Source organism: Sorex araneus, chromosome 3, assembly GCF_027595985.1.
Source record: "Sorex araneus isolate mSorAra2 chromosome 3, mSorAra2.pri, whole genome shotgun sequence".
Classification (NCBI taxonomy): domain Eukaryota; kingdom Metazoa; phylum Chordata; class Mammalia; order Eulipotyphla; family Soricidae; genus Sorex; species Sorex araneus.
The window spans coordinates 174,477,096-174,527,626 of record NC_073304.1 but is presented as its reverse complement, the minus strand read 5'-3'; the positions used below and the strand labels follow the sequence as shown (position 1 = coordinate 174,527,626).

The 50,531-nt window shown below is 40.7% G+C and overlaps 4 protein-coding genes and 1 pseudogene across 4 annotated transcripts; all 5 read left to right on the top strand.

Annotated features, from left to right (window-relative positions):
- Positions 1-5,558: 5,558 nt before the first annotated feature.
- Positions 5,559-6,500, top strand: LOC101557866 (olfactory receptor 8G1-like). The gene has a single exon (XM_004604769.3). It carries the CDS (start codon positions 5,565-5,567, stop codon positions 6,498-6,500), a length of 936 nt encoding a protein of 311 aa, XP_004604826.1. The 5' UTR covers positions 5,559-5,564.
- A 16,626-nt stretch (positions 6,501-23,126) lies between these two features.
- On the top strand, positions 23,127-24,061 carry LOC129403594 (putative olfactory receptor 8G2; annotated as a pseudogene).
- Positions 24,062-31,592: 7,531 nt separating this feature from the next.
- LOC129403449 (putative olfactory receptor 8G3) lies at positions 31,593-32,528 on the top strand. The gene has a single exon (XM_055132018.1). The coding sequence runs from the start codon at positions 31,593-31,595 to the stop codon at positions 32,526-32,528; it is 936 nt and encodes a 311-aa protein (XP_054987993.1).
- A 6,675-nt stretch (positions 32,529-39,203) lies between these two features.
- LOC101557599 (putative olfactory receptor 8G3) lies at positions 39,204-40,139 on the top strand. The gene has a single exon (XM_004604768.1). It carries the CDS (start codon positions 39,204-39,206, stop codon positions 40,137-40,139), a length of 936 nt encoding a protein of 311 aa, XP_004604825.1.
- Positions 40,140-48,613: 8,474 nt separating this feature from the next.
- LOC101537172 (olfactory receptor 8G1-like) lies at positions 48,614-49,549 on the top strand. The gene has a single exon (XM_004622372.3). It carries the CDS (start codon positions 48,614-48,616, stop codon positions 49,547-49,549), a length of 936 nt encoding a protein of 311 aa, XP_004622429.3.
- The last annotated feature ends 982 nt before the right edge of the window (positions 49,550-50,531 follow it).

The window sequence follows — 50,531 nt, the reverse complement described above, 5'->3', positions numbered from 1 at the left end:
AACAATTGATCACTTAAAGTAAATTTAAAACAATAAATACTTGCCAGTTAGCTTGTTTTATGAGTCTTCTGCATTTATGTTTACATTTCCAGCTTTGTCAACTCTTAGATATGGAACTCTTAGGATAGAAAAACTGGGGAGGCTTTGCTAACCAAAGAATACACATTATAGCATAGAAAAATAGTTAATCCTAAATCCAAGCAGAACAGAGAAAAGAAAACTTTCACAGAAAGAATTTTGAATTACAACTGTTCTTTTTTCATCTTGATTTACCTTCATCCTCCTTGCAAATGAGATATATTAAGGCTAGAAAGACATGCCTCTGATAATTTTGGTCCTCAGAGATCTTACTTGAAACTCTGAGGAATGAATTAGTGGCTCTGAATACTCAACTGCCATTACTCTAACAACCTAATCAGTTACTTACTTTCTATTTAAGGTAGGGGATCCTCTATTCACAATTAATCTTCATGCATATTGGGAACTTGCTTGACAAGTAAATATATTTAATATACAGAATTTCAGAAGTGGAGAGTATGAAGATTATGTTGAGCAACTAAATAATAAAGCAATTATTTTGAAATTCAAAAATTCTAAGACACCTATTCAGATCACCAGCTCTGAAACCATAGAGGATCTATTCATTTTTTATACATATTTCACTGCACTTACTCGAATTTTATTTTTATTTTCATTTTGTTTATTTGTTTTTCTTTTGGGGTCACACCTAGCTATGCACAGGGGTTATTCCTGACTCTGCACTCAGGAATTATTCCTGGTGGTGCTCAGGGCACCATATGGGATGCTGGGAATCGAACTCAGGTTGGCTGCATGCAAGGCAAACGCCCTACCCGCTGTGGTATTGCTTCAGTCACATCCAGTTTCAGTTTCATATTGTTTCATTAGAGTAAAATTAAGTATAATATGAAGGCAGTAACATGAGTTCATCTTGTGGTATGCTGCTATCTTTATTTCACAAAATGAAAAAAGAAGGAATGAGGAGTTAATTTTTTAGAAAGGTAATACAAGTGTTTGCTATAATGCTGTACAGAAGCTGATATACATGCTTTGTTTTGGCACTGGACAGGAAGTCGCTCTGCTGTAGTGAGAATCCCTCACCCCAGCTTTTACCTAGAAATAGCTCTTCCTTGCCATTCTGTGGCTTACACTCCAGCCACACAGACCTGTCGCAGCAGTCTAACCTGCAGTGTCCTAACCAAAGTCACTGGCAAGGGCAGGGTCGTTGCAACTGGTTGTGTCATATTTGCTTCTTTTTCAATCTGATTAAAGCTAGAACTTTTCTCTGATCCCCTTTCTACTATGTCACTTGACCTAAGCTTTGTGTAAAAGTACCACAATATTGGTTCCTAGTACCTCACACGTGAGATATATATTTGGGGCAGGAAGTTAATATCCTTCAGACTTTAATAACCTTCACGTGAAAGAAAAATGAGGAAAATTTTTATATATTGTATAAAAAGAAAAACAATTTTATATACTAAAAAATAATTTGTCGATATTATGAGGATTATAAGCAGGTATGAACTTGGTGGTGCGGGAAGGAGAAAAAAAAGAGAGAGCTTTGTACTTGGGATATCGGGACAGTTGGGCAGTCTCGGGCCGGGGCCGATACCAGTTCGTGCTCTGCCGAGACTCGACTCGGGCGGCCACACACTTTGGTGCGGCCACTTTGCTGCTGGTTGACCACAATCCAGAGGCCAGCTAGACTACTTTTGGTCCCAGAAACTGCTTGCAGCCATGTCCCTAGACTGTGAACTAAGCCATTGTCCCATATAATGAAGGGAAATTATGCAATTTCTAACATAAATCTCCCTGGACTTAATTACTAAAATATGAAATACAGAAATCCTAAGCCTTCATATCTCTTCATTCTCAGCAATGGAAAACTAATTATCAAAAGCTTCCTTGTCAGTAGGGCTTGTTTTTTGGGGGGGAAATCCAACAACAATACTGAGTTTTGTGTTGAAATATGGAATGTAATCAAGGTAAAGAGAAAATGAAGTGAAATTTATCAGTTAGGCAAGTGGGGGATTGAGTGTGGGAGGTATACTGGGTTTTTTGGTGGTGGAATATGGGCACTGGTGAAGGGTCGGGTGTCTGAGCATTGTATAAATGAGACAGAAGCCTGAGAACTCTGTAACTTTCCACATGGTGATTCAGTAAAATAAATTAAAAAAAATAAAAAAATTGTCTAAAAATTTAAGTTGTTTTCAAATAAAAATATTTTTGATATGTAAAAAAGATGTTTGCTACAGCAGTAGTTTCTCACAAAGAAGTAAGTGATGGACATTACAGCTGAAATATTTTCAATTAAATCATTAAATATATTTGATTGTAAATATAAAGTCCTTGAGATAAATATTACTTGTATCACTTCTCTTCCCGTTAATCTTTGATTTGCTCGAGTGGGCTCCAGTAACGTCTCCATTTGTCCCTGTCATGTGCTAGTATAGCCCAATGATATATGCTTGCTCCAGGAACAGGAAGAGCCTCAAACCATTCATCTAGGTTTTTAATGAAGAAGTCTGACCATCTCATTGGTGGGTGGCCATGCGGTCTTTTGACATCCCATGGAATCAAGTCGGTAACAGCTCCAGTCCAGTGGTCATCTCTGAATCACACTACATGTCCAGCCCATCTGATTTTTGATGTATTGGTAAATGAGACAGCCTCCCTGATTCCTGACCATCAAAGGAGGTCAGAACTCTGGATTCCTTCTCTAACTTGAGTGAGACGTGATAGTCCTAGCATAGCTCTTTTGATTCCTCTTTAGGATACCCGAATAGCGTTCTAATCATGTTTGTTTAGGACCCAGGTCTTTGAGGCATATGTTAGTGCAGGAAGAACCGTGGAATCGAAAAGATGTCCCCGGATTTGAAGGGCCTTCATCCTCTTAACCACTTCTTCGATGCTCTCGAAGACATTTCATGCTGCTCTCTTCCTCCTGCGCAGTTCTGGCACCAGTCATTCCTAATGTGGAGTTCTCTATCCAGGTACTTATAGCTGCTGCATTCAGAGATGTTCGTTCCATTGAGAGCAAATGGAGCATCAGGGACTAGATCGTTTTTCATGAGCATCATCTTGTTGAGGTTCAGCTGCAGTCCGAATTTTCCACACCCGAGGTTGAAGAGATAAATATGAATTAGTCAAACTTATCTAGAGATAAAGTATACAGAAACCAAGGCAATATTATATATTTTTATTTTTTATTGAATCACCATGTGGAAAGTAACAAAGCTTTCAGGGTTAAGTCTCAGTTACACAGTGCTCAAACACCCATCCCTTCACCAGTGCACATATTCCACCACCAAGAACCACAGTAAACCTCCCCCCACCCCACCCACAACTCCCCAGCCCCCCACCCCGCCTGTGTAGCTGATAAATTTCACTTAACTTTCTCTTTACTTTGATTGCATTCAATACTTCAACAAAAAACTCACTATTGTTGTTTGGAGTCCCCACCCCGAAGTCAGACCTTCTGGAAAGGAAGCATTTGATAATTTGTTTTCCATTGCTGAGAATGAAGAGGTATGAGGTCGTGTGGCTACAATATTGGCCGCGATGTTTGGATTTCTGTATTTTATTATTTTAGTAACTAAGTCCAGAAAAATTTCTGCCAGAAGTTGCATCATTGCTAGCTCATACCTCTCTGCTAAATTATATTCCACATATCAGTGCAATATTTCTATGTCTGTCTCTTTCTTTCTGACTCATTTTATTAAACATGACACTTTCCATTTAATCCACTTATATGTAAATTTCACGACTTCATCTTTTCTAACAGCTGCATAGTTGTCCATTATGTAGATGTACCAGTTTCTTTAGCCAGTCATCTGGTTTTGGGCACTCCGGTTTTTTCCAGGTTGTGACTATTGTAAACAGTGCTGCAATGAACATGGGAATGCAGATGTCATCTCTACTATACCTTTTTGCCTCTCCGGGAAATATTCCCAGGAGTGGTATTGCTGGGTCAAATGGGAGCTCAATTTCTAATTTTTTGAGAATGATCCATATTGTTTTCCAAAAGGGCTGAACAAGTCGGCATTCCCACCAGCAGTGAAGTAGAGTCCCTTTCTCCCCACAACCACAACAATACTGATTGCTTTTATTATTCTGGATGTGGGCCACTCTGTGGTGTGAGATGGTATCTCATTGTTGTTTTATTCTGCCTCTCCCTGATGATTAGTGATGTCCTGCATTTTCTCATGTGCCTCTCAGCCGTTCAAATTTCTTCTGGGGAAGTTTCTGTTCATTTTCTCATCCCATTTTTTGATTGGGTCGGCAGTTTTCTTCTTGTGGAGTTCAACCAGTGCCTTGTATATCCTTGATATCAACCCCTTATCGGAAGGGTATTGGGTAAATATCCTTTCCCATTCTATAGGATGTCGTTGTACATTGGTCACTGTATCTTTTGAGGTGCAGAAGCTTCTTAGTTTAAGGTACTCCCATTTATTTATCTCTGTTTTCACTTGCTTGGCCAGTGGTTTGTCATCTTTGAAGATACCGTTGGCTACAATCTCCTGGAGAGTTTTGCCAACCTTGTCTTCAATGTACCTTAGGGATTCTGGTCTGATGTTGAGGTCTTTAATCCATTTTGATCTGACATTTGTACATGGTGATAGGTGGAGATCTGAGTCCATTTTTTTTTTGCATATAGCTGTCCAGTTTTGCCAGCACAATTTGTTAAACATGCTTTCCTGCTCCATTTCACATTTCTTGCTTCCTTATCAAAGATTAGATCATCATATATTTGGGGGGGGTATGACATAGTATTAAACCCTGTTCCATTGGTCAGCAGGTCTGCCTTTGTTCCAGTACCATGCTGTTTTAATGACTACCACTTTGTAGTAGAGTAGGAAGTTGGAGAGATTGATTTCTCCCATTTTCTTTTTCCAAGAATTGATTTAGCTATTCGTGGGTGCCTATTGTTCCATATGAATTTCAGGAGTGCTTGCTCCATTTCTTTGAAGAATGTCAAGGGTATCTTTATAGGGATCGCATTGAATTTGTACAATGCTTTGGGAAGTATTGCCATTTTGATAATATTAATTTTTCTAATCCATGAGCAGGGGATATCTTTCCATTTTCTCCTGTCCTCTTTTATTTCCTTAAGTAGCATTTTGTAGTTTTCATTATACAAGTCCTTTACCTCCTTAGTTAAGTTGATTCCGAGGTATTGATTGTTTGAGGTACATTTGTGAACGGGATTACTTTTATCATGTTGCTTTCTTCTCCCTCATTATTTGCGTATAGGAAAGCCGTGGATTTTTGGGTGTTGATTTTATAGCCTGCAACTTTACTATACAAGTCTATTGTTTCTAGGAGTTTCTTGGTAGAGGTTTTAGGGTTCTCTAAGTATAGTATCATATCATCTGCAAATAGTGAGAGTTTGATTTCTTTCTTTCCTACCTGAATTCCCTTAATGCCTTTTTCTTGCCTAACCACTATAAGGAAATATTATTTTACCAATGGAATTGGTTCTATAAGTTAATGTCCCCCAAATGTTGATTTTTATCTTTCATTGTAGAGATACCCAGAAGAAAATGTCAACAGGAAATCATTCCACAGAAACTGAGTTCATCCTCGCAGGGCTGACAGCTCGTCCAGAACTCCAACTACCGCTCCTCCTCCTCTTCCTCGGAATCTATGGGGTCACCGTGGTGGGGAACCTGGGCATGATCATACTCATAGGCCTTAGTTCCCACCTCCAAACACCCATGTACTACTTCCTTGGTTGCCTGTCCCTCATTGATCTCTGCCATTCCACAGTAATCACCCCCAAAATGCTGGTGAATTTTGTGACTGAGAAAAACATCATTTCCTACCCAGAATGCATGACTCAGCTCTTCTGCTTCCTTGTTTTTGGTATTGCAGAGTGCCACATGTTAGCTGCCATGGCATATGACCGCTATGTTGCCATTTGTAGCCCCTTACTCTATAATGTCATCATGTCCCCTCACATCTGCTTCCTGCTCACCATGGTAGTTTATACTTTGGGCATTATTTGCTCTTCAATCCATACAGGCTTGATGTTAAGACTGTCTTTCTGTAAGGCCAATGTGATCAACCATTATTTCTGTGATCTCTTACCACTCTTAGAGCTATCCTGTTCCAGCATCCAAATCAATGAAATATTTGTTCTCTTACTGAGTACATTTAACATCACGATACCTGTATTAACAATCCTTGCTTCCTATGTCTTCATCATTGCCAGCATCCTCCGCATTCGCTCTGCAGAGGGCAGGTCCAAAGCCTTCAGCACCTGCAGCTCCCACGTGATGGTGGTCCTGATCTTCTATGGCTCTGTGGCCTTCATGTACCTGCAGCCACCATCCGTGAGCTCCATGGACCAAGGCAAAGTGTCTTCTGTATTTTACACCATTGTCGTTCCCATGTTGAACCCCCTGATCTATAGTCTTCGGAATAAGGATGTCAAGTTAGCTCTGTGGAAAATTCTGGACTATAGAAAACAATTATGAAAAGAATCGTTATCATGTTGTCACCACAGACAGTCCTTGGTTTTGCAAAATTGGATTTAACAGAATTTTGCTTGACAAATATTGAAATTGAATGTTGCTTCCCTTATGAAACTTCTTCCATATTGCCTGAAAGCCACTTACTAAAACTATGTTAAAGTTATTATGTTAAAGTTTATAGAAAAATACTTATTAAAAAAAGATAATTGAGGATAAAATATTCCTCAATATTTTTCTCCCATTATCTATCCTTTATCTTATTTAGCAAAAATTACTTATACAGCAATACACCACACAATTAAGTTCAAAGTCACAAAACATAGTTACTGTCTTCAAGTAGAACTTGATACTAAGGATATTTAGTAATCATTTTAGTGGTGTCTAATAAGAAAGTAAATATGGATTGAATGGAGTGAGATATGAAAAACTGAGTATGTATATTATAGATTCAGAGCTGGTGAGCTGAATTTGTGCCCGAGGATATTTCTTTCATGATGGCTTCTCTGTTATTTAATTGTCCAATATAATCTTCACAGTCTCCACATCTGAGGCTCTAAACAGTAAACACATTTATGTTATTCCCAATTTGCATGGAGATTAATTAGGAACAGACAATCCCTTCACCTTAATAGAATACATTTCATTATGAATTGGGTGTCAGAGAAATAAATTAAACAAATAAAACCACTTCAGGTGAATTGGGATTGAAAATACATTCCTCAGAGTATGAGGTCTGATCACCTATCTAAGCATGAGATTATCAAATTTTTCTACTGAAGTCATCAAATTTCGGACAACAGTCAGTATGCCTTGCAGAGAGCCATGTTTGTTTTTCAAGTGGGTGAGAACCACTGGTGTGTAACTTTCCCTGGGGATTTTATCTCCAGTCCTGGCCTTTTCATAGAAATTTGAAAAGAATATCTTTTTGTTATTGTTGATTTTTAAAGGGTCAAGCCTCACATCTAGCAACAATCCAAAGAATTTCAAAGAATTTTAAAGTACAGTCATTGAACCAAGATGCTGAAGAAGCCTGCCATTTGCCATATATACCCACGGCATGGTATTTGTCACTGAAAGAAGAAACTCCTGGCATTTCTAGTCACACAATGGATTGGAGTTCATGAGACTAAGTGCATAAGGCCAGAGGAAAACACGTGTAAAATAATAACTTTTATATATGAAATCTTAAGGGATCTGAAGGAACCAAAACTCATGAAACAGAGTGGTGTTTATCGTGGGCACCAGGGAAATACTTTTTTGAGCACGAGTTTCCAGTAGTCAGATGATTTCATTCTAATAAACTAAGGTGTGACTGTAGTTCATTATGGCTGTAGTTCATCATTATACATTATACAGTATAATGTAGTTCATTATACATTACTCTATGCGCTTCTCAAATAGTCATTTTAAATGGCCTCACCACAAAAATTGGAATATGGGACAAGACAGAGACCTAATGTTGGCAGTGGTTATCCAATGGCAAATTGGTGAGGTAATCAGTTTGTGATATTTAAGTAAACCAAATTAACCCCACACATCTTTAGCATAAGCAATGTTTTACTTCATTATTTCAATTACGTCTAAAAGTTAGGAAAAAGGTCATCTTAATGACAAAGTGTACTACAATTTTCATCTCAAATGTTACACCACTTAGTACTTTGGATCAAATTATATATCTTGTTCCAAATTCTACAAAAAATTGATCATTTACATAGTATCTATAACATGTAGTTCTATAGCATTCCTCAGACATATATTTCTTAATTTTAGAGAGATTGTTTTTCTTTAGAAGACCTGCTAAGAACTTATCATGTAGTTAGGACAGTATCTAGCAGAGGGTTTCATGCAGCCCCAAGTTAAAATATCCCAATGAGTACTTCATGATAAGTAGTAGTAAAAGATGTCAAAACTAATAGAAAGATTTGCATATTTCATATGGAAAATTCCTTTAGAACAGTCCGATAGAATAGAGTTAAGATTCCTGAAAATTTAAAAACCATGGTGTCATCTGCACTGGATGATATATCATATCATATTAATCATATCATATATCATATCCTTGTCTCCAATTAGTACTCAGCAGTAACAATGAATCGCTCTTATATGACACCAATGAACCCTGGAGAATCAATGAGGGAAAGGGAAATTCTAATTGTTTCTTTCCCCAAGAGTGGGCACTTGTGGGATGAGATTCCAGAGGGAGGCCATTATCATTGTTCGCTCCTTCTCAGGCTCTTAACATCAGCACCCAGAGTATGAAACCATCATATAGTCTAAACTGCCCCGTGCAGAGGTCCACCCACTTCAGAGATCAGCACCAGTGACTCTCAGCTCTTCCCATAAAGACCGTTAGGCTATGAGCCCTGTGCACCAAGGAATTCTGAAGGTTAGTACTTGAAACTACCATTGCATCAACAAAGGGACGTTTCCTTTAGAGAAACAGATGACAAGTGCACAGAACTGAGAGTCTGGGGACCACGAGAGATCTACCTGAATCTGGCCCAGGATTTTCCAGTTGATTCCTCGCCCCCAGCTCCCTCTAGGCACCAGGATGCACATGGGCACTGACTGGTCTCCACTGTCCTCATTCTCACAGTCACTCTCTTGCTGAGCAAGGGCTCCCATCCTCTCCCTGTCCCAGCTAAATAACATGACAACAAAAACTATTTTATTCAGACATTTAAACTTACATGTGTGACGGCGTTATTTGCTTGTGTTGAGCCTACCGTAGCGTACGACTGACTGAAAATGAAAATTAAGTGCTTGCTGTATTATTTAATGTAGACTTGCCAAGAGTAAATATGAGAATAATATGGCCTCTGGATGGGTCAGGGAGGGAGGGCATGCAGAAGCTGTAGCTTTAATTGACATGACCACATTTCCATCTCTGCCAGCATTTTGATCATGGAGTAACCCACTATCCTTTCAAAAGAGAATTGTTTCAAAAGACAAAAAAAAATTGTCTTATGAACTTGGGGTTTCATTATTTAAGCTACTGAAGAACCTAATTAAGTTGATTTCATAGTACAGAAGAGATAGAGTGAAAGAATCTTGCTTAAGAGATTCAGTGTTGTTTACAATAGCCAGAATCTGGAAAAAACCCGAATGCTCTAGAACGGATGACTGGTTGAGGAAACTTTGGTACATCTATACAATGGAATACTATGCAGCTGTTAGAAAAAAGGAGGTCATGAATGTTGTATTTAAGTGGAGCGGCATGAAAAGTTTCATGCTGAGTGAAATGAGTCAGAAAGAGAGAGACAGACATAGAAAGATTGCACACATCTATGGTATATAGAATAACAGAGTGGGAGACTAACACCCAAGAATTGTAGAAATAAGTACCAGGAGGTTGTCTCCATGGCTTGGAGGCTGGCCTCACATTCTGGGGAAAGGGCAACTCAGAGAAGGATCACCAACTATAATGCAGTTGAAGGCCATGTGGGGGAAGGGAGTTGCGGGCTGAATGAGGGTTAGAGACTGAGCACAGTGGCCACTCAACACCTTTATTGCAAAACACAACAGCTAATTAGAGAGAGAGAACAGAAGGGAATGCCCTGCCACAGTGGCAGGGTGGGGGGGGGGAGATGGGATTGGGGAGGGTGGGAGGGATGCTGGGTTTACTGGTGGTGGAGAAAGGGCACTGGTGAAGGGATAGGTTCCCGAACTTTGTATGAGGGAAGCATAAGCACAAAAGTGTATACATCTATAACTGTACCCTCACAGTGATTCACTAATTAAAAATAAATTTAAAAAAATTAAATTAAATTAAAAAAAACCAAAATACCATTACTAGATCCAAAGATTATTTCTGTTGATGGACACCCATTTCTAAGTAAAATTGCAATGATTCAAAAAAAAAAAAAAGAGATTCAGTGTTTTGAATGTCCAAAAGTAGACAGAGAATATAGGGGAAATTTCCTGTCCTGGATGCAGGGTGAGGAAGGATGGGGGATGGGGATATAATGGGGGCATTGGTGGTGGAGGGTGTGCACTGGTCGAGGGATGGGTGTTCAATCTTTGTACGGCTGAATTTCAAACATAAAATTTTTGTAACCATCTCACAGTGATTCAATATAAAAAAAGTAATATGGGGTTCATGTCCAATTAATTCAGCTTAGTTAATGGCTGAATAAAAAGCAGTACTACATTTGAAATAAAGAAATTCATTATACAAGTTTTTTTACCTCCTTTGTTAAGCTGATTCCGAGGTACTTGATTTTTTGAGGCCCAATTGTGAACGGGATTACTTTTCTCATGTCACTTTCTTCTCTCTCATTATTTGCATATAGGAAATCCATGGACTTTGGGGTATTGATTCTATAGCCTACAACTTTACTATATGAGTCTATTGTTTCTAGGAGTTTCTTGGTAGAGGTTTTAGGGTTCTCTAGGTATAGTATCGTATCATCTGCGAATAGTGAGAGCTTGATTTCTTGCCTTCCTACCGGAATGCCCTTAATATCTTTTTCTTGCCTAATCATTATTGCAAGCATTTTCAGTACTATATTGAACAGAAGTGGAAAGAGTGGGCATCCTTGTCTCGTCCCTGTTCTCAGAGGGAAGGCTCTTAGTTTTTCCCCATTGAGGACAATGCTTGCCATAGGCTTGTGATACACGGCTTTAACTATATTGAGGAAGATCCCTTCTATACCCATTTTGGAGAGCGTTTTCATCATAAACGGGTGCTGGATCTTGTCAAATGCTTTCTCTGCATCTATTGATATGATTATATGATTTTTATCTTTTCTTTTGTTGATATCATAGATTATGTTGATAGATTTCCGGATGTTAAACCATCCTTGCATCCCCAGGATGAATCTCACTTGGTCGTGGTGTATGATCTTTTTGATGAGTTGTTGAATTCTATTTGCAAATATTTTGTTGAGAATCTTCGCATCTGTGTTCATCAAGGATATTGGCCTGTAGTTTTCTTTTTGTGTGGTGTCTTTGTTTGCTTTTAGTATTAGGGAGATATGAGCCTCATAGAAACTGTTTGGGAGGGTTTCTGTTTCTTCAATTTCCTGGAAGCTTGAGAAGGACTGGCAATAGGTCTTCTTTAAATGTTTGGAAGAACTCCCTAGTGAATCCATCTAGACCTGGGCTTTTGTTTTTGGGAAGACTTTTGATTACCATTTCAATTTCCTTGATGTTAATTGGACTGTTCAGGTACTCCAGGTCTTCTTGGTTCAGCCTTGGGAGATTATAGGAATCGAGGAATTTATCCATTTCTTCTAGGTTCTCTTGTTTCCTGGCATACAGATTTTCAAAGTAGTCTCTGATGATCTTTTGAATTTCTTTGGTTTCTGTTGTGATGTCCCTCTTTTCATTCCTGATTCGGCATATAAGGGTTCTCTCTCTCTTTCTTTGTGAGTCTTGCTAGTGGTTTATCAATCTTATTTATTTTCTCAAAGAACCAGCTCTTGGTTTCATTGATCTTTCGGATTGTCTTTTGGGTTTCCATGTCGTTAATTTCTGCTCTAAGTTTTATTATCTCTTTCCTTCTGCCTGGTTTGGGATCCTTTTGTTGGTCTTTTTCTAAGGTCTTGAGCTGTGAAGTCAAGTTATTTATGTGGGCCCTTTCTTCCTTCCTGAGATATGCTTGCAGAGCTATGAATTTTCCCATTAATACAGTTTTAGCTGCATCCCACAGGTTTTGGTAGCTCGTGTCTTGATTCTCATTTGTTTCCAGGTACCTTTTGATTTCTTCCTTGATTTCCTTCCTGACCCACTCATTGTTCAATATCGAGCTATTTAATTTCCAGGTGTTTGATTTGGTTTTCTGCATCTGTCCATGATTAAGTTTTATCTTCAGTGCATCATGGTCTGAAAAGATAGCTGATACAATGTCTATCTTCCTGATTCTGTTGAGGTGTGTTGTGTGGCCTAGCACATGGTCTATTTTGGAAAATGTTCCATGTGCACTGGAAAAGAATGTGTATTCCTTTTGGGGAGGACATAAATCCCTGTATAGGTCTATTAGCCCTCTCTCTTCTATTTCTTACTTCAAAGCCAGTATTTCCTTGGTGAGTTTTAAACTTCTTGATATGTCCAGAGGTGATAGGGTGGTGTTGAAATCTCCAACTACTACTGTGTTGCTCACAATGTCCTTCTTAAGTTCTTTTAGCAGCTGTTGGAGGTATTTAGCTGGTCCCTCATTGGGCGTGTAGATGTTTAGGAGAGTGATTTCTTCCTTTTTTTTTTTTTAATTTTTTATTGTGGAAAGTTACAAAGTTACAAAGTTTTCAGGTTTAAATCTCAGTTATACAATGCTCGAATACCCATCCCTTCACCAGTGCTCATATTCCACCACCAAGAATCCCAGTATAGCTCCACCCCGCCCCCTCACACCCCAAACACCCCCACGCCCCTAGCCCCCCCACCCTAAGCCCCCCCCCGCCTGTGTAACTAATAAATTTCACTTTACTTTCACTTTGATTGCATACGATATTTCAACAAAACTCACTATTATTGTTTGGAGAGTCTCTCCCCTAAAGTCAGACCTGCTGAAAAGGAAGCATTAGGTAATTTGTTTTCCATTGCTGAGGATGAAGAAGTGTGAGGTCGAGTGACCACACTTAGCGGCCTCTCAGTTTTGGGTTTCTGTAATTTAGTATTTTAGTAACTAAGTCCAGAGAGATATCTGCCAGAAGTTGCATCGTTGCCAACTTGTACTTCTCAGTTACATTATATTCCACATATGAGTGCAATCTTTTTATGTCTGTCTCTTTCTTTCTGACTCATTTCACTCAACATGATACTTTCCATGTTGATCCACTTGTATGCAAATTTCATGACTTCATGTTTCCTGACAGCTACATAGTATTCCATTGTGTAAATATACCAGAGTTTCTTTAGCCAATCATCTGTTTTCAGGCACTTTGGTTTTTTCCATATTGTGGCTATTGTGAACAGAGCGGCAATGAACATGGAAATGCAGATGTCATCTCTACTATACCTTTTTGCCTCTCCGGGATATATTCCCAGGAGTGGTATTGCTGGGTCAAATGGGAGCTCAATTTCTAACTTTTTGAGAATCGTCCATATTGTTTTCCAAAAGGGCTGAACCAGTCGGCATTCCCACCAGCAGTGAAGGAGAGTCCCTTTCTCCCCACATCCACGCCAACACCGGTTGCTTTTGTTTTTGGGGATGTGGGCCAGTCTCTGTGGTGTGAGATGATATCTCATTGTTGTTTTGATCTGCATTTCCCTGATGATTAGTGATGTTGAACATTTTCTCATGTGCCTCTTAGCCATTCGGATTTCTTCTTTGGAAAAGTTTCTGTTCATTTAATCAGCCCATTTTTTGATCGGGTTGGCAGTTTTCTTCTTGTGGAGTTCAACCAGTGCATTGTATATCCTTGTTATCAACCCTTTATCGGATGGGTACTGCATAAATATCCTTTCCCATTCTGTAGACTGTCTTTGTATTTTGGTCACTGTTTCTTTTGAGTTGCAGAAGCTTCTTAGTTTGAGATAGTCCCATTTATTTATCTTTGTTTACACTAGCTTAGCCAGTGGCGTGTCAGCTTTGAAGATACCTTTGGCTTCAATGTCGTGGAGGGTTTTGCCGACCTTATCTTCAATGTACCTTAGGGATTCTGGTCTGATGTTGAGGTCTTTAATCCATTTTGATCTGATTTTTGTACATGGTGATAGATGGAGGTCTAAGCCCATTTTTTTTCATGTAGCCGTCCAGTTTTGCCAGCACAATTTGTTAAACATGCTCTCCTTGCTCCACTTCACATTTCTTGCTCCCTTATCAAAGATTAGATGATCATATATTTGGGGGTGTATGTCAAAGTATTCAACCCTGTTCCATTGGTCTGCCGCTCTGCCTTTGTTCCAGTACCATGCTGTTTTAATGACTACCGCTTTGTAGTAGAGTTGGAAGTTGGGGAGGTTGATTCCTCCCATTTTCTTTTTCCCAAGGATTGCTTTAGCTATTCGTGGGGGCTTATTGTTCCATATGAATTTCAGGAGCGCTTGCTCCATTTCTTTGAAGAATGTCAAGGGTATCCCTATAGGGATCGCATTGAATTTGTACAATGCTTTGGGGAGAATTGCCATTTTGACAATATTAATTCTTCCAATCCATGAGCAGGGGATGTCTTTCCATTTCCTCGTGACCTCTTTTATTTCCTGAAGTAGTGTTTTATAGTTTTCATTATACAAGTCCTTTACCTCCTTTGTTAAGCTGATTCCGAGGTATTTGATTTTTTGAGGCGCAATTGTGAATGGGATTGCTTTTCTCAGGTCACTTTCTTCTCTCTCATTATTTGCATATAGGAAAGCCATGGACTTTTGGGTATTGATTCTATAGCCTGCAACTTTACTGTACGAGTCTATTGTTTCTAGGAGTTTCTTGGTAGAGGTTTTAGGGTTCTCTAAGTATAGTATCATATCATCTGCGAATAGTGAGAGCTTGATTTCTTCCTTTCCTACCTGAATGCCCTTAATGTCTTTTTCTTGCCTAATCGCTATTGCAAGTACTTCCAGTACTATATTGAACAGAAGTGGAGAGAGTGGGCATCCTTGTCTCGTCCCTGTTCTCAGAGGGAAGGCTCTTAGATTTTCCCCATTGAGGACAATGCTTGCCATAGGCTTGTGATAAATGGCTTTGACTATATTGAGGAAGGTCCCTTCTATACCTATTTTGGCTAGTGTTTTCATCATAAACGGATGCTGGATCTTGTCAAATGCTTTCTCTGCATCTATTGATATGATTATATGATTTTTATCTTTTCTTTTGTTGATATGGTGGATTATGTTGATTGATTTCCGGATGTTAAACCATCCTTGCATCCCCGGGATGAATCCCACTTGGTCGTGGTGTATGATCTTTTTGATAAGTTGTTGAATTCTATTTGCTAATATTTTGTTGAGAATTTTTGCATCTGTGTTCATCAGGGATATTGGCCTGTAGTTTTCTTTTTTTGTGGTGTCTTTGTTTGCTTTTGGTATTAGGGAGATATGAGCCTCATAGAAACTGTTAGGGAGGGTTTCTGTTTCTTCAATTTCCTGGAAGAGCTTGAGAAGGACTGGCAAAAGGTCCTCTTTAAATGTTTGGAAGAACTCACTAGTGAATCCGTCTGGACCTGGGCTTTTGTTTTTGGGGAGACTTTTGATTACCATTTCAATTTCCTTGATGTTAATTGGACTATTCAGGTACTCCAGGTCTTCTTGGTTCAGCCTTGGGAGATTATAGGAGTCGAGGAATTTATCCATTTCTTCTAGATTCTCTTGTTTCGTGGCATAGAGATTTTCAAAGTAGTCTCTGATGATCTTTTGAATTTCTTTGGTTTCTGTTGTGATGTCCCTCTTTTCATTCCTGATTCGGCTTATAAGGGTTCTCTCTCTCTCTTTCTTTGTGAGTCTTGCTAGTGGTTTATCAATCTTGTTTATTTTCTCGAAGAACCAGCTCTTGGTTTCATTGATCTTCCGGATTGTCTTTTGGGTTTCCATGTCATTAATTTCTGCTCTAAGTTTTATTATCTCTTTCCTTCTGCCTGGTTTTGGCTCCTTTTGTTGGTCCTTTTCTAGGGTCTTGAGCTGTGAAGTCAAGTTATTTATGTGGGCCCTTTCTTCCTTCCTGAGATATGCTTGCAGAGTATAAATTTTCCCCTTAAAACGGCTTTAGCTGCGTCCCACAGGTTCTGGTAGCTCGTGTCTTCATTCTCATTTGTTTCTAGGTACCTTTTGATTTCTTCCTTGATTTCCTTCCTGACCCACTCATTGTTCAATATCGAGCTATTTAATTTCCAGGTGTTTGATTTGGTTTTCTGCATCTGTCCACAGTTAAGTTTTATCTTCAGTGCATCATGGTCTGAAAAGATAGCTGGTACTATGTCTATCTTGTTGATTCTGTTGAGGTATGTTGTGTGGCCCAGCGCATGGTCTATTCTGGAAAATGTTCCATGTGCACTGGAAAAGAATGTGTATTCCTTTTTTGGGGGATATAAAGCCCTGTATAGATCTATTAGCCCTCTCTCTTCTATTTCTCCCTTCAAAGCCAGTATTTCATTGGTGAGTTTTAATCTTCTAGATCTGTCCAGAGGAGACAGTGCAGTGTTGAAGTCTCCAACTACTATTGTGTTGCTCGAGATGTCCTTCTCGAGGTCTCTTAGCAGCTGTTGTAGGTATTTAGCTGGTCCCTCATTGGGTGCGTAGACATTTAGGAGTGTGATTTCTTCCTGATGTACACATCCCTTGATTAATAAAAAGTGGCCTTCACTATCCCTTCTAATCTTTTTCAACCTGAAGTCTATGTTGTCCGATACTAGTAAAGCCACTCCGGCTTTCTTGAGGGAGTTGTTTGCTCTCAGGATTGTTTTCCATCCTTTGACTTTGAGTCTGTGTTTGTTCTGGCTATTCAGATGTGTTTCTTGCAGGCAACAGAAGGTTGGGTTGAGTCTCTGAATCCATTTTGCCAGTCTGCGTCTCTTAATTGGTGAATTCAGACCATTGACATTAAGGGAGATTATTGTTATGGGATTTTGTGCCGTCTTTGTGCAAGGGTTTGTTGTGCTTGTAGAGGTTGTTCTTGTCTTACAATAGCCCCTTTAGTGCTTCTTTTAGGTTTGGTTTTGAGTCTATGAAGTTCCTGAGCTGTTGTTTATCCCCAAAGTAGTGTATGATTCCTTCTAGTTTGAATGAGAGTTTAGCCGGATAAAGTATTCTTGGTGAAGCGTTGATTTCATTGAGTTTTTCACTATATCCCACCATTGGCTTCGAGCTTGGAGGGTTTCCTCTGATAGATCTTCTGTGAGCCTAAGGGGTGCTCCTTTGTATGCGATTTCCTTCTTGGACCTTGCTGCTTGGAATATTGTGTCTCTCTGGAAAATGTCCATCATTGTAACTATGATATGTCTTGGGGTTTTTCTGTTAGGATCTCTTTTAGCTGGCACTCTCCGGGCGCCTTGAATCTGGATGCCTGCATTGTCCAGCTGTGGGAAGTTTTCCGCAATGATTTGTTTGACTGTGTCTTTTTCGTTGGGGTTGGTTCCCTGTGGTTCTGGTAGTCCAATGATTCTAATGTTGTTCCTCTTGAATTCATCCCCTAGGACTCTGATTCTGGCTAGAGCTATTTTGAGGTCTCTTGCCATGGTTTGATGTTGCCTGTAGGCCTCTTGCAGCTCATCTTCAAGCATACTGATTCTGTCTTCGGCTGCAGTCATCCTATTGTTGAGGGCAGTCAGAGAGTTTTTGATTTCATGTACGGAATCCTTCATTTCTTTTTGAAGGTTTTTTATTTCTGCTCTCATTTCTTCCCGTATTTTGTCGGCTGTCTGTTGTATTGTTTCCGCCAGGTCTTCCTTGAAGTTGTCCATCTTTGCATTGAGTTGATTGAACATGTTGAGGATTTCAAGTCTGAATTCTTTCTCAGAGAGGTCAAGTTTGTAGGAGGCGCCCATTGAGGTTTCCGGACTCCTTTGATCATCCTCTGGTTGCAATGGGGATTTTCGCTGTTTCTTCATGTTGTTTGTGGTGATATGAAAGAGGGCTCTTGATGATGAGTGTCCCTGTTTCCTTTTGTTGCGAAAAAGGATTGTGGATAGGCTCAGTTAATAGTGGTTGGCTTTTTACTTGCCGGTGTAGAACCTGGTCTCCTACTGAGATGTTCTTATGTGAAGTCTTGTGTTTTATTGTCCTACTGCTTGCGAATAGCTAGGATGTTAGTCTTGGATAGGATGTTGAGAGAACTACTTTGCGCCTCGTTAGCGGCGGCCGCTGGCAATGAGGCCACGCCCACTTTTCTTAGGCCACGCCCCCCTGGTGGTTAGGCCACGCCCCTTTCCCACAGACCTTTGCGGGAAGACAGGACGGCGGCAGCGCTTGGGGTCGGCGTGCCGGCCACTCGGCCGGCAGTCCGGAGGGGAGGGAAGCCCGGGGTGCTCAGGGCCGCGGAGCAGGCCGGGTCCGGAAGGGCGGGTCGAGGGAGCGTCACAGACCTTTGCCGGAAGACAGGACGGCGGCGGCGCTTGGGGTCGGCGTGCCGGCCACTCGGCCGGCAGTCCGGAGGGGAGGGAAGCCCGGGGTGCTCCGATTTCTTCCTGATGTACATATTCTGTGATTAATTAAAAGTGGCCTTCACTATCCCTTCTAATCTTTTTACAACCTGAAATCTATGTTGTTCTATACTAGTAAAGCCACCCCAGCTTTCTTGAGGGAGTTGTTTGCTTGCAGGATTGTTTTCCATCCTTTGACTTTGAGTCTGTGTTTGTTCTGGCTATTCACATTTGTTTCTTGCAGGCAGCAGAATGTTGAGTTCAGTCTCTGAATACATTTTGCCAGTCTGTGTCTCTTAATTGGTGAATTTAGACCATTGACATTAAGGGAGATTATTGCTATGGGATTTTGCGCCATCTTTGTGTACGGGTTTGTTGTGCTTGTAGGGGTTCTTCTTGTCTTACAACAGCCCATTTAGTGCTTCTTTTAGGTTTGGTTTTGAGTCTATGAAGTTCCTGAGCTGTTGTTTCTCCGTGAAATAGTGTATGGTTCCTTCAAGTTTAACTGAAAGTTTAGCTGGGTAAAGTATTCTTGGTGAGGTGTTCATTTCATTAAGTTTTTTCACTATATCCCACCATTGTCTTCGGGCTTGGAAGGTTTTTTCTGATAGGTCTTCTGTGAATCTAAGGGGTGCTCCTTTGTATATGATTTCTTTCTTTGATCTTGCTGCTTGCAGTATTGTGTCTCTATCCACGGCATCCATCATTCTGACTATGATATGCCTTGGGGATTTTTTATTTGGGTCCCTTTTAGCTGGCACCCTTCCGACTCCTTGGATCTGGATGCCCGCATTCTCTAGCTCTGGGAATTTCTTAGCAATGATGTCTTTGACTGTGTTTTTTTCATTGGGATTGGTTCCGTGTCGTTCTGGTACTCCAATGATACTTATGTTGCTTCTCTTGTGGTCATCCCCTAGGACTCTAATTCACTCTAGAGCCATTTTGAGATCTTTTGCCATTGTTTGTTGTTGCCTATATACTTTCTGCAAGTCATCTTCAAGCTCACTGATTCTCTCTTTGGCTGCAGCCATTCTATTATGATGGCTCCTACTGAGTTTTTAATTTCATCTACCAATTCTTTTAATTGTGTGACTTCTGTTCGTAGCTTTGAGATTTCTGCTCTCATTTCTTCCTGGATTATCTTGGTGGACCGTTCCAATGCTGCATCCATATCCTGCCTTAATGTATTGGATGTTCGTTCCATAATTGCTTTGAGTTCCTGAATGATCTTTACGATTTCCTCTCTGAAATTCTTTATCTGAGAGGAGATTGTATTTCTGGGAAGTACCTGTTGGGGTTTCTGAGATCCTCTCTTCCATCTCTCCTGGTGGTGGGGATTTTTGCTGTTTCTTCATGTTGTTATGGGCTTTACTGTCAGGCGCACTACCTTAGCTTATGAGGGGCCTCAATTGAAGGTGTGGGGCTATGATGTCTTTAAAAAGGACTTTTTGTGCAGCTTGATGTGTTCACTGATAGTGTTTTTGAAATTAGGATGGGATAGGCTAATTAATTATTAGCATATAGTGACTAAGATGACCAGGGTATCTTAAGAGGAATAGGTTATACCGATTGTGACCCAGGAACCATGCATGGAACGGGAGAAAGAACTGCGGCCGTGTAAGCGGCCAACGCTCCAGAAAGAGGCCATGCCCCCTTTGAGACCACGCCCCCTGACGAGAGGGCAAGTCTCTAACATGGAGAACAAGGAGGGCTCTGGGCCGGTGGGCGAGATGTCTGAGAGCTGCCAGGCGGGCCTGGGGGCTTCTGAGAGGGCTTCCGATCACGGGCTGGGGACAAGGGGAGGGCTTCTCCATGTTGGGCGGGATCTCCAAGGGGAAATACCAATTACCTGAAGAACAGGGAGGGGTCAGGGCCAGTGGGTGAGATGGCTGAGAGCTGCCAGGTGGGGCTAGGGCTTCTGAGCATGCCCCTGACTGCGAGCAGGGGATGAGGGGAGGGATCTCCACGTTGGGCGTTGTATAATGAAAACTACAAAATGCTACTTAAGGAAATAAAAGAGACAGGAGGAAATGGAAAGACATCCTCTGCTCATGGATTGGAAAAATTAATATTGTCAAAATGGCAATTCTCCCCAAAACATCGTACAAATTCAATGCAATCCCTATAAGGATACCCTTGACATTCTTCAAAGAAATGGAGCAATCACTCCTGAATTTCATATGGAACAATAAGCCCCGACGAATAGCTAAAACAATTCTTTGGAAAAAGAAAACGGGAGGAATCAACCTCCCCAACTTCCTACTCTACTACAAAGCGGTAGTCATCAAAACAGCATGGTACTGGAAAAAAAGGCAGACCTGCAGACCAATGGAAAAGGGTTGAATACTCTGACACACCCCCCCAAATATATGATGATCTAATCTTTGATAAGGGAGCAAGAAATGTGAAGTGGAGCAAGGAAAGCATGTTTAACAAATTATGCTGGCAAAACTGGACAGCTACATGCAAAAAAATGGGCTTAGACCTCCACCTACCACCATGTACAAAAGTCAGATCAAAATGGATTAAAGACCTCAACATCAGACCAGAATCCCTAAGATACATTGAAGACAAGGTCGGCAAAACCCTCCACGACATTGAAAACACTGGTATCTTCAAAGCTGACACGCCCCTGGCCAAGCAAGTGAAACCAGAGATAAATAAATGGGACTATCTCAAACTAAGAAGCTTCTGCACCTCAAGAGAAACAGTGACCAACGAACAAGGACAATATACAGAATGGGAAAGCATATTTACACAGTACCCATCCGATAAGGGGTTGATATCAAGGATATACAAGGTACTGGTTGAACTCCACAAGAAGAAAAATGCCCACCCGATCAAAAAATGGGGTGAGGAAATGAACAGAAATTTTCCCAAAGAAGAAATCCGAATGGCTGAGAGGCACATGAGAAAATGTTCAACATCACTAATCATCAGGGGGATGCAGATCAAAACAATGAGATATCATCTCACACCACAGAGACTGGCCCACATCCCAAAGAAAAAAAGCAACCGGTATTGGTGTGGTTGTGGGGAGAAAGGGACTCTCCTTCACTGCTGGTGGGAATGCTGACTGGTTCAGCAATTTTGGAAAACAATATGGACGATTCTCAAAAAGTTAGAAATTGAGCTTCCGTTTGACCTAGCAATACCACTCCTGGGAATATATCCCGGAGAGGCAAAAAAGTATAGTAGAGATGACATCTGCATTTCTATGTTCATTGCAGCACTGTTTACAATAGCCACAATATGGAAAAAACCAGAGTGCCCAAAAACAGATGACTGGCTAAAGAAACTCTGGTATAGCTACACAATGGAATACTACGTAGCTGTCAGAAAACATGAAGTCATGAAATTTGCATATAAGTGGATCAACATGGAAAGTATCATGCTGAGTGAAATGAGTCAGAAAGAAAGAGACAGTCATAGAAAGATCGCACTCATATGTCGAATATAAAGTAGCTGAGAGGTACAAGCTTGCAATGTTGCAATTTCTGGCAGATATTTCTCTGGACTTAGTTACTAAAATACAGAAATCCAAAACCATGCAGCTGCTAGTGCGGCCTCTTGAACTCATATCTCTTCATTCTCAGCAATGGAAAACATTATCAAATGCTTTCTTTCAGCAGGTCGACTTTAGGGGGGAGAAACTCCAAATCAATAATAGTGAGTTTTTTTTGAAATATTGAATGTAATCAAAGTAAAGTGAAAGTAAAGTGAAATTTACCAGTTACACATGCGGGGTGGGGGGCTTGGTTAGTGGAGAAAAGGGGGGGAGATGGTAGGAGGAACCTGGGTATATTTATGGAAGAAAGGGGACATTGATGTACAATTGGTAGTAGAATGTTGTATGCCTGAAACAACTCTATTATGAACAATTTTGTATACCACTGTCTCAACAAACATTCCTGAAAAATATTTTTATTACTAAGAAATGATACCCAATACAACAAATGATGCCCCACTATGTATCTCAAACTATAGATGGCTGTGTTTATTATAGATAGCATTCAATATTATTATAGTAAAACGAAAATATGCCATTGACATGCATGATTTTAAGATATACATATAAGAAATAGAATGAAAGATGATTCTTAATAATAGCAGTAGTACTATCAACATTGTGGCAGAATAATATAAAACAAATATGGGAATGGACAATAATGTAGTGCGCGGGGTGCTTGCCTTGCATATGGTTGACCTGTTTCAATCCCCAGCACTGTGCTCATGGTCTACTGAGCACTACCAGGAGTGATCCTTGAATGCAGAGCCAGAGTAAGCTCTGAGCATCACTCGTTGTGGGCCAGTTATCAAAATATATATTAATAAAATGAATGAAAAGTATAAAAAACAAATACAGGAGCTTTCTAATGATTGTTTAGATATCATTACTTATGGGGTACTGAAGTCCATAATTTCTTCTACTGCTGGATGGGAATAACTGCTTTCTTAGAAGTAGGAGAGACTTAGGAGATCCCTGAACTATGAATGTCCCCGGATGAGGACTGACTTCACCAGAGCGATGTTTTCCAAATACACATTTATATGTTCATAAGCATATAAACACTCATTTATGCTTTTATTCCTTAGAATCATAGGTTCTGCTGAGAGGACAATGGGCGATGGAAATGATTCCACAGTGACCGAGTTCATCCTTACTGGGCTGACAGACCGGCCAGAACTCCAACTACCGCTCCTCCTCCTCTTCCTCGGAACCTATGTGTTCACTGCAGTGGGGAACCTGGGCATGATCATCCTCGTCAGCCTCAGTTCTAACCTCCATACCCCTATGTACAATTTCCTCTGCAGCTTGTCCTTCATTGATGTCTGTCAATCCACTACCATTACCCCTAAAATGCTGGTGAATTTTGTGGCTGAGAAAAACACCATCTCCTACCCAGAATGCATGACTCAGCTCTATTTCTTTGTCATTTTTGCTATTTCAGAGTGTCACATGTTAGATTTCATGGCATATAACCGCTTTGTTGCCATCTGTAGCCCCTTGCTCTATAATGTCATCATGTCCCCTCACATCTGTTCCTGCTCACCATGGCAGTTTATATTTTGGGCATCATTGGCTCTTCAATCCATACAGGCTTTATGTTAAGACTGTCTTTCTGTAAGGCCAATGTGGTCAACCATTATTTCTGTGATCTCTTCCCACTCTTAGAGCTATCCTATTCCAGCATACGCATCAATGAATTATTGGTTCTCTTACTAAGTGCATTTAACATCCTGATACCTGCATTGACAATCCTTGCTTCCTATGTCTTCATCATTGCCAGCATCCTCCGCATTCGCTCTGCAGAGGGCAGGTCCAAAGCCTTCAGCACCTGCAGCTCCCACGTGATGGTGGTCATGATCTTCTATGGCTCTACAGCCTTCATGTACCTGCAGCCACCATCCGTGAGCTCCATGGACCAAGGCAAAGTGTCCTCTGTGTTTGACACCTTTGTCGTGCCCATGCTGAACACCCTGATCTACATTCTTCGAAATAAGTATGTCAACTTAGCTCTGTGGAAATTACTGGGCTGTAGAAAACAATTATGAAAGGAGTCATTATCACGGTGTCATACAGACGGACCCTGATTTTGCAAAATTGGATTTAACAGGATTTTGCTTGACATTTATTAAAATTGAGTGTTGCTTCCCTTATGAGACTTCTTCCATATTGCCTGAAAGCTGCTTTCTAGAAATTATGTTAAAGTTATTATGTATTAGAAAAATACTTATAAAAGAATAAAAGGTATTGAGGATAAAATTCTTACTCTCATTATCTATCCTTTATCTTCTTTATTTTAATAGTTTAGTTATTTTTTTAATTGAGTCATCGTGAGAACAGTTCCAGGGCTTTTAGGATCAAGTCTCAGTCATACTATTATCAAACACCCGTCCCTTCACCAGTACACATGTTCTATCACCAAGAACCCCTGCGTACCCCCCTCCGACTCAACCCTCTGCCTGTGTGGCATATGATTTTTAATTTAATCTCTCCTTACTTTGATAACATTCAATTTTTGACAGAAAACTCACTATCATTATTTGGAATTTTTCCTGTAATAGTCAGACCTGTCAGAATGGCATCATTAGATCATATGTTTTCTATTGTTGATAACAAAGAGCATATGATATTCCACAGTCGCGAAAGCGGCCACTCAGTTTTGGGATTCTGGTATTAAGTCTAGACATATTTCTGCCAGCAGCTGCTCCATTCCGAGATTGTTTTGTGTGCCTCTGGGATCATAGCTGTTCAGGAGCAGAGGAGCTGTTCGTGGGTGGCCGCTCGGGTTCTCACTAAGGCAGGAGACAGAGCCGGTTCTGCCCCCGCAACCCATCGCAAGATTCCCCATGTGACTCGTCACTGCAAGCTTCTACCTCTCTGTCCAATTGGTTCTGAATGGTGGTGGTCACCATGCTGCTGCAAAGGAGAAAAGGCCGAGGGACAGAAACCCTTCCCCTCCTGGGGCTGCATGGGGCCTTAGCTTGGTTCACAGTCCAGGAGTATATCTGCCAGCAGCCTCTGCATTCTGAGATTGGTTTCTGTGCATCTGGGATAATGGACACTCAGGGGTGGCGGAGCCATTCCTGAGCATATATTTTGTATATCAGGAAAGGTTTGGAGAGATGTCTCAGTCCCAAATACCGGAGCCATGTTAGTAGAAGCTCAGTGTCACTGGGATTCCATCTAGAGAAGGCGGGGACTCTGCATCTTCTCCATCTGGCATCCCGGTGTTGTTGACCCGATCTGGGGTCCAGAGCATGCCCGCCGGCCCCGATTCTTCACTGCTGTCTGCTGTGGCAAGATGGCACCGAGGGTGGGTTGAGGGCATGACTTCCAGCAGCAGGGGGTTGTTGGAAGCTGGGCTGGCACCATCTTGTTCCAGTGCCCCCCCCCAATCCCCGCAGTTTGGAGATGTCCCAGTCCCACATACTGGAGCTGTGTTAGTAGAAGCTCAGTGTCTCCAGGACTCCATCTGGAGAAGGGGGGACTCTGAACCTTCTCTGTCCGGCATCCCAGTGTTGTTGATCTGGCTTGCAGTGCTTGCTGGCCCGGATTCTTCACTGCTGGCCTCTATGGCAAGATGGCGCCAAGGGTCCTTTATCCTCTTTTTAGCAAAAGTTACCAAGACAGCAACACACCACATAATGAACTCCTCAGTCATAAAATATAGTGACTGTTTTCATGTAGAATTTGATCTATCACTGTCACTGTCATCTCGTTGTTCATCGATTTGCTTGAGCGGGCACCAGTAACGTCTCTCATTGTGGGGCTTATTGTTACTGTTTATGGCATATCCATACACCACGGGTAGCTTGCCAAGCTCTGCCATGTGGGCTCAATTCTCTCGGTAGCTTATAGTGGGCTCTCTGAGAGGGGCAGAGGAATCAAACAAGGGTTGGTTACATGAAAAGCTAATGCCCTACCACTGTGCTATCGCTCCAGCCCATAGAACTTGATACTAAAGATATTTCATAATCTTATAATAATGTTTAATAAGAAAGAAAATATGGAGTGAATGGAGTGAGACATGAAAAACTGAATAGGTCTATAGATTCAGAACTGGTGAGATGAATTTGTGCCCAAGAATATTTCTTTTATGATAGCTCCTCTGTTATCTAATTGTTCAATATAATCTTCACAGTCTCCACCTCTGAGGCTCTAAATAGTAAATATATTTATGTTATCCACAATTTGCATGGAGGTTAATTAGGAACGGAGGATCCTTTCACTTAAGTAGAAGATAGGTCATTGTGAATTGGCTACCAGAGAAATAAATTAAACAAATAAAACCACTTGGGAATTGGGATTGCAAATTCATTCCTCAGAGTATGAGGTCTGATCACCTATCTAAGACTGAGGTAATCGAATCTGAGTGCCTGTGAGTATTTTTCTATTGAAGTCTTCAAATTCCGGATAACAGTCAATATGCCTTGCAGAAAGCCATGTTTGTTTTTCAAGTGGGACAGAATCACTGGTGCGCAACTCTCCCTGAGGATTTTATCTCAGTTCTGGCCTTTTCATAGAAATTTGAAATTAATATTTTTTTTGTTTTTTAAAGAGCCAAAGCCTCACATCTGTAACAATTCAGAGAATTTTAAAGTACAGTCATTGAACCAAGATGCTGAAGAAGCCTGCCATTTGCCATATATATCCACATCTTGAAAAGAAGAAATTTCTGGCACTTCTAATCACACAATAGATCAAAGTGCATGAGACCAAGTAGATAAAGTCAGAGAAACACACAAACAGGATAATAACTCTTATATGTGGAATATGAAAGGATCTAAAAGAGCCAAAACTCATGAAATGTAGTGGTGGTTATCGTGGGCACTGGGGACATATGTGTTTGGGCATGACTCTCTGATTGTCACATGAGTTTCTTTTTATGAACAAAGGTATGGCTTGGTGGCTATAGTTCATTATACATTATTCTATGCACTTCTTAGAAAGTCATTTCAAATAGTCTCAACACAAAAAAATGGTAATAATGGGACAAGACAAAGACATGATATTGGTGGGGATTATCCAATGGCAAATTGGTGAGGTAATCGGTTTGCGATATTTAAGTGAACCAAATCAATCCCACACATTTTTAGCATCACTGTCATCCTGTTGCTCATCGATTTGTTCAAGTGGGCACCAGTAACGTCTCTCATCGAGAGACATATTGTTACTGTTTTTGGCATATCCAATATGCACGTGTAGCTTGCCAGGCTCTGCCGCGTGGGCTCGATACTCTCGGTACCTTGCCGGGCTCTCCAAGAGGGGCAGAGGAATCGAACTCAGGTTGGTCGAGTGCTATCCCAACTGCTGCGCTATCGCTCCAATTATGTCTCAAAGTTAGAAAAAAGTGATCTTAATGTTGGGGCTGGAGTGACAACACAGAAGCTAGGGCATTTGCCTTGCACACAGCCAACCCGGGTTCAATTCCCAGCATCCCATATGGACCCCTGAGCAGTGCCAGGAGTAATTACTGAATGAAGAGCTAGGAATAACCCCTGTGCATCATTGGGTGTGACCCAAAAAGAAAAATAAAGAAAAAATGTGATCTTAATGACAAAGTGTATTGCAATTTTCATCTCAAATGTTGTACTACTTAGTACTTTGAATCAAATAATAAATCTTGTTCCAAATTCTAAAAAAAGTAATTATTTATATGATGTCTATGACATATAGCTCTATAGTATTCCTCACACATATATTTTTTTTAATTTGAGAGATATTTCTTTCAAGACCTGCTAAGAACTTCTCATGGGGGGCTGGAGTGATAGCACAGCGGGTAGGGCATTTGCCTTGTGCGCAGCTGACCCTGGCTCAATTCCCAGCATCCCATATGGTCCCCTGAGCACCACCAAGAGTCACCCTTGTGCATCGCTGGGTGTGACACAAAAAGCAAAAAAAATAAAAATAGAACTTTTCATGTGCTTAGGACAGTAACTAGCAGAGGGTGTCATGCAGCCCCAGATTAAAATATCTCGAGTGTTACTCTTTTCTGAGTACTTCGTGAAGAGTAGGACTAGATGATGTCAATACTAATAGAAACATTTGCATATTTTATATGGAAAATCCCTTTAGAATAGTCCTATAAAATAAAGTTAAAGTATCCTGAACTTTTGAACTTTTAAACACCTTGGAGTCATCTCCACTGGAACTCTAGCAGCATATATCATAACTGTGTCTCCAATTAGTACTCAGCAGTAAAAATGAGTCGCTCCCATGTGACACCACTGAACCCTGGAGAATCAATGGGGGAAAGGGAAATTTTAATTGTTTCTTTCCCCAGAGTGGGTGCTTGTGGGATGAGATTCTAGAGGGAGGCCATTATCATTGTTGTTCCTTCTTGGGTTCTTAACTTCAGCACCCAGAGTATAAAACCATCACATCGTTTAAACTGCCCCATGCAGAGGTCCACCCGATTCAGAGATCAGCACCAGTGACTCTCAGCTCTTCCAATGAAGACAGTTGGGCTATGAGCCCTGGGAACCAAGGACTTCTGAGGTTAGTACTCGAACTTCCCCTGTATCAACAAAGGGACATTTCCCTTAGAGAAACAGATGACAAGTGCACAGAACTGAGCCTCTAGGGGCCATGAGGGATCTGCCTGAATTGTACCCTGGATTTTCCAGCTGAATCTTCTCTCCCAGCTCCCTCCAGGCACCAGAGATGCACATGGGCACTGACTGGTCTCCACTGTCCTCACTCTCACCCTCACTGTCTTGGTGAGCAAAGGCTCCCATCTTCTCTATGTCCCGGCTGAATAACATGATGGCAAATACAATTTTATTCAGACATTTAAACTCACACATGTGATGGCTTTATTTGCTTGTATTGATTCTACAGTAGCTTAAGCTGACTTTTGGTAGTTTTATTAATAGCATTTATTGAGGCTGGCTGTTGCTAAGACACGATGCCAAACACCCTGTTCATTTTACAATCTTAGTCCAGAAGGAATGAAAATGAAAGAGATAACAAAATTAAGTACTTGCTGCATTATTTCATGTACACTATCACTTGCCATCCCGTTGCTCATTGATTTGCTCGAGTGGGCACCAGTAACGTCTCCATTGTGAGACTTGTTGTTACTGTTGTTGGCATATCGAATACACCACAGGTAGCTTGCCAGGCTCTGCTGTGTGCCAAGAGTAAATATAAGAATTACATGGACCCTGGGCTGGGTCGGGGAAGGAGTGCATGCAGAAGCTGTAGCTTTAATTCACATAACCATATTCCCATCTCTTCCAGAACTTGTTCATGGGGTTGCCCTCATTCCTTTCAAAAGAGAATTGTTTTCACAGGCATAAAAATTTGTCTTATGAACTTGGAGTTTCATTATTAAAGCTACTGAAGAAACTAATGAAATGGATTTCATAGTAAAGAAGAGACAGAGTAAAACAGAATCTTGCTTAAGAAATTCAATGTTATTAATTACAAAAAGTAGAGAGAGAATATTAGGGAAATTTCCTGCCCTGGAGGCAGGGTAAGTACTGGGATGGGGATATACTGAGGACATTGGTGGTGGAGGGTGTGCACTGGTTGAGCGATGGGTGTTCAATCATTGTACGGCTGAATCTCAAACATGAAACTCTGTAACAATCTCACAGTGAATATATATATATACTTATATATATATAAAGTAATGTGGAGTTCATACAAAATTTAATTAGCTTAATCAATGGTTGAATAAAAAGCAGTACTTATACAATAAAAAAATTCAATGTTTAAAAAATAAAAGGCCAGGGCCACAGAGAATCCAGAGGGTATAAAGATAATGTGTGTCCTGTGGTGCATGGCTAGCCTTGGGGAGATACCCAGCAACTTCATCATCACGAATTGACTTCTATTGATTTTCTGATCATTTATTTGCTATTTCTTTAAATCTTACTGGGCCAAGTAACATAAAATAAATTTATCATATGCCTACAGAAGGGGTAGGCTTGGGGGTGGGAGGAACCTGGGGATATTGGTGGATGGAAGGGAACATTGATGTGCAATTGGAATTGGAATGTTGTATGCCTGAAACAAATCTATTCTGAACAACTTTGTAAAAACAACTTTGTTTATTGAGAACAACTGTTTCTCAAAAAACGTTCCTGAAAAATAATTATTATTCTTAAATATAAGATACCCAGTACCACAAACGATGCCCCACTATGTATCCCAGAGTGTAGAAAACTGTGTTTATCATAGATAGCATTAACTATTGTTATGGTAAAATGAAAATATGCAATTTGTCATACATGATTTTAAGATACACACATAAGAAATAGGAGGAAAGAGGATTCCTAAAAATAGCATTAGTACTATCCATATTGTGGCGGCTCAATAAAAAGCAAATATAGGGGCTAGAGCAATAACGCAGTGCACAAGGTGCTTGCCTTGCATATGGCTGACCTGGTTTAATCCCCGGCACTGTACTCATGGTCTACTGAGTACTAGTAGGAGTGATCTCTGAGTGCAGAGCCAGAGCAAGCTCTAGCATCACTCATTGTGGGCCAGTAATCAAAATATATATTAATAAAATAAATTAAAAGTATAACTAACAAATATAGGAGTTTCCTCTGTCATCTCATTGCTCACCAATTTGCTCGAGCGGGCACCAGTAATGTTTCCATTGTGAGATTTGTTGTTACTATTTTTGGCATATCAAATATGCCATGGGGAGCTTGCCAGGCTCTGTCGTTTGGGTGAGGTACTCTCTGTAGCTTGCTGGGCTCTCCAAGAGGAGCAGAGGAATCGGACCGGGTCAGTCCTCATGCAAGGCAAATGCCTTACCCACTGTGTTATCACTGTATGTCTGTCATCCCGTTGTTCATCAGTTTTCTTGAGCAGGCACCAGTAACGTCTCCATTCTTCCTAGCCCTGAGATTTTATCAGCCTCTCTTTACTCGTCCATCCTAACGGTGCTGCACTGGAAGTTCTATCAGGGTGAGGGGAATGAGACCCATCATTGTTACTGTATTTGGTATCTCGAATACACCATGGGGAGCTTGCCAGGCTCTCCCATCTGGGCAGGACGCTCTCGGTACCTTGCCAGGCTCTCTGAGAGGGAGAACTGGCTATAGGATGTCGCATGGCCGCATTCGCTTCCGGGAGCATTGTTTTATTTAAAATAAACTTTTTAAAAGGAAGTCTAACAAAACTTCATGACAAGCATGGCACGTGGGACGGAAGTGAAGCTCCACGCATTATCGCTGAGTGAAAGAATAAACTGACATGGAGAGGTCTACCAAGTAGACTGGAAAGAAAAGCTATCAGGGCCTTCCTCCTTGAATAAAGGAGGAAATTTCTCAGCCTTAGCACTACTGACAAGTGGGTGAGGTGATTTTTCATTGTTTTTATAATTGCATAAATACGATTAATTAGGGGATATAGAAGTTCAATTTTTTCTATTGCTGGATGGGAATCACTGCCTTCCTAGAAGCAGGAGAGAATTAGGAGATCCCTGAACTATGTATGTCCCCTGATGAGAACTGACTTCCCAGAGCGATTTTTCTCACATACACATTTATATGTTCATAAGCACATAAACACTCGTTTATTCTTTTATTCTTTAGAATCATAGGTTCTTCTGAGAGGACAATGGGCGATGGAAATGATTCCACAGTGAATGAGTTCATCCTCACTGGGCTGACAGACCGGCCAGAACTCCAACTACCGCTCCTCCTCCTCTTCCTCGGAACCTATGTGTTCACTGCAGTGGGGAACCTGGGCATGATCATCCTCGTCAGCCTCAGTTCTAACCTCCACACCCCCATGTACTATTTCCTCAGCAGCTTGTCCTTCATTGATTTCTGTCAATCCACTGTCATTACCCCCAAAATGCTGGTGAATTTTGTGGCTGAGAAAAACACCATCTCCTACCCAGAATGCATGACTCAGCTCTATTTCTTTGTCATTCTTGCTATTGCAGAGTGTCACATGTTAGCTGCCATGGCATATGACCGCTATGTCGCCATCTGTAGCCCCTTACTCTATAATGTCATCATGTCCCCTCACATCTGCTTCCTGCTCACCATGGCAGTTTATATTTTGGGCATCATTGGCTCTTCAATCCATACAGGCTTTATGTTAAGACTGTCTTTCTGTAAGGCCAATGTGGTCAACCATTATTTCTGTGATCTCTTCCCACTCTTAGAGCTATCCTATTCCAGCATACGCATCAATGAATTATTGGTTCTCTTACTGAGTGCATTTAACATCCTGATACCTGCATTGACAATCCTTGCTTCCTATGTCTTCATCATTGCCAGCATCCTCCGCATTCGCTCTGCAGAGGGCAGGTCCAAAGCCTTCAGCACATGCAGCTCCCACGTGATAACAGTCATGATCTTCTACGGCTCTTTGGCCTTCATGTACCTGCAGCCACCATCCGTGAGCTCCATGGACCAAGGCAAAGTGTCTTCTGTGTTTTACACCATTGTCGTACCCATGCTGAACCCCCTGATCTATAGTCTTCGGAATAAGGATGTCAAGTTAGCTCTGTGGAAATTATTGAACTGTAGAAAACAATTATGAACGGAGTCATTATCATGGTGTCACACCACAGACAGACTTGGTTATGCAAAATGGGATCTAACAGAATTTTGGCTGACAAATATTGAAATTGAGTGTTGCTTCCCTTATGAGACTTCTTCCACATTGCCTGAAAGCCGCTTCCTAGAAACTGTTAAAGTTATTATGTATAGAAAAAAACTTACAAAAGCATAAAAGATTATTGAGGATAAAAGCTTTGTTCTCATTATCTTTCCTTTATCTTCTTATTTAGCAAAAATTACTAAGACAGCAACACACACAGAATGAGCTCCAAAATCACAAAACATAGTTACTGTCTTCATGTAGAACATGATACTATGGATATTTAATAATCATCATAATGTTTAGGGAGCCATTTTACAAGCCCAGCTCTTATCCTCTTATCAAGTGGAGGCTTACTTACAAGGTCACCACTGCTGACCTTACTGATCTTATCAGTTTGCCATTCCCCTCTCACTAGCCAACGCCCATGCCTGATCTGCATTTTACTATTGTTCCTATGGGTGTCCAAGCATGCATACCAACCCCTCCCACCAAGAGGTATAAGTATTGTAACTGCTGTGAATAAACTCTCTCTTTCTCTCCTCCTCCTTCTGGCTCTGTGTCTCTTTGTTTGGTTTTGACCCATCCGTAGCCCACGAAGGGTCCTCGCTGAGGGACAGGACGGGACCCCACAATAATCATGTCTAATAAGAAAGCAAATCTGGAGTAAATTGAGTGACATATGAAAAAGTGAATAGGTCTCCTATAGATTCAGAGCTGGTGAGCTGAATTTGTGCTGGATGATATTTCTTTCATGATAGCTTCGATGTTATCTAATTGTCCAATATAATCTTCACAGTCTCAACCTCTGAGGTTGTAAATAGTAAACATATTTATGTTATCCCCAATTTGCATGGAGGTTAATTAGGAACAGAAGATCCCTTCACTTAAATAGAATATAGGTCATTATGAACTGGGTGTCAGAGAAATAAATTCACTGTATCACTGTATCACTGTCATCTCCTTGTTCTTGATTCACTCCAGTGGGCAACAGTAACGTCTTTATTCCTCTCGGCCCCGAGATATTTTTTATTAGTGAATCACCGCGGAGTACAGTTACAAAGTTATGAACCTTCATGTCTGTATCTAGTTTACATTCCTCCACCAGTGCCTATTCTCCCCCACCAATGATCCCAGTATCCCTCCCAATACCCCAATCCCAACCCTCACCACCCCATCTTGCCTCTGCAGCACTCAGCCCTGAGATTTTAACAGCCTTTTCTTACTTGTCTTTCCCAATGATGGGAGGCTCTTTCAGGGTCAGGGGAATGAGACCTATCATGCTGGTTTTGGTATATCAAATATGCCATGGGTAGCTTCCCAAGCTTTGCCCGGGCAGGTGGGATACTCTCTAGGTAGCTTGCCAGGCTCTCTGAGAGGTACGTATATATTGTCTTCCCATTAATCAATGATTTGCTCGAGAAGGCGAAGTAATGCCTCTATTCATTGTAGCCCTGTGATTTAAGCAGCCACTCTTTACTCATCCTTCACAACAGTGCTGAATTAAGAGGCTTTTCAGTGTCAGGGGAATGAGACCCATCATTGTTACTGTATTTGGCATATGAATATGCCACCAGGAGCTTGCCAGCCTCTTCCCTGTGGATGTTAAACTCTAGGTAGCTTCCCAGGTTCTACAAGAGGGAGAACTAGGCTATCAGAAGTGGTCTGGGTAAGAATAAATTTTTTTTAAACAAAAAATGGCTCTATTGTAAAGATGATGAGATTTTTGTTTTGTTTTTTGGGTCACACCAGATTTTATGCTCAGGGCTTCCTCCTGGCTCTGCACTCAGGAATCACTCCTGGCGGTGCTCAGCAGATCACGGAGGGTGCTGGGACTGACCCAGGGCAGGTGTGGTCAAGGCTACCTCTCGTCCCCAACATGATTAGATGTTAATAGAAATTAGTGCATAAAGACCAACCCAGCCCCCTCTGCCAACACCTGCCTCCCTCTCCTGTTGGAGTGAGTCAGATTTCCTATTGGTGCCGGCATCATCTTTACATCCCATCAAACCAATCCTGCCAGGTTCTCAGCTGATCTTGATTTGTGTGAAACTTAACGCAGCTTGCCATTCCCATGTACTCTTCCCTGTGTGGAATAAAGGGGAGCTGTGACCTGTGATATGGGTCACGCACACCTACTGCTCCCACTGATGCTCCGTTCATGCATCATCACTGACTGGGAAACTCATCAGGGCCACCAGAGGCCAGCACGGAGACACGGGACTCTAATGGTACCTTCCTCACACACAGCCCACCTCAATTCGGACCCCGGCATAAATTAAACAAATAAAACCACTTCAGTGGAATTTGGATTGCAAATTCACTCCTCAGAGTATAAGGTCTGATCACCTAACTAAAACTGAGATCATGGAATCTGAGTGCCTGTATTTTTCTATTAAAGTCATCAAATTCAGACAAAAGTCAGTATGCCTTGAAGAGAGCCATGTTTGTTTTTCAAGTGGTAGAGAACCATCGGCGTGCAACTTTCCCTTGGGGAATTTTTCTTCAGTTCTGACCTTTTCATAGAAATTTGAGAAGTATATCTATTTTTGGTTGTTGTTGTGTTTATTTTTGTTGGATTTTCGGGTCACGCCAAGCAATGCACAGGGCTTACTCCTGGCTCGGCACTCAGGAATTATTCCTGGCAGTGCTCAGGTGACCATTTGGGATACTGGGAATCGAACCCAGGGTTGGCCTCATGCAAGGCAAATGCCCTTCCCGCTGTGCTATCACTCCAGCCCACTATTTTTGATTTTTAAAGGGCCAAAGTCTCACATCTAGCAACAGTTCAAGGAATTTCAAAGTAGAGTCAATCAACCAAGATGCTGAAGAAACCTACCATTTGCTATATATATATATATATATATATATATATATATATATATATATATCCACGTCATGGTATCTGGGCACCATAAACATGAAACTTCTGTCATTTGTAACTACACAACGGATCAGAGTGCATGAGACCAAGTGGATAAAATCAGAGATACAGAAGTACAGGATAATAACTCTTATATGTGGAATCTGAAGGGATCTATAGGAGCCAAAACTCATGAAGCGCAGTGGTGGTTACTGTGGGCACTGGGGACATATGTGTTTGGGCACAAGTTTCAAGTTATCAGACAGTTTGTTTTAATAAGCTAAGGTACGCCTTGGTGGCAATAGTTCATTAAACATTATTCTATACACTTCTCAGAAAGTCATTTCAAACAGTCTCACCACAAAAAATGGTAATAAGGCAAGTTTGAGACATGATATTGGTGGTAGTTATCCAATGGCAAATAGGTAAGGTATTGAGTTCGCCAAATAAGTGAACCAAATCAACCCCACACATCCTTAGCACAAGCAGTGTTATACTTCATTATTTCAACTATGTCTCAAAGTTAGGAAAAAAGGTCATCTTAATGACAAAGTGTATTGCAATTTTCACCTTAAATGTTATTCTACTTACAACTTGAATCAAATAATAAACCTTGTTCCAATTTCTAAAAAATAATTTAATTATTTACACATTACATATAACATATAGCTCTATAGTATTCCTCAAACCAATATTTTTTAATTTGAGAGAGACTTTTTTCTTTACAAGACCTGCTAAGAACTTCTTATGTGAGGCTAGAGCACAGTGGGTAGGGCATTTGCGTTCAATTCTGTGCATCCCATATGGTCATCTGAGTACTGCTAGAAGTAATCCCTGTGCATCGCCGGGTGTGACCCAAAAAGCAAAAAAAAAAAAAGAAGGAACTTTTCATGTGGTTAGAACAGTATCTGGCAGAAGGTGTCATACAGTCCCAGGTTAAAATATCTCAAGTGCTGTTTTCTGAGTACTTCGTGAAGACTAGGAATAGACGATGTCAATACTAATAGAAACATTTGCATATTTCATATGGAAAATCCCTTTAGAATAGTCCTATAGAATAAAGTTAAAGTATCCGGAAATTTTGAACTACAGGATCTCTAGCAGCATATATCATATTGTGTCTCCAATTAGTACTCAGCAGTAACACTGAATCACTCCTATGTGACACCACTGAACCCTGGAGAATCAATGGGGGAAACGGAAATTCTAATTGTTTCTTTCCCCAGAGTGGGCGCTTGTGGAATGAGATTCTAGAGGGAGGCCATTATCATTGTTGTTCCTTCCTGGGCTCTTAACTTCAGCACCCAGAGTATAAAACCATCACATCATTTAAACTGCCCCATGCAGAGGCCCACCCGCTTCAGAGATCAGCACCAGTGACTCTCAGCGCTTCCAATGAAGACAGTTGGGCTATGAGCTCTGGGCACCAAGAGTCTTAAGGTTAGTAGTCAAACTACTTCTGCATCAACACAGGGACATTTTCTTTAGAGAAACAGATGACAAGTGCACAAAAATGAGCCTCTGGGGGCCATGAGCGATCTACCTGAATCTTAGCCCTGGATTTTCCAGTTGAATCCTCGCTCTTTTGGCTCCCTCCAGGCACCAGGATGCACATGGGCACTGACTGGTCTCCACTGTCCTCACTCTCACGGTCACTTTCTTGCTGAGTAAGGGCTCCCATCCTCTCCCTGTTCCATCTAAATAATATGACAACAAAAACTATTTTATTCAGACATTTAAACTCACACGTGTGATGCCTTTATTTGCTTGTATTGACCACACAGTAGCTTAAGCTCACTATCCATAGTTTTATTAATATTATTTATTGAGACTGGCTGTAGCTAAGACACAATGTCAAGCACTGTGTTTACTTTATAATCTTACTGTGGTTCTTGGTGGTGGACTACATGCACTGGTGGAGGGATGGGTGTTCGAGCATTATGTAACTGAGACTTAAGCCTTAAGGCTTTGTAACTTTCAACATGGTGATTCAATAAAAATTAATTAATAGAAAAAAAAGGAGTGAAAATAAAAATTAAGTGCTTGCTGTATTATTTCATGTAGACTTGCCAAGAGTAAATATAAGAATAAGAAGGCCTCTGGGATGGTCAGGGAAAGAGGGCATGCAGAAGCTGTAGCTTTGATTGACATGACCGTATTTCCAACTCTGCCAGCATTTTGGTCATGGAGTTATCTACAATCCTTTCAAAAGTGAATTGTTTCCACAGGCATAAAAATTTGTCTTATGAACTTGGGGTTTCATTATTAAAGCTACTGAAGAACCTAATGAAGTGGATTTCATAGTACAGAAGAGATAGAGTGAAAGTATCTTGCTTAAGAGATTCAGTGATTTGAATGTCCAAAAGTAGAGAGAGAATATTGGGGAAATTTCCTGTCCTGGATGCAGGGTGAGGAGGGATGGGAGATGGGGATATAAGGGGTACATTGGTGGTAGAGGGTGCGCACTGGTCAAGGGATGGGTGTTCAATCTTTGTACGGCTGAATCTTGAACATGAATTTTTTCTAACCATCTCACATTGATTCAATATAAAAAACTAATTTTTTATTCAATACAAAAAAGTATAATTTTTTATATTCAATGTAAAAAAAAAGTTCATGTCCAAATCATTCAGCTTAGTCAATGGCTGAATAAAAAGCAGTACTTCTACGTTAAATGAAGAAGGAATTCAAAAAATTTTAAAACAATGAAAGCCTAGAGCCACAGACATGCCACAGGGTATGAAGTGTATTTGTGTCATGTACGTGGCTAGCCTGGGGAGTTAACCAGCACCTTCGTAATCACAAACTGACTTTTATTGATTTTCTGATCATTCCACTTGCTATTCCTTTAAATCTTACTGGGCCAAATAATATGAAATAAATTTTTCACGTGCCTGCCGAAGGGGTAGGCTGGAGAGTAGGAGAAACCTGGAGATATTGGTGGAAGGAAGGGACATTGATGTACAATTGATAGGAAAATGTTGTATGCCTGAAACAACTCTATTATGAACAACTTTGTAAATCACTGTCTCAATAAACTTCCTAAAAAATATTTTTATTACTAAAAAATGATACCCAATACCACAAATGATGCCCCACTATGTATCTCAAATTATAGATGGCTGTGTTTATTATAGATAGCATTCAATATTATTATATTACAATGAAAATATGCCATTGTAATGCATGATTTTAAGATATGCATATAAGAAATAGAATGAAAGAGGATTTCTAATAATAGCAGTAGTACTATTAATATTGTGGCATATTAATATAAAACAAATATGAGGGCTGGACAATAATGTAGTGCATGGGGTGCTTGCCTTGCATATGGCTGACCTGGTTCAATCCACAGCACCATGCTCATGGTCTACTGAGCACTACCAGGAGTGATCCTTGAGTGCAGAGCCAGAGTAACCTCTGAGCATCACTCGTTGTGGGCCAGTAATCAAAATATAAATTAATGAAATGAATGAAAAGTAAAAAAACAAATATAGGAGCTTCCTAATGATTGTTTAGATATCATTATTTATGGGCTACTGAAGTCCATCATTTCTTCTACTGGTAAATGGGAATCACTGCTCTCTTAGAAATAGGAGAGACTTAGGAGATCCCTGAACTATGAATGTCCCCTGATGAGGACTGACTTCACCTGAGCGATGTTTTCCACACGCACATTTATATGTTCATAAGCACATAAACACTCGCTTATGCTTTTATTCTTTAGAATCATAGGTTCTGCTGAGAGGACAATGGGCGATGGAAATGATTCCACAGTGAATGAGTTCATCCTCACTGGGCTGACAGACCGGCCAGAACTCCAACTACCGCTCCTCCTCCTCTTCCTCGGAACCTATGTGTTCACTGCAGTGGGGAACCTGGGCATAATCATCCTCGTCAGCCTCAGTTCTAACCTCCAAACCCCCATGTACTATTTCCTCAGCAGCTTGTCCTTTATTGATTTCTGTCAATCCACTACCATTACCCCCAAAATGCTGGTGAATTTTGTGGCTGAGAAAAACATTATCTCCTACCCAGAATGCATGACTCAGCTCTATTTCTTTATCATTTTTGCTATTTCAGAGTGTCACATGTTAGCTGCCATGGCATATGACCGTTATGTTGCCATTTGTAGCCCCTTACTCTATAATGTCATCATGTCCCCTCACATCTGCTTCCTGCTCACCATGGCAGTTTATATTTTGGGCATCATTGGCTCTTCAATCCATACAGGCTTTATGTTAAGACTGTCTTTCTGTAAGGCCAATGTGGTCAACCATTATTTCTGTGATGTCTTACCACTCTTAGAGCTATCCTGTTCCAGCATTGACATCAATGAATTATTGGTTCTCTTACTGAGTGCATTTAACATCCTGATACCTGCATTGACAATCCTTGCTTCCTATGTCTTCATCATTGCCAGCATCCTCCGCATTCACTCTGCAGAGGGCAGGTCCAAAGCCTTCAGCACATGCAGCTCCCACGTGATGGCAGTCATGATCTTCTATGGTTCTACGACCTTCATGTACCTGCAGCCACCATCCGTGAGCTCCATGGACCAAGGCAAAGTATCTTCTGTGTTTTACACTGTTGTCGTGCCTATGCTGAACCCCCTGATCTATAGTCTTCGGAATAAGGATGTCAAGTTAGCTCTTTGGAAATTACTGGACTGTAGAAAACAATTATGAAAGGAGTCATTATCATGGTGTCATACAGACAGACCTTGGTTTTGCAAAATGGGATTTATCAGGATTTTTCTTGACATTAATTGAAATTGAGGGTTGCTTCCTTTATGAGACTTCTTCCATATTGCCTTAATGTCACTTCCTAGAAACTGTTAAAGTTATTATGTTTAGAAAAAATTTTACAAAAGCATAAAAGTTTATTGAGAATAAAAGCCTTGTTCTCATTATCTCTCCTTTATCTTCTTACGTAGCAAAAATTACTAAGACAGCTACACACACAATGAGCTCCAAAATCACAAACATAGTTACTGTCTTCATGTAGAACATGATACTAAGAATATTTAATAATCATCAAAATGATGTCTAATAAGAAAGCAAATCTGGAGTAAATGGAGTGACATATGAAAAACTGAATAGTTCTCCTATAGGTTCAGAGCTGGTGAGCTGAATTTGTGGCCGAAGATATTTCTTTCATGATAGCTTTTCTGTTATCTGATTGTCCAATATAATCTTCACAGTCTCCACCTCTGAAGTTCTTAATAGTAAACATATTTATGTTATCTCAAATATGCATGGAGTTTAATTAGGAACAGAAGATCCTTCACTTAAATAGAATATAGGTCATTGTGAACTGGGTGTCAGAGAAATAAATTCACTGTATCACTGTATCACTGTCATGTCGTTGTTCATTGATTCACTCCAGCGGGCGCCAATAACGTCTCTATTCCTCTCAGCCCCAATATATTTTTTTTCAATTTTCATTAGTTAATCACCATGGGGTACAGTCACAATCTTATGAAATTTCATGTTTGTATTTAGTTTACATCCCTCCAACAGTGCCCATTCTCCTCCACCAATGGTCTCAGTATCCCTCCTACCACCCCCATCCCAACCCACACAACCCCATATTGCCTCTGCAGCAGTCAGTACTGAGATTTTAGCAGCCTCTTCTTACTTGTCTTTCCCAATGATTGGATGCTCTTTCAGAGTCAGGGGAATGAGACCTATCATTGCTGTTTTTGGCAAATCAAATATGCCATGGGTAGCTTGTCAGGCTCTGGCTGTGCAGGTGAGATACTCTTGGTAGCTTGAAGGGGTCTCTGAGAGGTATGTATACATTGTCATCCCGTTGATGAATGATTTGCTCGAGAGGGCCAAAAAATGTCTCCATTCATCCTAGCCCTGAGATTTTAGCAGCATCTCTACTCATCCTTTCAAACTGTGCCACATTAGAGGCTTTTCAGTGTCAGGGGGATGAGACCCATCATTGTTATTGTATTTGCCAAATGAATATGCCACCTGGAGCTTGCCAGGCTCTCCCCTCCAGGCAGTAAACTGTCGGTAGCTTCCCAGGTTCTACAAGAGGGAGAACTAGGCTATCAGAAGTGGCCTGGGTAAGAACAAATTTTTTTAAACAAAATATGGTTCTACTGTAAAGATGTTCAGATTTTTGTTTTGTTTTTTTTGGTCACACCAAGCATGCTCAGGGTTTCCTCCTGGCTCTGCACTCAGGAATCACTCCTGGCGGTGCTCAGCAGATCACGGAGGGTGCTGGGACTAACCCAGGGCAGGTATGCGCAAGGCTATCTCTTGCCCCCAACACAATTAGATGTTAACAGAAATTAGTGCATAAAGACCAACCCAGCCCCCTCTGCCAACGCCTGCCTGGCTCTCCTCCTGTTGGAGTGAGTCAGGATTTCCTGTCAGAATTGGCATCTTCTTTACGTCCCATCAAACCAATCCTGCCAAGTTCTCAGCTGATCTAGATTTCTGTGAAACTTAACTCAGCTTGCCGTTCCCATGAACCGTCCCCTGTGTGGACTAAAGAGGAGTTGTTACCTGTGATGCGGGTCACGCTCATCTACTGCTCCCACTGATGCTCAGCTCATGCATCATCACTGACTGGGAAACTCATCAGGGCTACCATAAGCCAGCACGGAGACACGGGACTCTCATGGTACCTTCCTCACACACAGCCCACCTCAATTCAGTTCCCGGCATAAGTTAAACAAATAAAAACACTTCAGTGGAATTTGGATTGCAAATTCACTCCTCAGAGTATAAGGTCTGATCACCTAACTAAGACTGAGATCATGGAATCTGAGTGCCTGTATTTTTCTACTGAAGTCATCAAATTCAGACAAAAGTCAGTATGCCTTGAAGAGAGCCATGTTTGTTTTTCAAGTTGTAGAGAAACATCGGTGTGCAACTTCCTTTTTAAAAAAATTTATTCATTTTTAATTAGTAAATCACCATGAAGGTACAGTTGCAGATTCATATATTTTTGTGCTCATGTTTTTCTCATAAAATGTTTGAGAACCCATCCCTTCACCAGTGCCCATTCTCCAGTACCAGTAAACCCAGCATCCCTGCTACCCTCCCCAATCCCATCTCTGCCCACTCTATCCTGCCACTGTGGCAGGGTATTCCTTTTTGTTCTCTCTCTCTCTCTAATTAGCTGTTGTGGTTTGCAATAAAGGTGTTGAGTGGCCATTGTGTTCAGTATCTAATCTACATTAGGCAAGCATCACCCTTCCCCCACAAGGCCTCTGACCACATTTTACTTTGGGTTCCCTTCTGTGAGTTGCCCAGAATGTGACACCAGCCTTGTAGCCATGGAGTCAACCTCCTGGTACTTATTTCTACTATTCTTGGGTGTTAGTCTCCTACTCTGTTATTCTATATTCCACAGATGAGTGCAATCTTTCTATGTCTGTCTGTCTCTTTCTGACTCATTTCACTTAGCATGATATTTTCCATGCTAATCCACTTATATGCAAAATTCATTAACTCATTTGTTCTAACAGCTGCATAGTATTCCATTGTATAGATGTACCAAAGTTTCTTCAACCAGTCATCTGTTGTAGGCCACTCAGGTTTTTCCAGATTCTGGCTATTGTAAACAGTGCTGCGATGAACATATAAGTGCAGATGTCATTTGACTATACTTTTTTTTGCTTCTCTGGGATATATTCCCAGCAGTGGTATTGCTGGGTCAAATGGGAGCTCAATTTCAAATTTTTTGAGAATCGTCCATATTGTTTTCCAGAAGGGCTAAACCAGTCGGCATTCCCACCAGCAGTGTAGAAGGGTCCCTTTCTCCCCACATCCTCTACAACAGTGGTTGCTTTTGTTCTTTTGGATGTGTGTCAGTCTCTGTGGTGTGAGGTAGTATCTCATGGTTGTTTTGATCTGCATCTTCCTAATGATTAGTGATGTAGAGCACTTTTTCATGTGCCTTTTGGCCATTTGTATCTCTTCCTTGGGTAATTTACTGTTCATTTCTTTGCCCCATTTTCTGATAGGATTGGATGTTTTTTTCTTGTAGAGTTCAACCAGTGCTTTTTATACCATTCATAGCAACCCCTAATCTGATGGGTATTGTGTTTATATACTTTCCCATTCTGTTGATAGTCTTTGTATTCTGGTCACTGTATCTTTCTCGGTGCAGAAGCTTTTTAGTTTAATGTAGTCCCATTGTTGATCTCTGTTTCCACTGGTTGGCCAGTTGCATGTCATCTTGAAGATTCCTTTATCTTCAATATCGTGGAGGGTTTTGCCGACTTTGTCTTCAATGTACCTTATGGTTTGTGGTCTGATGTTGAGGTCTTTAATACATTTTGATCTGACTTTTGTACATGGTGTCAGGTCGAGATCTAAGCCCATTCTTTTGCATGTGGTTGTCCAGTTGTGCCAGCACCATTTGTTAAAGAGGCTTTCCTGCTCCAATTCACATCTCTTGCTCCCTTATCAAAGATTAGATGATCATATATTTGGGGTTGTGTGTAAAGGTATTTCACCTTGTTCCATTGGTCTGCAGCTCTGCCTCTGTTCCAATACCATGCTGTTTTAAATGTCACTGCTTTGTAATAAAGTTTGAGGTTGTGGAGGGTGATGCTTCCCATCATCTTTTTCCCAAGAATTGTTTTAGCTATCCTTGGACGTTTGTTGTTTTATATGAATTTTAGGATTGCTTGATCCGTTTCTTTGAAGAATGTCATAAGTATTCTTATAGGGATCACATTGAATCTGTGTAATGCTTTGGGGAGTATTGCCATTTTGACAATATTGATTCTCCCTATCCACCAGCAGGGTATATGTTTCCATTTCCTCATGTCCTCTTTTATTTCATGGAGTAGCCTTTTATAGTTTTCTTTGTAGAGGTCTTTTACTTCCTTGGTTAAGCTACTTCACCATGTGTGTGCAACTTTCCCAGGGGAATTTTTCTCCAGTTTTGGCCTTTTCATAGAAATTTGAGAAGTATATCTATTTTTGGTTGTTGTTGTGGTTTTTTTTTTTTTGCTGTTGGATTTTTGCGTCATGCCAAGCAATGCACAGGGCTTACTTCTGGCTCGGCACTCAGGAATTACTCCTGGCAGTGCTCAGGTGGCCATTTGTGATGCCGGGAATCGATGCTAGCAAGGCAAATGCCCTTCCCGCTGTGCTATCACTCCAGCCCCCTATTTTTGATTTTTAAAGGGCCAAAGTCTCACATCTAGCAACAGTTCAAAGAATTTCAAACTACAGTCAATCAACCAAGATGCTGAAGAATCCTGCCATTTGCCATATATATCCACGTCACAGTCTCTGAGCACCGGAAAGATGAAACTTCTGTCATTTGTAACTACACAACGGATCAGAGTTCATGAGACCAAGTGGATAAAGTCAGAGATACACATGTCCAGGATAATAACTCTTATATGTGGAATCTGAAGGAATCTAAAGGAGCCAAAACTCACGAAACGGAGTGGTGGTTACTGTGGGCACTGGGAACATATGTTTGGACACAAGTTTCAAGTCATCAGACAGTTTGTTTTAATAAGCTAAAGTACGCCTTGGTGGCAATAGTTCATTAAACGTTATTCTATACACTTCTCAGAAAGTCATTTCAAACAGTCTCACCACAAAAAATGGTAATAACAGGACAAGTTCGAGACATGATATTGGTGGTGGTTATCCAATGACATATTGGTAAGGTAATCAGTTCACCATATTTAAGTGAACCAAATCAACCCCACACATCTTTAGCATAAGCAGTGTTATACTTCATTATTTCAACTATGTCTTAAAGTTAGGAAAAAAGGTCATCTTAATGACAAAGTGTATTGCAATTTTCACCTTAAATGTTATTCTACTTTATACTAGAATCAAATAATAAACCTTGTTCCAAATTTTAAAAAATAATTTAATTATTTACATATTACCTATAACATATAGCTCTAGAGTATTCCTCAAACCAATATTTTTTAATTTGAGAGAGACTTTTTTCTTTACAAGACCTGCTAAGAATTTCTCATGTGTGGATGGAGCACAGTGGGTAGGGCATTTGCCTTGCATGCCACTGACCTGGGTTCATCTGGGCATCCCATATGGTCATCTGAGTACTGCCAGGAGTAATCCCTGTGCATCACCAGGTGTGACCCAAAAAGCAAATAAAGAAAAGAAAGAACTTTTCATGTGGTTAGAACAGTATCTGGCAGAAGGTGTCATACAGTCCCAGGTTAAAATATCTCAAGTGCTGTTTTCTGAGTACTTCGTGAAGACTAGGAATAGACGATGTCAATACTAATAGAAACATTTGCATATTTCATATGGAAAATCCCTTTAGAATAGTCCTATAGAATAAAGTTAAAGTATCCGGAAATTTTGAACTACAGGATCTCTAGCAGCATATATCATATCCGTGTCTCCAATTAGTACTCAGCAGTAACAGTGAATCACTCCTATGTGACACCACTGAGCCCTGGAGAATCAATGGGGGAAAGGGGAATTCTAATTGCTTCTTTCCCCAGAGTGGGCACTTGTGGGATGAAATTCTAGAGGGAGGCCATTATCATTGTTGTTCCTTCCCGGGCTCTTAAATTCATCACGCAGAGTATAAATCCATCACATCATTTAAACTGCCCCATGCAGAGGTCCACCCGCTTCGCAGATCAGCACCAGTGACTCTCGGCTCTTCCAATGAAGACAGTTGGGCTATGAGCCCTGGGCACCAAGAGTCTTAAGGTTAGTAGTCAAACTACTGCTGCATCCACAAAGGAACGTTTTCTTTAGAGAAACAGATGACAAGTGCACAGAACTGAGCCACTGGGAGTCACAAGAAATCTTCTGAATTGTGGCCCCAGGTTTTCCAGTTGATTCCTTATCCCGAGCTCCCTCCAGGCACCAGGATGCACATGGGCACTGACTGGTCTCCACTCTCCTCACTCTCACCGTCACTCTTGCTGAGCAAGGGCTCCCATCCTCTCCCTGTCCCATCTAAATAACATGACAACAAATACTATTTTATTCAGACATTTAAACTCACAGGGGTGATGGCTTTATTTGCTTGTACTGAGCCTACAGTAGCTTACAACTGACTTTCTGTAATTTTATTAATAGCATTTATTGAGACTGGCTGTAGCTAAGACACAATGCCAAGCACTGTGTTTACTTTACAATCTTAGTCCAGACGGAATACAAATGAAAATTAAGTGCTTGCTTTATTATTTCATGTATACTTGCCAAGAGTAAATATGAGAATAATATGGCCTCTCGGATGATCGTGGAAGGAGGACATGCAGATGCTGTAGCTTTAATTCACATGACCATATTTCCACCTCTGCCAGCATTTTGGCCATGGAGTTACCCACGATCCTTTCAAAAGAGAATTGTTTCCAGAGGCATAAAAGTTTGTCTTCTAAACTTGGGGTTTCATTATTTTTATTTTTTTTGAAGTAAATAGATTTTATTCAGAGGTTTCTGAGGGAGGGAGGAAGGAATAAGTGGGAGAAAGAATAGTCAAAATAATGAGCTCAAGAGAGAATGCGGGCTTCTCCAAGGATGGAGGAAGCCCCTACACATAACCGAGTTTTAGACTCAAAAGTATGAAAGCATGAAAGTACACATCTCAAGAGGGGAGATGCGGGCGACACATGGGCTCAGTCACATAGGCGCAAGCAGCACATGGGCTCAGCCAGCATATGCACCTTGGGGTTTCATTATTAAAGCTACTGAAGAACCTAATGAAGTGGATTTTTAGTACAGAAGAGACAGAGTGTAAGAATCTTGCATAAGAGATTCAGTGATTTGAATGTCCAAAAGTAGAGAGAGAATATTGGGGAAATTTCCTGTCCTGGATGCAGGGTGAGGAGGGATGGGGGATGGGGATATAATGGGGGCATTGGTGGTGGAGGGTGTGCACTTATTGAGGGATGGGTGTTCAATCTTTGTATGGCTGAATCTCAAACATGAAATTCTTGTTACCATCTCACAGTGATTCAATATAAAAAAGCAATTTTTATTCAATATAAAAAGTATAATTTTTTATATTCAATATAAAAATAAAGTACATGCCCAATTCATTCAATGGCTTAGTCAATGGCTGAATAAAAAGCAGTGCTTCTACATTTAAAATGAAGAAGCATTCTACATTCAAAAATATTTAAAACAATGGAAGCCTAGAGCCACAGACATTCCAGAGAGTATGAAGTGTATGTGTGTCCTGTACATGGTTAGCCTGGGAGTTAACCAGCACCTTCGTAATCACAAACTGACTTTTATTGATTTTCTGATCATTCCATTTGCTATTCCTTTAAATCTTACTGGGCCAAATAATATGAAATAAATTTTTCATTTGCCTGCCGAAGGGGTAGGCTGGTGAATAGGAGGAACCTGGGGATATTGGTGGAAGGAAGTGACATTGATGTATAATTGATAGTAGAATGTTTTATGCCTGAAACAACTCTATTATGAACAACTTTGTAAATCACTGCCACAATAAACATTCCTAAAAATATTTTTATTACTAAAAAATGATACCCAATACCAAAAATGATGCCCCACTATGTATCTCAAACTATAGATGGCTGTGTTTATTATAGATAGCATTCAATATTATTATAGTAAAATGAAAATATGCCATTGTAATGCATGAATTTAAGATATGCATATAAGAAATAGAAGGAAAGAGGATTTCTAATAATAGCAGTAGTACTATTAATATTGTGGCATATTAATATAAAACAAATATGGGGGCTGGACAATAATGTAATGCACGAGGTGCTTGCCTTGCATATGGCTGATCTGGTTCAATCCCCAACACTGTGCTCATGGTCTACTGAGCACTACCAGGAGTGATCCTTGAGTGCAGAGCCAGAGTAAGCTCTGAGCATCACCCATTGTGAGCCAGTAATCAAAATATATGTTAATAAAATGAATGAAAAGTATAAAAATACAAATACAGGAGCTTCCTAATGATTGTTTAGATATCATTATTTATGGGCTACTGAAGTCCATCATTTCTTCTACTGCTAAATGAGAATCACTGCTCTCTTAGAAGTAAGAGGGACTTAGGAGACCCCTGAACTATGAATGTCCCTGATGAGGACTGACTTCCCCAAGTGACGTTTTCCACACACGCATTTATATGTTCATAAGCACATAAATACTTGTTTATACTTTTATTCTTTAGAATCATAGGTTCTGCTGAGAGGACAATGGGCGATGGAAATGTTTCCACAGTGACTGAGTTCATCCTCACTGGGCTGACTGACCGGCCAGAACTCCAACTACCGCTCCTCCTCCTCTTCCTCGGAACCTATGTTTTCACTGCAGTGGGGAACCTGGGCATAATCATCCTCGTCAGCCTCAGTTCTAACCTCCACACCCCCATGTACTATTTCCTCAGCAGCTTGTCCTTCATTGATTTCTGTCAATCCACTACCATTACCCCCAAAATGCTGGTGAATTTTGTGGCTGAGAAAAACACCATCTCCTACCCAGAATGCATGACTCAGCTCTATTTCTTTATCATTTTTGCTATTTCAGAGTGTCACATGTTAGCTGCCATGGCATATGACCGCTATGTTGCCATCTGTAGCCCCTTACTCTATAATGTCATCATGTCCCCTCACATCTGCTTCCTGCTCACCATGGCAGTTTATATTTTGGGCATCATTGGCTCTTCAATCCATACAGGCTTTATGTTAAGACTGTCTTTCTGTAAGGCCAATGTGGTCAACCATTATTTCTGTGATGTCTTACCACTCTTAGAGCTATCCTGTTCCAGCATCCACATCAATGAAATATTTGTTCTCTTACTGAGTACATTTAACATCACGATACCCGTATTAACAATCCTTGCTTCCTATGTATTCATCATTGCCAGCATCCTCCACATTCGCTCTGCAGAGGGCAGGTCCAAAGCTTTCAGCACCTGCAGCTCCCACGTGATGGCGGTCATGATCTTCTATGGCTCTGTGGCCTTCATGTACCTGCAGCCACCATCCGTGAGCTCCATGGACCAAGGCAAAGTATCTTCTGTGTTTTACACCATTGTCGTGCCTATGCTGAACCCCCTGATCTATAGTCTTCGGAATAAGGATGTCAAGTTAGCTCTTTGGAAATTACTGGACTGTAGAAAACAATTATGAAAGGAGTCATTGCCATGGTGTCACACTACAGACAGACTTTGGTTTTGCAAAATGGGATTTAACAGGATTTTGCTTGACATTCATTGAAATTGAGTGTTGCTTCCCTTATGAGACTTCTTCCACATTGCCTGAAAGTCACGTCCTAGAAACTTTTAAAGTTATCATGTATAGAAAAATACTTATAAAAGCAAAAAAAATTATTAAGGATAAAAGCCTTGTTCTCATTATCTTTCCTTTATCTTCTTATTTAGCAAAAATTACTAAGACAGTAACACACACACAATCAGCTCCAAAATCACAAAACATAGTTACTGTCTTCATGTAGAACATGATACTAAGAATATTTAATAATCATCAAAATGATGTCTAATAAGAAAGCAAATATGGAGTTAATGGAGTGACATATGAAAAACTGAATAGTTCTCCTATAGGTTCAGAGCTGGTGAGCTGAATTTGTGCCCGGAAGATATTTCTTTCATGATAGCTTCTGTGTTATCTTATTGTCCAATATAATCTTTACAGTCTCCACCTCTGAAGTTCTAAATAGTAAACATATTCATGTTATCTCGAATTTGCAGGGAGGTTTATTAGAAACAGAAGATCCCTTCACTTAAATAGAATATAGGTCATTGTGTACTGTGTGTCAGAGAAATAAATTCACTGTATCACTGTCATCTCGTTGTTTTTTTGATTCACTCCAGCGGGTACCAGTAACGTCTCTATTCTTCTCAGCCCCGAGAATTTTTTTTCAATTTTTATTAGTGAATCACCTTGGGGAACAGTTACAAACTTTTGAACTTTCATGTTTGTATTTAGTTTACATCCCTCCACCAGTTCCCATTCTCCTTTTCCAATGATCTCAGTATCCCTCCTACCACCCCCATCCCAACCCACACAACCCCATCTTGCCTCTGCAGCAGTCAGCACTGAGATTTTAGCAGACTCTTCTTACTTGTCTTTCCCAATGATTGGAGGCTCTTTC

Bases quoted from the DNA above. Each gene is read 5' to 3' on its own strand.
- LOC101557866 (XM_004604769.3), top strand. From the start codon at position 5,565: ATGTCAACAGGAAATCATTCCACAGAAACTGAGTTCATCCTCGCAGGG.
- LOC129403449 (XM_055132018.1), top strand. From the start codon at position 31,593: ATGGGCGATGGAAATGATTCCACAGTGAATGAGTTCATCCTCACTGGG.
- LOC101557599 (XM_004604768.1), top strand. From the start codon at position 39,204: ATGGGCGATGGAAATGATTCCACAGTGAATGAGTTCATCCTCACTGGG.
- LOC101537172 (XM_004622372.3), top strand. From the start codon at position 48,614: ATGGGCGATGGAAATGTTTCCACAGTGACTGAGTTCATCCTCACTGGG.